Raw genomic sequence first — 72089 nt, 5'->3', positions numbered from 1 at the left:
TGAATCCGGAGTTAAAGGTCCAGTGATTCAGTGATTCCGGCGGAAAAACCGATATGTTCTGGGTCGACAACGCGCTGTGCAGACTGGCCGAATATCCAGTGATTAATGTCCAGTGACCAAATCAATCCCGCAGAAAAAAAATCCAATGCTCTGGGTGAAATACCGCCAGCTGTGGCTAATAGCAAGTAGCCAGTCAGCTGGCTAGCTAGTTTCAACTGGAGACTCCAGATAAAGGTAAGTCAATAATAGAATCGTACTATGCTGACTGCTCCTATATGTATTCTTTTGTAAATATATTCTGCTAATAGTTCACTAAAGTTTATTGCAACGTGCTGGCCACCTACTCGTCTTCTTTCTTGGATTACTCTCCATTTAGGGGCCTACCTTCCCACTGCCCTCATCTACCCGGCAAATCAAGACTACAATTTTATAGAGAAAATTACAAACTTTAGGAGCCCTTTTAAACCTCGAATACACAAGTTTCCTTTCCTGATTTGCAAAAACAGGATGGTCAAATTAAGGTATGGCATCTGTATCATTCATGATAGATGGTTAAATAGAGCAAGCATTATTTTCATAATATAATAACATAATACATAATCAAATAATTTATTATAATAATACATTTCATAATGACATAATTTGACTCTTATTGTAGGCTCTCTTGTAGGCCGATACTGACAGATGTTTACTTTAGTTTCATTAGTTCTCTCTTCCACCTACAGTAAGACCACAGTGTTGCTGTGTCGACTCCTTTTACAGAACGGAGGAAGTTGAGTCAAGATAAACATGACATCAGATGCTCATTTACTCTGTTTTGTCTTTAAGGATCTGTAGCTTTCTAATTCTGACAAAGCTCTGTTTGTGTCACAGCCACAGGAATTGTAGGGTTCCGCAGGAAATGCTGGTGTCTTCAGTCACTTACCAGCGTCTCAGAATGGAGAACACTTCACTTTATATGCTGCTCTGTGAGTAGTACGTTATGATTAATGTATTTATCTGTATTTATGAATGTTGTTAGCCAACTATTTCCATTATTGGACGAGACATTTTTTAATTTATAGAATATCAAGTATGTCATAAATGCACAATAAATGTGGCAACAGATGATGACGTTGTTTGGTTATACTGTGTTTACCCTTTCTAGAGCATTTACATTGACATTTTAGTCATTTAGCAGATGCTCTTATCCAGAGTGACTTACAGTTAATGCATTCATCTTGAGATCGCTAGATGGGACAACCACATATCACAGTACATTTTTCCTCAGTAAAGTAACTATCAGCTATAGTCAGAGCTAGTAAGAGGGGAGAAAGTTAAGTGAGTGTTGGAGTTGTTGGTTATTGCAGCTTTTAATCAAGTTGTATATGAGTCTAAGAAACATTAGGAATCTGTAGTTTTATACCAGATAGAGTTGAAGTCAGAGGTTAACATACACTTAGCCAAATACATTTAAACTCAGTTTTTCACAATTCCTGACTTTTAATCCTAGTAAAAATTCCCTGTCTTAGGTCAGTTAGGATCACCACTTTATTTTAAGAATGTGAAATGTCAGAATAATAGTGGAGATTATTATTTCTTTCTTTCATCACATTCCCAGTGGGTCAGAAGTTTACATACACTCAATTAGTATTTGGTAGCATTGCCTTTAAATGTTTAACTTGGGTCAAATGTTTCGGGTAGCCTTCTGCAAGCTTCCCACAATAAGTTGGGTGAATTTTGGCCCATTCCTCCTGACAGAGCTGGTGTATCGGAGTCAGGTTTGTAGTCCTCCTTGCTCGCACACGCTTTTTCAGTTCTGCCCACAAATGTTCTATCGTCAGGGTCCCCTCTATTGAGGTCAGGGCTTTGTGATGGCCGCTCCCATACCTTGACTTTGTTGTCCTTAAGCCATTTTGCCACAACTTTGGAAGTATGCTTGGGGTCATTGTCCATTTGGAAGACCCATTTGCGACCAAGCTTTGCATTTCCTGACTAATGTCATGAGATGTTGCTTCAATATATCCACATAATTGTCCTTCCTCATGATGCCATCTATTTTGTGAAGTGCACCAGTCCCTCCTGCAGCAAAGCACCCCCACAGCATGATGCTGCCACCCCTGTGCTTCACGGTTGGGATGGTGTTCTTCAGCTTGCAAGTCTCCCTTTTCCTCCAAACATAACAATGGTCATTATGGCCAAACAGTTCTATTTTTGTTTCATCAGACCAGAGGACATTTCTCCAAAAAGTATGATCTTTGTCCCCATGTGCAGTTGTAAACCATAGTCTGGCTTTTTTTATGGCGGTTTTGGAGCAGTGGCTTCTTCCTTGCTGAACGGCCTTTCAGGTTATGTCAATAGAGGACTCGTTTTACTGTGGATATAGATACTTTTGTACCTGTTTCCTCCAGCATCTTCACAAGGTCCTTTGCTGTTGTTCTGGGATTGATTTGCACTTTTTGCACCAAAGTACGTTAATCTCTAGGAAACAGAATGCGTCTCCTTCCTGAGCGGTATGACGGCTGCGTGGTCCCATGGTGTTTATACTTGCGTACTATTGTTTGTACAGATGAACGTGGTACCTTCAGGCGTTTGGAAATCGCTCCCAAGGATGAACCAGACTTGTGGAGGTCTACAATTTTTTCTGAGGTCTTGGCTGATTTCTTTTGATTTTCCCATGATGTCAAGCAAAGAGGCACAGAGTTTGAAGGTAGGCCTTGAAATATATCCACAGGTACACCTCCAATTGACTCAAATAATGACATCATTTTCTGGAATTTTACAAGCTGTTTAAAGGCACAGTCAACTTAGTGTATGTAAACTTCTGACCCACTGGAATTGTGATACAGTGAATTATAAAGGAAATAATCTGTCTATAAACAATTGTTGGAAAAATTACTTGTGTCATGCACAAAGTAGATGTCCTAACCGACTTACCAAAACTATAGTTTGTTAACAAGAAATTTGTGGAGTGGTTGAAAAATGAGTTTTAATGACTCCAACCTAAGTGTATGTAAACTTCCGACTTCTACTGTATGTACACCAGTGGTGGTCGGTGCCATTTAAGATGAGGGAGGATAATCTTTTTTTTTTTTTACGAACATGGCCTTATTTCTATTACAGCATATTGGATGACTGTCATTCATATTCCACTCACCCAGCTCAATGTAACATTGATAGGTTTAGGCTACTACGTGATACTCTAATTTTCCCTGTACCCATCATGAGGTTGCTACAACCTAGCCTATGAATTAAAGTTTACAACGAAGGTGCACAGTTCGAGAGAACTTCGAGTAATCAAGGTGACAGACAGTGACACATTCAATACTGCCTAGCACACGCTTGCCTGCATCTAGCTGATGTAGGGTGTAATTATTAGTCCAACAGTTGCAAACAAGCGCTGCTATTGGACAAATTCAGGTATGTTTTTCCCAGTTTTGTTATGTTCAGGAAGCGTTTTTATACAGATTCGGCGCAATGAATACACCCTTAATCACATGCAAAAACAGTTCACTTTCATAGCAGCCACATATAAACAGCTTGTTGTATATATCATGCCTTCTCGCATCTATCTACGCACTCTCCTCCTCTCACCTTTTCCCTTCGCTTGTGGACTTCAGTGCAAAACACATCAGCTGTCTGTGATGCGGCGATAAACACCTTTCCAATCCAAACCTTCATATCATGACCGCTAACCGCTACACACAGCCTACATCATGCAGTACAGTGTACAGTCAGCAGCAAGCAGTTTAGCAATTACACCGGCGGGTCCCGTTTGCAATAAATGAATAAAACCAAAAGCTTACCTTAACTTGGAAGAGTTCCAGTGTTGGATAGCCATAGCCAGCTAGATAACATATCATCCCTATCTGTTTGAGCTGGGTGTTTGAGTAGGCTTAACTAGCTAGCTGCATTCGATGTTAGCTAAGTAAGTGAAAAATATATATACTATGAAATATATACTGAACAAAAATATAAATGCAACATGCGACAATTTCAAAGATTTTACTGAGTTACTGTTCATATGAGGAAATCAGTCATTTGAAATCAATTCATTAGGCCCTAATCTATGGATTTCACATGACTGGGAATTCATAAATGCATCTGTCTGTCACATATATCTTAAAATAAAAATGGGCCTCACAATTGGCCTCAGGATCTTGTCACGGTATCTCCGCGCATTCAAATTGCCATCGATAAAATCCAATTGTGTTCATTGTCAGTAGCTTATGTCTGCCCATACCATAACCCCACCGCTACCATGGGGCACTCTGTTCACAATGTTGACATCAGCAAACCACTCACCCACATGACGCCATACACGTGGTCTTCCGTTGTGAGGCCGGTTGGAAATACTGCCAGATTCTCTAAAATGATGTTGGAGGTGGCTTATGGTAGAGAAATGAACATTCAATTCTCTCGCAACAGCTGTGGTGGACATTCCTGCAGTCAGCATGCCAATTGCACGCTCCCTCAAAACTTGAGACATCTGTGGCATTATGTTGTGTGACAAAATTGCACATTTTAGAGTGGCAACTGTGTAATGATCATGCTGTTTAATCAGCTTCTTGATATGCCACACCTGTCAGGTGGATGGATTTTCTTGGCAAAGGAGAAATGCTCACTAACAGGGATGTAAACGAATTTGTGCACAACATTTAAGAGAAATAAGCTTTTTTTGTGTATGGAAAATTTCTGGGATATTTTATTTCAGCTCATGAAACATGGGAGCAACACTTTACATGTTGCGTTAATATTTTTGTTCAGTGTAGCTCTCGCTCGCTCTTCTCCATAACATTGGAATAAATTAATTTGTTCAAAACTGTCTCTCTCTTTGAGTCAACTACTCACCACATTTTATGCACTGCAGTGCTAGCTAGCTGTAGCTTATGCTTAGAGTACAGACCAGTACGGACAAATGCGAAAATGAATGCACTCACTACTATAACTCGTTCTGGATAAGAGCGTCTGCAAAATAACTTAAATGTAAAAAATGTAAATGTAAGTACTAGATTCATTTTCTGATCCTTTGATTTGGTGGAGAACATGTCAGTTCATGCTGCAAGAGCAAGATCTCTGCTAGTTTGAAGGACATCCTATGGATGTTGTCATAATTATTTTGTAAGTCTATGGAAAGGGGTGAGAACCATGAGCCTCCTCGGTTTTGTGTTGAAGTCAATGTACCCAGAGGAGGACAGAAGCTAGCTGTCCTTCGGCTACACCATGGTGCTAACCTACAGCGTGCTGCTCAGGCTACTGTAGACCTTCATTGCAGAACAGTCTGTTTTAATCAATTATTTGGTGACGTGAATATATTTAGTATAGTTGTATCTAAAAAAAATCTATTTTCATTTTTATGAAATTCACTGTGGATGGTTCTACCCTTCCTCCTCTGAGGAGTCTCCACTGATGTACACCTAAAATGTACTTTTATCAAAACTCTCCAAAAGCTAAATCGTTAGAAATGTATCCACATGATGTGTATCAAATAATGTTCAAATAATCATATTCATTTTGTGCTCTTCTCTCAAAGCCCTGCCCAAAGCTGAATGTAGAGCCAAACCCTGTGTACCCTGGAGAGACAGTTACTATGACGTGTTCAGTAGGGTCTGACAGTAGCTGGAGCTATCAGTGGTACAAAGACAGGAATGATAATGTAGTATCCCAGTCTGGCAGACACACTATAACAGGAGACACCCTCACCATCAGTAGTGTTGCTGAGTCTGACCAGGATCTCTACTGGTGTCAGGGAGAGATCCGGTCCAGATCCATATCATCAATCATCAGTGATCCTGTCACCATCACCCTGAATGGTGAGTAAATGTGTTATGTGTGTCCCTTCTTAGTTTTACACTGTTTATATTGAGTCATTCATGATATATGTGTCAGTATTAATGTCGAAATCAGAGTTGCTGTTTGATAGCAATAACAGATTCCTCCATTATCTCACTCTAATTTCATTTAATAATAAAAAAAATATGGTGATCATACTTTGGAATTATTGGCAAACTAACTGCATTTGTCTTAATATTTAACTGTGTTTCCACAGGTCTACCTATGGCCACAGTGAGTATCTCTCCTCAGAGTCTCCTCCACTCTGGAGAGACAGTCAGGATGCAGTGTGACATTTCAGACTACACAGACTGGGATTACCACTGGTTCAGAAATAAACAAAAACAGAGTCCTGGTAAAACCATCACCACACTGTCTAACCAGGCTGGTCAGTACATATGTGTTGGGGTGAGGACAGGTCGGCCCCAGTGGTCTCAACTCAGTGTTTCCCTCCCCATCAGATTCACTGTTGAGTTCACTATTCATACGCCATCACTAACTTGTTGTTGTTGTTCTCATCGTAGTGTGTGTCAGGACACTGGAGCTTCCCACTCAATCCTATTGCAATACCAACAGATTATCAGCCCTCGACTACACTGACTTCAGACAAAGAGGACGTATTCACAGGAGACAGTGTGACACTGACCTGTACTGTAGAGTCTTATGGATGGAAGTTTTACTGGTACAGACACAGACCAGACTCTACACCAGTAACCTCAACCTCTGGATACTCCTACACACTCAGCTGGGTCAGTGTCTCTGATGGAGGACAGTACTGGTGCAGAGCTGGGAGAGGAGACCCAGTCTACTACACCCTGTACAGTGACCCAGTCCAGATACATGTTACTGGTGAGTTAATACTTTTTAGGATAGTGGGTTCCTATGTGGATTAATAATATGTAGTCTACTTGTTATCCATATGTTACTGAATACCTTTCATATCTTCAGGCTCTATTGTTGTGAGTATTGATGAATGTAATTTGTATTCTGATGTGTGCAACATATTCACTATGTGTTGTGTGTTGTGTCTGTGCAGAGAGACCGGTAGCTGTTCTGACCCTCCAACCCAACTGGACCCAGATATTCAGAGGAGAGACTGTCACTATGAGATGTGACATCCAGGGAGGAGGAGACTCTGACTGGAACTACAGATGGAATAAGAATAGTCAGTTAGTGATCCCCTTTAACACAAAGCCACAGTACAGAATCAGTCCTGTCTACGTGTCTAGCAGTGGTTCATATACCTGTGAGGGTATAAAGGGAAACAAGCTCTCCAAGACCAGTGATGCTGTACAACTGACTGTGTCATGTAAGTCTATTTAAGTCTATACATGTCATGATGGTTACCTAGAATATTTTTAAGATTAAAAGTTTAAAAACTGCCTTCTCCTTCATAACAGATAAACCCAAGTCTGTCCTGAGTATCTCTCCTCAGTGGCTGAACCCTGGAGACTCAGTGTCTCTCAGCTGTGAAGTTGACAAGACGTCTACAGGCTGGAGGTTCTCCTGGTACAGAACTGTTCCCTACAGAGCTGGGTTACCCTCCCTATTGGACAAGTCCTACTCTGTAGAGCCCCTATCTGACAGGAGTACTGGAACTACAGAGAGCTTCTACACCCTGAGTCCTGCTGGTCCTACTCACACAGGAGGATATGTGTGTAGAGCTGGGAGAGGAGACCCAGTCTATGACACACTCTACAGTGAACCTCAGTTTCTCTGGTCAGGAGGTAACTAACTGCATTGAAACTGTATTGAATCATATTTAAGTCACCCTCATGTGTATAATATATATTATTTTACTATAGGTTTGACTCTGTCTCTCTTTGTTTCAGATCTGCAGGAGAGTACAGTAATGCTGTCAACATCACAGTGGATGGTATGTCTGTTGTACGACATTCACACACAAAAAACAACAACATTTCAATGTTTGACAGGATGTTCAAATCTGTAATGAATTGCATCTCTTATAAAATACCAGTTCATAATATTTTGAGGGTGATGACTCCAGTATGCAGATTTACAGTATTATTTATATATTATGTTACACAGATGGTGATGTGATCCTGGAGAGCCCTGTCCATCCCGTGACTGAAGGAGACTCTGTGACTCTGCGCTACAAATACTGGACAACTAGCTCAAACATCAAGGCTGATTTCTACAAAGATGGAGTTCTCATCAAGAATGAGACAACATGAGAGATAACCATCCCTACAGTATCCAAGTCAGATGAAGGATTCTACAAATGCAAATACCCTGACAAGGGAGAATCACCAAAGAGCTGGATGACAGTGAGAGGTGAGAAAACGATTATGATCTCAAGTTACCTTTTCATCATCTATGTGATAAACATGTGATTTTAGTGTTGATGTTAACATATGTTTGGATTTGTACTTCCATAGAAAATATGATATGTCAACTAAATTATCAAAAGATACAGACCAGTCTATACTCCTATATTACCTCTCTCAGAGTCTGATGGTGTTGTGCTGTTCTCTCTCCAGTCTCTCCAGTCATAGCTCCTGGATCCTCTACATCAGTCCTAGTAGGAGTGGTTGTGGGTCTGGTTGTTGCTGGTGTTCTACTGGTCATTCTCCTGGTCCTGCTGTGGAGATTTAAAAACTCCAAAGGTAAGATTATTATTATTACTAATTTAACTTTTCATTTCATGTTTAGTTAGATATATTTCTAATTACCATACTTTAAAACAGACATTACCCGATATTATAGTATGCATTTCTCGTTACAGGTTCCTGTTTTAACAGAATATTATTGTGAGTACACCGGTCTCTCAGTTATGTTAATTCAGTAACATATCATCTTAGTTCTTCATTAGTATCTCTCTCCCTGTAGGCCCCCTCAGCCCCAGAGCACCAACCAGGACCCCCAACAGGACCAAGGATCTACCCAGGGCCAGGCTCCTGATACTGGGTATACACATCTGCAGCATGGTCAGTCTCTCAGCCCAGACCTCTACCACTCTCCTCTCTCTGTAACCTCATACACTGGCTCATCAACATCCACTTTGTATAACAACATGTTACTGTACTCTCTGTCCCTAGGGAAGCTGAGGGATAACCAACATAACTAACCTTTCTCTCTCTTCAGTGACCAACAGGTGGTGGTAACATCTACGATACGATCAATCCCTCAGACAACAATGATAATGGTACTGTACACTGCATGTTATGTTTAGTATGAATACAGTATAGAGTTAGTGCTGCTGCTGTTCTTCATGTGTTTATTATGACTAACACATTAAGACTAAGGGCTCTATTCAGTCCGTATCGCGGAAGTTCAGCGTTACAGCGTGATTTAAATTGAAAGCAATGTTCCCACGTTAGCGGAGACAGCATTCAAGGTAAACGCTGCATATGTCAGCTCAATCGGAAATTACCTTTACTTTTCTATCATGTAATCTGTAACCCTTCAGCAATACAGATTGAATAGAGTCCTAAGTAGAGATATTAGTGTATTACCTGTATGTTTCAGATGGTGCTGCTGCTGGAACAAGTCATGTGACATACGCCCAGATTCAACTCAAAAAGTTGGACAAGAAAAAGAAAGGTGACTCAACTGTGACATCAATTAATAATGTGCAGTGTATCAAATATTAGTTAAAACATACGCTTGTAACAGGCAAGTAGAATTAAGCAACAGTCTCTTTGCTAAATGCAATTGGTAATCCCTTCAGATGTTAAAGTTTTAAGTTCAACAACGATAGCGTCCATCTCAGTTCTTCTCATCTCTCGAGCAGCATCACCCCTTCCAGTATTAAAGTTCAGTTAAAACATTTACAATATTTAAAAATAAAACAAAATTTACAAATTCTCTGCTATTCTTCCTCCTCCTCAGAAAAGCCAGCTGATCCAAAAGAAAATCCAGTCTACTCTGAGGTGAAGACAGGGAAAGCCACAGGTAAGACCTATTCTACAAGTTGGCAGTTAGTCACTAAATTCACAATTTGGGAGTTTTGATGAAGAGGCAGAATATGCAATAAGCTAATAAGTTGTAAGTTCAACAACGATAGTGTCCGTGTCAGTTCTCCTCATGTCTCGAGCAGCATCACCCCTTCCAGTGCCTCAAAAGTCCAGTGTTCATGCGATAGGCCCATTTAGTTTATGATAATGCCCTTTTAGTTTAAGAGCTGTTTTGAAAAGACTGATAGAAATTTCTGCCTGGAGTTTTGGCCTTCCATGGTGACAACACCATGTGGAAAATGTGTTGATAGACCAATAAGAAAGAGAGTTCCAAACCGCTCGATTTTCAGTTTTCCCCTCCCCACTCAGACCACTCCCAGAGAGTCCTATCAAAATTCTTGATTGAGAAATTACCCTTGGCTAATGTCACACCCTGGCTCTGGGACTCATTATGTTGAGCCAGGGTGTGTTCATTTCTATGTGTGTATTTCTATGTTGGTGTTCATTCTAGTTTGTTGTATTCTATGTTTGCCTGAGTGACTCCCAATCAGAGGCAACGAGTGTCAGCTGTTGGCTGGTTGTCTCTGATTGGGAGCCATATTTAAACTGTATGTTTTCCCTTTGTGGTTGTGGATTTTTGTTCCGTGTTCGGTCATTGTCACCGTGGACTTCACGAGTCGTTTCTTGTTTTGTATCTTGTTTACACTTCAACTAATTAAAGTATGTTTGTTCATCACGCTGCGCATTGGTCTCTCCCTGACGATCGTGACAGAAAAACCCACCATGCAACGACCAAGCAGCGTGTCCAGGGGCAGCCCTTGGGGTGGACATGGGAGGAAGCGCCGGGAAAAGCCCTGGCGAAAGAGGAGCAGAGTGTCCAGGAGCAGGCAGCCTGGACATGGGAGGAGATATTGGACGGTAAAGGGTCCTGGACTTGGGGGGAAATCCTGGCCGGGATGGATCGCCGGCCATGGAGTGAGACGCAAATACGGCGCACTGGAGAAAACAAGGCACACGGGTGAAATCCCGGCGATACAAAATACAATATAGCTCCACCGAGCTATAATAGCCTCCACAATAAACAATCACACACAAAGACAAGGGGGGCAGAGTACATGTATAATACTTATACATGTACTGATGAGGGTATATGAACCAGGTGTGTGTAATAAACAAGACAAAACAATGGAATGATTAGATGAGGAGCGGCAGTGGCTAGAAGGCCGGTGACGACTAACGCCGAAGCCTGCCCGAACAAGGAGAGGAGGCAGCTTCGGAGGAAGTCGTGACAAAAACAATACATAACAACACATTATTACACACTACTCTACCATAACATATTTAATATACAAAAATCAATAATACAGCAAAATAACAATATTAAATTGTGTGTGTGTAGAGTGCATGTGTTAGCATGTGTTTGCGAATGCTGTGTGTGTGCCTGTGTGTGTGTCTCTTCACAGTCCACGCTGTTACATAAAGTGTCGTTTTATCTGTTTTTTAAATCTGATTTTACTGCTTGACTGAGTTGCATGATGTGGAATAGAGTTCCATGTAGTCATGGCTCTATGTAGTACTGTGCGTTTCCCGTAGTCTGTTCTGGACTTGGGGACTGTGAAGAAACCTCTGGTGGCATGTCTCGTGGGGTATGCATGGGTGTCCGAGCTGTGTGCCAGCATTCCAAACAGACAGCTCGGTACATTCAGCTTGTCAACACCTCTTAAAAAAACAAGCAGTGATGAAGTCAATCTCTCTTCCACTCTAAGCCAGGAGAGACTAACATGCATGTCACTAATGTTAGCTCTCCGTTTACTTTTAAGGGCCAGCCATGCTGCCCTGTTCTAATCCAACAGCAATTTTCCCAAGTCCCTCCTTGTGGCACCTGACCACACTACTGAAAAGCAGTCTAGGTGCGACAAAACTAGGGCCTGTAGGACCTGCCTTGTTGATAGTATTGTTAAGAAGGCAGAGCAGCGCTTAACTATGGACATACAGTGGGGGAAAAAAAGTATTTAGTCAGCCACCAATTGTGCAAGTTCTCCCACTTAAAAAGATGAGAGAGGCCTGTAATTTTCATCATAGGTACACGTCAACTATGACAGACAAATTGAGAATTTTTTTTCCAGAAAATCACATTGTAGGATTTTTTATGAATTTATTAGCAAATTATGGTGGAAAATAAGTATTTGGTCACCTACAAACAAGCAAGATTTCTGGCTCTCACAGACTTGTAACTTCTTCTTTAAGAGGCTCCTCTGTCCTCCACTCGTTACCTGTATTAATGGCACCTGTTGGAACTTGTTATCAGTATAAAAGACACCTGTCCACAACCTCAAACAGTCACACTCCAAACTCCACTATGGCCAAGACCAAAGAGCTGTCAAAGGACACCAGAAACAAAATTGTAGACCTGCACCAGGCTGGGAAGACTGAATCTGCAATAGGTAAGCAGCTTGGTTTGAAGAAATCAACTGTGGGAGCAATTATTAGGAAATGGAAGACATACAAGACCACTGATAATCTCCCTCGATCTGGGGCTCCACGCAAGATCTCACCCCGTGGGGTCAAAATGATCACAAGAACGGTGAGCAAAAATCACAGAACCACACGGGGGGACCTAGGGAATGACCTGCAGAGAGCTGGGACCAAAGTAACAAAGCCTACCATCAGTAACACACTACGCCACCAGGGACTCAAATCCTGCAGTGCCAGACGTGTCCCCCTGCTTAAGCCAGTACATGTCCAGGCCCGTCTGAAGTTTGCTAGAGTGCATTTGGATGATCCAGAAGAGGATTGGGAGAATGTCATATGGTCAGATGAAACCAAAATAGAACTTGTTGGTAAAAACTCAACTCGTCGTGTTTGGAGGACAAAGAATGCTGAGTTGCATCCAAAGAACACCATACCTACTGTGAAGCATGGGGGTGGAAACATCATGCTTTGGGGCTATTTTTCTGCAAAGGGACCAGGACAACTGATCCGTGTAAAGGAAAGAATGAATGGGGCCATGTATCATGAGATTTTGAGTGAAAACCTCCTTCCATCAGCAAGGGCATTGAAGATGAAACGTGGCTGGGTCTTTCAGCATGACAATGATCCCAAACACACCGCCCGGGCAACGAAGGAGTGGCTTCGTAAGAAGCATTTCAAGGTCCTGGAGTGGCCTAGCCAGTCTCCAGATCTCAACCCCATAGAAAATCTTTGGAGGGAGTTGAAAGTCCGTGTTGCCCAGCGACAGCCCCAAAACATCACTGCTCTAGAGGAGATCTGCATGGAGGAATGGGTCAAAATACCAGCAACAGTGTGTGAAAACCTTGTGAAGACTTACAGAAATCGTTTGACCTGTGTCATTGCCAACAAAGGGTATATAACAAAGTATTGAGAAACTTTTGTTATTGACCAAATACTTATTTTCCACCATAATTTGCAAATAAATTCATTAAAAATCCTACAATGTGATCTTCTGGAGAGAAAAAAATCTCATTTTGTCTGTCATAGTTGACGTGTACCTATGATGAAAATTACAGGCCTCTCTCATCTTTTTAAGTGGGAGAACTTGCACAATTGGTGGCTGACTAAATACTTTTTCCCCCACTGTACTTCTCCCCATCTTAGCTACTGTTGTATCAATATGCTTTGACCATGACAGTTTACAATCCAGGGTTACTCCAAGCAGTTTAGTCACCTCAACTTGCTCAATTTCCACATTATTCATTACGAGATGTAGTTGAGGTTCAGGGTTTAGTGAATGATTTGACCCAAATAAAATGCTTTTAGTTTTGGAAATATTTAGGACTAAGTTATTCCTTGTCACCCATTCCGAAACTAACTGCAACTCTTTGTTAAGTGTTGCAGTTATTTCAGTTGCTGTAGCAGCTGATGTGTATAGTGTTGAGTCATCCACATACATAGACACACTGGCTTTACTCAAAGCCAGTGGCATGTCGTTAGTAAAGATGGAAAAAAGTAAGGGGCCTAAACAGCTAACCTGGGGAATTCCTGATTCTACTTGGATTAAGTTTGAGAGGCTTCCATTAAAGAACACCCTCTGTGTTCTGTTAGACAAGTAACTCTTTATCCACATTATAGCAGGGGGTGTAAAGCCATAACACATACGTTTTTACAGCAGCAGACTATGATCGATAATGTCAAAAGCCGCACTGAAGTCTAACAAAACAGCCCCCACAATATTTTTATCATCAATTTCTCTCAGCCAATCATCAGTCATTTGTGTAAGTGCTGTGCTTGTTGAATGTCCTTCTCTATAAGTATGCTGAAAGTTCGTTGTCAATTTGTTTACTGTAAAATAGCATTGTATCTGGTCAAACACAATTTTTTCAAATTGTTTACAAAGGGTTGGTAACAGGCTAATTGATCGGCTATTTGATCGTCTCGCTCTCTCTCTCTCTCTCTCTCTCTCTCTCACGCTCTCGCTCTCGCTCTCGCTCTCGCTCTCGCTCTCGCTCTCGCTCTCGCTCTCGCTCTCTCTCTCTCACTCTCTCTCTCGCTCTCTCTCTCTCACCCTCCTTTCCTCCTGAGTGGTCTGCTCATAAAGTTCCTAAGCTACCAGTATTTGTAAAATACCATTACCATTAAACACAACCAGCAGCTAGGAAACACATGCTCCAAAACTACCACCATCAGACACAGTGACAGACCCTGAACACACCCACTCCTCATCATCTAACTCTCAAGACGAGCAAAGGAGGTATTTTCAGAGAGCAACTATAGACTGTGACTTCCTTTTATACAACAGCGCTTCCTGTTCTCTACTCTCTCTGTTATCTGTGTGTTTTGGTGAGTCAAATGCTAGCTACTAGTCAGAGATAGATGAGGGGAATTTACAGCCAGAGGAAACAGACATACAACACCTAACAGAGATGTCTGTTGGTCCCCTCTACTGTTTCTCCAAACAGGGAATACTCCTTCTCTCTATCCTCCACTATGGTATGTACTGTATCGATTCTTTCCTTTCTCATGCTTATGTTTTGTACAGTATGTATTACATGTGTTTGCTTGCATGATAAAGTTAGCAATGCAGTTAGCTTTCTCTAACCTCCTAGTTGGTTTTTGAATGGTGTGTGTTGAATGTGGAGTGCCTTGTCAGTGATTGGTTGGAGACACTTACTTTATTACTGTGCGATAACACCTCTGCCTATATTCAGATAAACATGTATGGTGTTTTTTAATTAAACACATTCTGTATGTGCTGGTGTGGTTGGGTCAATAGATTTTCAAATCAAATCAAATCAAAAGTTATTTGTCACATGGCCAAATGAAAATGGTGTAGACCTTACCATGAAATGCTTACGTAATCAACAATGCAGAGTTTTTAAAAAGGAAGTAAGAAAATAATTGCTAAATGAACAAAAGGGAAAATAGTAACACAATAAAATAACAATAACGAGGATATATTCAAGGGTACCGAGTCAATGTGCTGGGGTACAGGTTAGTCGAGGTAATGTACAGTACCAGTCAAAGGTTTGGACACACCTACTCATTCAAGGGTTTTCTTTAATTGTATTATTTTCTATATTGTAGAATAATAGTGAAGACACCAACACTATGAATCATGTAGTAACCACATTTTTTTTAAACAAATCAAAATATATTTTAGATTCTTAAAAGTAGTCGTCCTTTGCCAGGATGAAAGGTTTGCACACTCTTGGCATTCTCTCAACCAGCTTCACCTGGAATGATTTTTAAACAGTCTGGAAGGAGTTCACTCTGCGGCCCAATTCATCCCAAACCATCTCAATTAGGTTGAGGTTGGGTGATTGTGAAGGCCAGGTCATCTGATGCAGCACTTCATCACTCTCCTTATTGGTCAAATAGCCCTTACACAGCCTGGAGGTGTGTTGGGTCATTGTCCTGTTGAAAAACAAATGATAGACCCACTAAGCGCAAACCAGATGGGATGGTGTATTGCTGCAGAATGCTTTGGTAGCCATGCTGGTTAAGTGTTCCTTGAATTCTATATAAATCTCAGACAGTGTCACCTGCAAAGCACCTCCACACAATCACACCTCCTCCTCCATGCTTCAGTGAGAACCACACATGTGGAGATCATCCATTCACCTACTCTACGTCTCACAAAGACATGGCGGTTGTAACCAAAAATCTCAAATTTGAACTCATCAGACCAAAGGACAGATTTCCACCTGTCTAATGTCCATTGCTCGTGTTTCTTGGCCAAGGCACGTCTCTTCTTCTTATTGGTGGCCTTTAGTAGTGGTTTATTTGCAGCAATTTGACCATGAAGGCCTGATTCACACAGTCTCCTCTGAACAGTTGATGTTAAGATGTGTCTGTTACTTGAACTCTGTGAAGCATTTATTTGGGCTGCAATTTCTGAGGCTGGTAACTCTAATGAACTTATCCTCTGCAGCAAAGGTAACTCTGGGTCTTCCTTTCCTGTGGCGGTCCCCATGAGAGCCAGTTTCATCATACCGCTTGATGGTTTTTGCGACTGCACTTGAAGAGACTTTCAAAGTTCTTGAATTTTTCCATATTGACTGACCTTCATGTCTTAAAGTAATGATGGACTGTTGTTTCTCTTTGCTTATTTGAGCTGTTCTTGCCATAATATGGACTTGGTATTTTACCATATATGGCTATCTTCTGTATACCACCCCTACCTTGTCACAACACAACTGATTGGCTCAAACGCATTAAGAAGGAAAGACATTCCACAAAATAACTTTTAACAAAGCACACCTGTTATTTGAAATGCATTCCAGGTGACTACCTCAGGAAGCTGGTTGAGAGAACTCCAAGAGTGTGCAAAACTGTCATCAAGGCAAAGGGTGGCTGCTTTGAAGATTCTCAAATATACAATTTTTGATTTGTTTAACACGTTATTGCTTACTAAATTATTCCATATGTGTTATTTCATAGTTTTGATATCTTCACAATTGTAGAAAATAGTAAAAATAAAGAAAAACCATTGAATAAGTAGGTGTGTCCAAAGTTTTGACTGGAACTGTAACACCCCAAGACATATGTACTGACCAGCCTGGTTACACAGTGTGGTGATGGTTTTTCCAGGACTCTGTTTTTATTTATTTCTGAACCAGTGGTAATCCCAGTCTGTGTAGTCTGAAATGTCACACTGCATCCATTATTTGATCATGTGGATACAGTTCCAAAGGTTTAGCTTTTGGAGAGTTTTGATAAAAGTACATTTTAGGTTTACATCAGTGGAGACTCCTCAGAGGAGGAAGGGTAGAATCATCCTCAGTGAATTTCATAAAAATACAAATAGGGAAACATTAAAGTTATCCTTTTTAGATTCAACTACAGTGGCAAAGAAGTATTTAGTCAGCCACCAATTGTGCAAGTTCTCCCACTTAAAAAGATGGGAGAGGCCTGTAATTGTCATCATAGGTACACATCAACTATGACAGACAAAATGAGAATAAAAAATCCAGAAAATCACATTGTAGGATTTTTAATGAATTTATTTGCAGATTATGGTGGAAAATAAGAATTTGGTCAATAACAAAAGTTTCTCAATACTTTGTTATATACCCTTTGTTGGCAATGACACAGGTCAAACGTTTTCTGTAAGTCTTCATACTTTATCCTGGGATAGGATAAAGTATTCCTTCTAACCCCCCCCCCCCCCCCCCCCCAAATTGTAAAGTGGTTATCCCACTGGCTATAGGGTGAACGCACCAATTTGTGAGTCGCTCTGGCTAAGAGCGTCTGCTAAATGACGTTAATGTGCCCTTGAGCAAGGCACTTAACCCTAATTGCTCCTGTAAGTCGCTCTGGATAAGAGCGTCTGCTAAATGACTAAAATGTAAATGTAAAATGTTCACAAGGTTTTCACACACTGTTGCTGGTATTTTGGCCCATTCCTCCATGCAGATCTCCTCTAGAGCAGTGATGTTTTGGGGCTGTCGCTGGGCAACACAGACTTTCAACTCCCTCCAAAGATTTTCTATGGGGTTGAGATCTGGAGACTGGCTAGGCCACTCCAGGACATTGAAATGCTTCTTACGAAGCCACTCCTTCGTTGTCCGGGCGGTGTGTTTGGGATCATTGTCATGCTGAAAGACCCAGCCATGTTTCATCTTCAATGCCCTTGCTGATGGAAGGAGGTTTTCACTCAAAATCTCACGATACATGGCCCCATTCATTCTTTCCTTTACACGGATCAGTTGTCCTGGTCCCTTTGCAGAAAAACAGCCCCAAAGCATGATGTTTCCACCCCCATGCTTCACAGTAGGTATGGTGTTCTTTGGATGCAACTCAGAATTCTTTGTCCTCCAAACACGACGAGTTGAGTTTTTACCAAAAAGTTCTATTTTGGTTTCATTTGACCATATGACATTCTCCCAATCCTCTTCTGGATCATCCAAATGCACTCTAGCAAACTTCAGACAGGCCTGGACATGTACTGGCTTAAGCAGGGGGACACGTCTGGCACTGCAGGATTTGAGTCCCTGGCGGCGTAGTGTGTTACTGATTGTAGGCTTTGTTACTTTGGTCCCAGCTCTCTGCAGGTCATTCACTAGGTTCCCCTATGTGGTTCTGGGATTTTTGCTCACCGTTCTTGTGATCATTTTGACCCCACTGGGTGAGATCTTGCGTGGAGCCCCAGATCGAGGGAGATTATCAGTGGTCTTGTATGTCTTCCATTTCCTAATAATTGCTCCCACAGTTGATTTCTTCAAACCAAGCTGCTTACCTATTGCAGATTCAGTCTTCCCAGCCTGGTGCAGGTCTACAATTTTGTTTCTGGTGTCCTTTGACAGCTCTTTGGTCTTGGCCATAATGGAGTTTGGAGTGTGACTGTTTGAGGTTGTGGACAGGTGTCTTTTATACTGATAACAAGTTCAAACAGGTGCCATTAATACAGGTAACGAGTGGAGGACAGAGGAGCCTCTTAAAGAAGAAGTTACAGGTCTGTGAGAGACAGAAATCTTGCTTGTTTGTAGGTGACCAAATACTTATTTTCCACCATAATTTGCAAATAAATTCATAAAAAATCCTACAATGTGATTTTCTGGAGAATATTTTTTTCAATTTGTCTGTCATAGTTGACGTGTAGCTATGATGAAAATTACAGGCCTCTCTCATCTTTTAAGTAGGAGAACTTGCACAATTGGTGGCTGACTAAATACTTTTTTCCCCCACTGTATGTAGGGGTATAGTGACTATGCATAGATAATAAACAGATAGTACCAACAGCATAATGGAGGAGTGTGAGGGAATGTGAATATATGTACAGTTTGTGTGTGTGTGTGTGTGTGTGTGTGTGTGTGTGTGTGTGTGTGTGTGTGTGTGTGTGTGTGTGTGTGTGTGTGTGTGTGTGTGTGTGTGTGTGTGTGTGTGTGCGTGCGTGCGTGCGTGCGTGCGTGCGTGCGTGCGTGCGTGCGTGTGTGTGTCTGTGTGTGTCTGTGAGTGTTGGAGTGTCAGTGTAGTACGTGTGAGTGTGTGGTTAGAGTCCAGTGAGTGTACATCGAGGCTGTGCAAGAGAGTCAGTGCAAAACAAATAAGAATAAATAAGAATACAATAAGGGGGTCAATGCAAATAGTCCGGGTAGTCATTTGATTAACTGTTCAGCAGTCTTACAGTGAGGGAAAAAAGAATTTGATCCCCTGCTGATTTTGTACGTTTGCCCACTGACAAAGAAATGATTAGTCTATAATTTTAATGGTAGGTTTATTTGAACAGTGAGAGACAGAATAACAACTACAAAAAAAACAGAAAAACGCATGTCAAAAATGTTATAAATTGATTTGCATTTTAATGAGGGAAATAAGTATTTGACCCCCTCTCAATCAGAAAGATTTCTGGCTCCCAGGTGTCTTTTATACAGGTAGCAAGCTGAGATTAGGAGTACACTCTTAAAGGAATTGGCCCAGCGTCGTCCGGGTTTGGCCGGTGTAGGCCGTCATTGTAAATAAGAATGTATTCTTAACTGACTTGCCTAGTTAAATAAAGGTAAAATAAATAAATGTAGTAGCCTAAACCTATCGCTGTTACATTTAACTGGGTCAATGGAATATGAATGACAGTTATCCAATATGCTGTAATAGAAATAAGGCAATGCTCATAAAAAAAAAAAAACACTCCCTCATCTGAAACGGCACAGACCGCCACTGGTACACACTGGTATTGTGCTGGAGATCATAAAAATGAGATATTATAAAATAAAAATATCTAAATTATTTTTAAAGAACCTAAATCTACCCGAGACACAAAAAAGCATTTAGTTGCAAAATGTCTATCAACCTGGACATGATTCAGTTCCATTTACATGTTATAATATATCTGGGCCTGAAAAAGTTGATGATTTCTTGCCATGGAAATACAGTGATTCAGATATAGAGCACCTTCACACTTGAGAACTTCAAACACTTATTCTCAGCACAGAACTCAGTCAACAGGAAGTGGTTTTCAGTTTCTTGTCACACTCATTGTCAGAACGCTGCGTGTGGATGTGGTGCAGGGAATCAAGCGCAGGAACAAGGGTGTTCGTCAACAGACTTTAGTATATCCAAACAGGAATGAGTCGCCAACACAACCGGGTGGCACGAACAAATTACGCACAACAACAACAGTGCGAAAACAAGAAAAAAGCGCACGCAGTGCGAACTCTCAAATACAACGATATGAGAGAGGAAACTCCTCAATGGCAACAGCTGACAATAATAATCACACATAACACCTGACCCAACACACGATAACTAAATAGGAAACAAAATCAAACACTAAAAAGGGACAGGTGTACAACCAGACAAAACCAAACAAACATGAAACATCGAACGGTGGTAGCTAGTACTCCGGGGACGACGACCGCCGAAGCCTGCCCGAACAAGGAGAAGGAGCAGCCTCGGCCGAAACCGTGACAGTACCCCCCCCTTGACGCACGGCCCCAGCCGTGCGCCGATCCCGGCCTCGGGAACGACCAGGACGACGCGGAGCAGGGCGCGTAGGATGACCCCGATGGAACTCGGTCAGCAGGGACAGGTCTAATATGTCCCTCCTCGGCACCCAGCACCGCTCCTCCGGGCCATACCCCTCCCACTCCACGAGATATTGGAGACCCCCCATCCGGCGTCTCGAATCAAGGATGGACCTCACAGTGTACGCCGGAGCCCCCTCGATGTCCAACGGGGGCGGAGGACTCTCCTCTATCTCACAATCCTGGAGTGGACCAGCTACCACCGGCCTGAGGAGAGACACATGAAACGAGGGGTTAATATTCCTGTAATCAATAGGCAGTTCTAACCTGTAACACACCTCGTTCAACCTCCTCAGGACTTTAAATGGCCCCACAAACCGCCGACCCAGCTTCCGGCAGGGCAGGCGGAGGGGCAGGTTTCTGGTCGAGAGCCAGACTCGATCTCCAGGTGCATACACAGGCCCCTCACTGCGGTGGAGATCGGCGCTCGTCTTATGCCGACGGATGGCCCGCTGCAGATGAACGTGGGCAGCGTTCCACGTCTCCTCCGAGCGCCGCACCCACTCATCCACCGCAGGGGCCTCGATCTGGCTCTCGTGCCAAGGTGCCAGAACCGGCTAGTACCCTAACACACACTGGAAAAGGGTTAGTTGGGTGGAGGAGTGGAGGAGTGGCGGAGAGAGTTCTGCGCCATCTCGGCCCACGGAACGTATCTCGCCCACTCCTCCGGCCGGTCCTGGCAATAAGACCTCAGAAACCTCCCCACATCCTGGTTGACCCGTTCAACCTGCCCATTACTCTCCGGGTGGTAACCCGAGGTAAGGCTCACCGAAACCCCCAACCGTTCCATAAACGCTCTCCACACTCTGGAGGTGAACTGGGGGCCTCGATCAGACACTATATCCTCGGGTACCCCGTAATGCCGGAAGACATGGGTAAACAGAGCCTCAGCGGTCTGTAGGGCAGTAGGTAGACCCGGCATGGGTAGGAGACGACAGGCCTTCGAGAACCGATCCACAACGACCAGGATGGTAGTATTCCCCTGTGAGAGGGGAAGGTCTGTAACAAAATCCACCAAGAGGTGGGACCAGGGTCGTTGTGGAACGGGCAGGGTTGTAGCTTACCCCTGGGCAAATGTCTGGGCGCCTTACACTGGGCACACACCGAACAGGAGGAGACATAAATCCTCACATCCCTGGCTAACATTGGCCACCAGTACTTAGTGCTAAGGCAGTGAACTGTCCGGCCGATACCTGGATGTCCAGAGGAGGGGGACGTATGAGCCCAATAAATGAGGCGATCGCGTACCTCGAGCGGAACGTACGTCCGACCCACAGGACACTGGGGAGGACTTGGGTCGGTGCGTAACGCCCGCTCGATCTCAGCATCGACCTCCCATACCACCGGTGCAACCAGACAAGACTTCGGTAGTATGGGAGGGGGCTCAACGGACCTCTCCTCCGTGTCATATCGCCGAGACAGGGCATCTGCCTTCCCGTTCTCGGACCCAGGGATGTAAGTGATTTTAAACACAAACCGGGCTAGAAACATAGTCCAGTTGGCCTGGCGAGGATTCAGTCTCCTAGCTGCCCGGATGTATTCCAGGTTACGGTGGTCAGTTAGAATGAGGAAAGGGTGTTGAGCCCCCTCAAGCCAATGCCTCCACACCTTTAGGGCCTGTACCACGGCTAACAGCTCCCTGTCCCCTACGTCATAATTCCGCTCCGCCGGACTGAGCTTCTTAGAATAAAAAGCACAGGGGCGGAGTTTAGGTGGTGTGCCAGACCATTGTGAGAGAACGGCCCCAATACCAGCCTCGGACGCGTCTACCTCTACCTGGAAAGGTAAAGCGGGATCCGGATGCGCCAACACCGGCGCTGAGGTAAACAGGTCCTTCAGTCTCCCAAAAGCCCTGTCCGCCTCAGCTGACCACTGCAAGCGCACTGGACCCCCCTTCAACAGAGACGTAATGGGAGCTGCCACCTGTCCAAACCCCGGATAAACCTCCGGTAATAATTCGCAAAGCCCAAGAACTGTTGCACCTCTTTCACAGTGGTTGGGGTTTGCCAATTACGCACAGCTGACACCCGGTCAACCTCCATCTTCACCCCTGACGCAGACAACTGATAACCCAAAAAGGAGACCGACTTCTGAAAGAACAGACATTTCTCTGCCTTGACATATAGGTCATGCTCCAACAGCCTCCTCAACACTCGGCGCACCAGGGCTACATGCTCAGCTCGGGTAGAACTGTACACCAGAATATCGTCTATGTACACGACTACTCCCTGCCCCTGCATGTCCCGGAAAATCTCATCTACAAAGGATTGGAAGACTGAGGGAGCTTTCATTAACCCATATGGCATGACGAGATACTCGTAATGACCGGAGGTCGTGCTAAATGCTGTCTTCCATTCATCGCCCTCTCTAATGCGCACCAAGTTATATGCGCTCCTAAGATCCAATTTTGTGAAGAACTGAGCACCGTGTAATGACTCCGTCATAGTCGCAATCAGAGGAAGTGGATAGCTGTACTTCACTGTAATCTGATTGAGACCGCGTTAATCAATACATGGGCGCAGACCTCCATCTTTTTTCTTCACAAAAAAGAAGCTTGAGGAAGCGGGTGAAGTGGAGGCCCGTATGTATCCCTGTCTCAGAGACTCGGCGATGTAAGTTTCCATTGCCTTCCTCTCCTCTTGGGACAAGGGATACACATGGCTCCGCGGGAGGGCTGCTCCTGACTGGAGATCTATCGCACAATCCCCCTGTCTATGAGGCGGCAGCTGCGCTGCCCTAGTCTTACTGAACACCAGTTTCAAATCCTCATACTCAGGGGGAATCTGCAGTGCTGGCATTAGATTCGGACTCTCCACCGAGGTCGCCCCTATGGAAACACCCAGACACAGCCCCACACACTGAGCAGACCACCCTGTAAGAGCTTTCTCTCGCCACGAAATAGTAGGGTCATGGGTAATTAACCAGGGAAGCCCCAGCACCACCGGATACGCAGGAGAGTCAATCAGATAGAGCTGAATCGTCTCCTCATGACCCCCCTGCGTCACCATCTTAAGAGGCGCTGTGACCTCCCTAATCAACCCAGATCCTAACGGACGGCTATCTAGGGCATGTACAGGGAAAGGCTTATCAACGGGAAGGAGGGGAATCCCTAACTTTACACAGAACTGGCGATCTACAAAATTCCCAGCTGCGCCTGAATCTACCAGCGCCTTATGCTGGGAACGAGGTGCAACCTGTGGAAAACAAACAGGCAAGGTTAGGTGAACGACAGAAAGCTCTGGGTAAGTAGGGCGCCTACTCACCTGGGAAGACTCCCCAATGCCTGGCCTGACCTCACCTCCACCAGGGGACCTTCCCCAACACCTAGCCGCGGTGTGCCCTCCACGGCCACAGTTGGTGCAGGGAACGGCCCCCCTCGGTTTCCTACTCCTCCGTTCCCTAGCGCCAGCACCTCCGAGCTCCATAGGGCTCGGCTCGGAGGTGCTAGAAGGTGGAATGGGCAACCCCCACCCGGGACGTCCACGGGTAGCGAGCAGGGTGTCCAGCCGAATGGCCATGTCGACCAGTTGGTCAAACGACAACGTGGTATCCCTGCACGCCAACTCTCTCTGGACGTCCTCCCGGAGGCTGCAGCGGAAGTGGTCTATGCGGGCCTGCTCATTCCACCCTGCATCTGCCGCTAGAGTCCGGAACTCCAACGCAAAAGCCTGTGCGCTCCTCATCCCCTGTCAGAGGTAGAACAGACGCTCCCCCGCCGCCTTCCCCTCCGGTGGATGGTCAAACACGGCACGGAAGCGGCGGGAGAACTCTGCATAGGTAACAGTAGCGGTGTCTATTCTCCTCCATTCGGCGTTGGCCCACTCCAACGCCTTGCCGGTGAGACAGGAGATGAGGGCGGAGACGCTCTCGTGTCCCGAGGGAGCCGGGTGTACGGTGGCGAGGTAGAGTTCCACTTGCAGCAAGAACCCTTGACACCCAGCAGCGGAGCCGTCGTACGCCCTCGGGAGGGAGAGCCGAATCCCGCTGGGTTCCGGAAGGGGGACAGGAGGACTGACCGATGGGGATGGTCCGGTAGGTGGGGGCTGGGTACCCCGCTGGTCTCCCATCGGTGGAGAGTGTTCATCACCTGATCCAGGGCGTGACCGATCTGGTTGATCCTGTCCTCCTGCCCACGAAGACGGTCCTCCATAATGTCCGTTGGCGCGGCTGCTCCTGCTGATTCCATAGTGTGATGTGTGATTCTGTCAGAACGCTGCATGTGGATGTGGTGCAGGGAATCAAGCGCAGGAACAAGGGTGTTCGTCAACAGACTTTAGTATATCCAAACAGGAATGAGTCGCCAACCCAACCGGGTGGCACGAACAAATTACGCACAACAACAACAGTGCGAAAACAAGAGAGGTTATGAGAGAGGAAACGATATGAGAGAGGAAACTCCTCAATGGCAACAGCTGACAATAATAATCACACATAACACCTGACCCAACACACGATAACTAAATAGGAAACAAAATCAAACACTAACAAGGGACAGGTGTACAACCAGACAAAACCAAACAAACATGAAACATCGAACGGTGGTAGCTAGTACTCCGGGGACGACGACCGCCGAAGCCTGCCCGAACAAGGAGAAGGAGCAGCCTCGGCCGAAACCGTGACAGTCATGCTCACACACATAGAGATTTATTGAGGACCCTGCACACCCACATGCACACATGCGAACATCCGCACACAATCGCTGCGCAAATGTAGTCTGTCATTACAGCCATAAATAGTGATGCATTTTTTTCAAAAGTCAGTAGACTACAGAAATACTGCGTTTTACACCTGCATTTGGAGCTGAAAGTCATTCATGTAAGCAGCCAATATCAACTAGGAATATAGGCTATCATGTCACTTCTCTGGCGTCCAGAGCAAGCGAAATCATAAGGCCTACTTTTAGCTGAGGATGCAGGATCCGATGGACAGCAGAGCACAATATATAATGACAAGATGCTAATGTAGCCCTAACAATGGGAGTCGACCGAAAGGCGGGAAGGCTTTAGGTACAAAATAATAATCCTGGTGCTGAGCTAGTGTGTAGCAGGCAGTTAATTCCTGTATGACATTATGACATGTTTTTGTAGAATGTTAAGTCCCCCATTGACTGAGGTGAATGAAGCTACAGCAACAAGGTGATAATGGCTGGAGTCAATATTGCTGTTCTGCAAATTGCATTTTAGAGTTTTTAAATTTTTAGAAATGCAGTAGATTAGCTTAATTTCTTTTTATATCCTTTGCCATACCCTAGGTTTAGCTGAAACGATGCCACTGTGATAGCTTCTTCAGGAAATCAATGATCATAAGGAATCTCTGATCTCTTGCATGTCCTCAATGACAAACATAATGCTCTTAAAGAAACAGTGTACACTTTTCAATGTAATGCATCTCAATAGACGGGTTGGTCGTTAGCAACAAAACCGAGGTGTGCACAACTATAGGGTAAAACAGACGGGCTTGGCTTAGATTGTTGACAATCTATTTAGTCTCCTATGTTACATTTTAGCAGACGCTCTTATCCAGAGGGACTTACAGGAGCATTAGGGTTAAGTGCCTTGCTTAAGGGCACATCGACAGATTTTTCACCTAGTCGGCTCGGGGATTAGAACCAGCGACCTTTCGGTTACTGGCACAACGCTCTTACCCACTAAGCTACCTGCCGCCCTATGTTCATTGAAAACATAAATAAATTTGAACAATGAGCACTTGTTGTCTCTCAAATTCATAGTTACCAGTGCTGTAGTGGAGTCAGTGGCGATTTTAGCATGTAAATCTTGGTGGGGCAAACAAACAAAAAAAGTGGGATGCATGCCAGCAAAGTCACTACACAGCACAACACTAAACAATACATGAATTGCACTATAACGGTGCCAAACGGTGCCCACAAACTGTTTGGGCCTACATAAAGCTGTCCCAATACCTTACACCTTACCACTGCTACACCTGGCTATCAGCGGAGCCTTGTTCCTCTGCGAAACAGTCAATTCATCTTCATTTACTGCCTTTAAAAAAACATAGCTGATAAGGCTGACTTGCTTAAACAAATGTGGTTTCTACTGACATTTGAGATGTACAAACTATGGCATAAAGGGACGACAAGTGGATAAGAGGCAATCCGTAATTTCGATAAAGACATTAATGAGCGAGCTACGACGGACGTAGTCAATATAACTATTTGTTCAGCACTTTTGAAATGTACAGTGACAGAATTCAGAACATGGCCCGTTCTTACAGTGTTTTCCCTGAACACCAAGTCAGAACCGTAGGATAAATAAAGGGGGCATATAAGCAGACAATGAAAGCTCTTACAATATTCGATGATTACATTTCTCTAAAACAGGTTATAGGGTACATGTGCACCACCAAGTCAAAATAGTAGGTGAAATTAAGAGGTGAAAACAGACCAAATTATTAGGGTGAGGCACATGGGCTACTAACAGCTTACTACACAACATACACTTACAGTATACATATCTCCCTGGCATATTACATAATTTATGCAGCAGCATACAATACATTTTTGGACACACCTTGTTGTGCTGTGCTCACTTGAACAGGAAGGTGGCGTGGCGGTCCTTCGTGGGCAAATTTTATCATCAAAGAAAGAGAAAGAGGCCGGATTTACAATTCAGAGTTGGATGACCATTCCAGACTTATTTTCCCAGTCAGAGCTAATTTATTCCCGACTTCCCAGTTGCAATGCTTGCAGTTAGCCACTGTCACCGATTCCCTCCAAACCACTAATTGTTGAATTTGCGATTTCCAACTTGTTGTGTAATGTTTATGTCCAATTATGTCCAACATTTTATCTATAATTTCTCTTCATTATTTCTCTTCATGCCAGTAGATTGTCAACTGGATTCATGATGATGACTGCTAGCTATGATTTTGAAAGTAAGATGTTGACATGATCAGTCCAATCAAAGCTACTGTACATATAACGTGATTTGACATCATTTTATCTGTGGCCAATGACCTTGAGCCTTATTGGAAGGGCACTTCTAATGCAACTCTATGGAGCACCCAAAGGGCTTGAATTGTCAATGTCTACTCTTAGACTTGGCGTTGACGTGGTGTCCCCATGAGTGACAGAACACTGAGCCAATCAAGGCGCAAGGCTCCATATTTTCTGCTGGCTTGCCCCACCACAGAAAGCACTGAGCTAGGCTGAAACACCTTATTATTATTTTAAAAATGTTTGCTACAAATGTGGGGCTCACCACCTGCCCTGAATGACGGGTCGCCAGGTATACAGTGTATACCCACAGATTTTTCAGTGGGCATTGCATATACTCACTTCTTCATCCTCACTGTATCAAAGTAGTGTAGTGGAGGTATATGCTGTATCAATTAATAAACCTAAGATAGATGTCCGCACCCCCGCGGAAATATAATTAGCCTAATAAAAAAATCCCCACAGAAATCCGTCAGTTTAAGATAAAGATATGTTTTTTGCATCGGATGCAACTCAATCCACCTCATCCGCCTATGTCACACTTCCGCATCTGCAATGAAAGGTGACAGAGCCAGAGCAGTGTTTGTCAGACTATGAGACATCCCGAAAATCGGTCTTCTCACAAAATCGTCTGTAGAGTCTGAACTGTTTTGCCTAAAAACTGTTGTGACCCCTATATGAGACTCTCATGAACATGATGGTGTTCTCAGTTTTGCTCCACAAGCATCTTCCATCTGAACAGTTTGGGATACACACTTAAATGACCCATCTGTGGAAAAGTGAGACTCTCACGAACATGTCAATTGTTTTACTCTAGGCCGCCCACAGGCCTCACAAGACTCGTCTGAAGGTCCCCAGTACCAGTTGAAAAAAGTAATGGAAGTAAACAGTACAGTGAGGGAAAAAAGTATTTGATCCCCTGCTGATTTTGTACGTTTGCCCACTGACAAAGAAATGATCAGTCTATAATTTTAATGGTAGGTTTATTTGAGTGAGAGACAGAATAACAACCAAAAAATCCAGAAAAACACATGTCAAAAATGTTATAAATTGATTTGCATTTTAATGAGAGAAATAAGTATTTGACCCCCTCTAAATCAGAAAGATTTCTGGCTCCCAGGTGTCTTTTTTATACAGGTAACGAGCTGAGATTAGGAGCACACTCTTAAAGGGAGTGCTCCTAATCTCAGTTTGTTACCTGTATAAAAGACACCTGTCCACAGAAGCAATCAATCAATCAGATTCCAAACTCTCCACCATGGCCAAGACCAAAGAGCTCTCCAAGGATGTCAGGGACAAGATTGTAGACCTACACAAGGCTGGAATGGGCTACAAGACCATCGCCAAGCAGCTTGGTGAGAAGGTGACAACAGTTGGTGCGATTATTCGCAAATGGAAGAAACACAAAATAACTGTCAATCTCCCTTGGCCTGGGGCTCCATGCAAGATCTCACCTCGTGGAGTTGCAATGATCATGAGAACGGTGAGGAATCAGCCCAGAACTACACGGGAGGATCTTGTCAATGATCTCAAGGCAGCTGGGACCATAGTCACCAAGAAAACAATTGGTAACACACTACGCCGTGAAGGACTGAAAACCTGCAGCGCCCGCACGGTCCCCCTGCTCAAGAAAGCACATATACATGCTCGTCTAAAGTTTGCCAATGAACATCTGAATGATTCAGAGGAGAACTGGGTGAAAGTGTTGTGGTCAGATGAGACCAAAATGGAGCTCTTTGGCATCAACTCAACTCGCCGTGTTTGGAGGAGGAAGAATGCTGCCTATGACCCCAAGAACACCATCCCCACCGTCAAACATGGAGGTGGAAACATTATGCTTTGGGGGTGTTTTTCTGCTAAGGGGACAGGACAACTTCACCCCATCAAAGGGACGATGGACAGGGTCATGTACCGTCAAATCTTGTGTGAGAACCTCCTTCCATCAGCCAGGGCATTGAAAATGGGTTGTGGATGGGTATTCCAGCATGACAATGACCCAAAACACACGGCCAAGGCAACAAAGGAGTGGCTCAAGAAGAAGCACATTAAGGTCCTGGAGTGGCCTAGCCAGTCTCCAGACCTTAATCCCATAGAAAATATGTGGAGGGGGCTGAAGGTTTGAGTTGCCAAACGTCAGCCTTGAAACCTTAATGACTTGGAGAACCAAAGAGGAGTGGGACAAAATCCCTCCTGAGATGTGTGCAAACCTTGTGGCCAACTACAAGAAACTAAATCAAGTACTAAATCATGCTTTGCAGAGGGGTCTAATACTTATTTCCATCATTAAAATGCAAATCAATTTATAACATTTTTGACATGCGTTTTTCTGGATTTTTTTGTTGTTATTCTGTCTCTCACTGTTCAAATAAACCTACCTTTAAAATTATAGACTGATAATTTCTTTGTCAGTGGGCAAACGTACAAAATCAGCAGGGGATCAAATACTTTTTTCCCTCACTTGTATATGGAGACTGTTTAGTGCCAAAAATAAGTGGTTAAATACATGTCCCAAAAAAATAACAAATGTTTCCTGATCTTTCTTATATCTCTCAGGGCTTAGACTCTTATAACAATAGAGCTGATGGAACAGATTGGAATGTTTAGCTTACAATGTTGATAAACTCTTATTTCTTAATATTTTAGCCGCAGCAAAGGCCTACTTGTGAATGTTTCAAAATGCAATTTGTGGGAAAACACTGTTCTAAAATGCACATGCAAGCGGTTTCATGGACAGAGATGGAAATATCCCTTAAAAAGAGGGGGGATTTAAAGATGCAACAACTATCATGGGTTGCTAATATGACTAGGATAATGCCTTTGGCTGCTAGACAATGAAATAAAGTTGAAAGAAAAACAATAGAACAGGAGAATGCATTTGACTATGTCTTTATAAAAATAATTGCCTCACCGTTTCTATGGCGGTTTTTGGCTATAGGATACTTTGAAGCAAGGTAAGACATGCCTCATAATATGATGTAAAACATCCAGAATCTAAACAATTCAGGAACAGGAAAATTATTGCGATGCTAATGATAGGCATAATTATCTTCTGGTAGATGGAAAGGCTTTCCCAAAAAACCTTCTCTATTAAATGTTAACTAGCTACGTGATTATTTGTGTCAATCCAGTGGCCATTTCTTTTGCAAACTTAATCTCATGTGCTACAGAAACACCTTTAATCAAACAGTAGTGCTAGGTGCCTGCACACTTTAATTAAAGTATAACTACTCTCAAAAATCTATATTTCTTAGATTTTTCCCAGACCTCAAAAGTGGTCTCCTGATGTGGTTTAAGCATTGTTATGGACATAGAACATACAATTGTGTTGTTTTTCCATGTAAAAAAAAGTGTGACTTTGAAAACGAAACCCTGAAATATCAGGGGTTAATCTGAAACCTGTGAATTTCTGATGTCATTTTTCTGTTTCATTAGTAGGCCTACTATTATCCTACTGCACAGTACAGCTTGGGTTGGCTTGACTGTGAAAGACCAATATGGGATTCATAATGTTAGGTCATTCAGAGTGTATTTCACTGTTTCTCATATCATTTTTTCTTTCCTTTGTAGACCAACACAAAAAATGTTGGAAAAATGTTGGAAATATTAGAGTATACCCACTTCCCCAGGCACTACTACACCACTGATAGTTACCACAGACAGAAGGCAAAACCCCGACACATCACAGAGGCTATGAAGCTGAAGCATCTGTTTAGAACATTTTCTCACCACCAAATAATATTTGTAGTGAGAGGAAGTCAGTGGAGGCTGCTGAGGGGAGGATGGCTCATAATAATGGCTGGAACGGAGCAAATGGCATGGCATCAAACCATGTGTTTGATGTATTTGATAACATTCCACCTCATCCGCTCCAGCCATTACCGCTAGGCCGTCCTCCCCAATAAAGGTGCCACCAAACCTCCTGTGGAGTAAGTCCAGTCACAGGTAGTGGGAGAGGATGGAACTAGGTTAAACTGGGCCGACATTCTGCAAGTTTTCTCATAGATATAATATCTGATCTCAATCAAATTTCCCTGTTCCCAAAACTAGAATCTATTACGAACAAAATGAACTAAATTTTATAGACTTGACACCAAGTTTATTTTTAAATGGCGTTGTTTAGAAGGAGTGCAAGGTCGAATTGAGTTTGTGCAGTGCACAATTACACATGTCCATCTATGAGTTCATCCGACTCTAAGTAAGTACAAGCGCTGTCTTCATTGCCAAAATCTCATAATGTGGTTGTTATCAGCTGTGTACAAGCAACTGAGCGCTGAGCAGCAGCCAAACGGTGAAGTTGCTATGGCTACTCACAAGCAGAGCGGCTGTATCGCATTAATGGAAACCAAGACTGTTCTCACAGGGCATCTGCCCGTTTTGACTAGCAGAAGTGACTTTTCGACGTATTACGCAGGTTAGGAAAATTAACCTGGCAGGTTAGGAGAATTAACTTGGCAGTTCAGGATTATTCGGTTAGGGTTAGGAATAGGGTTAGGGTTAGCTAAAATGCAAAAATTGTCCCCGACGCTACTCGAACATATCGAGCTACAACAAGGCTTGCCCTGAGTCTTGGATTCCACTAATGCGATGCTGCAGCAGAGCAGGGACAGACATAGTAGCAGCAAGGATTCAGTTATTTCTGCCTGTTAAAATGAGCATGAGACTGGAGTGATTTTTATCAGGATGAGACAGGAAAGTTCCGGGGTTATAGAAAAGTTGCGGGATCAGGACAGTAAGGGAAAAAATATTGACAGGACAAGACAGGACTGGAATTAATATTCACTCCCGCTCAACCTCTACTGTGCACACATGGACTTCAAAGTGGAGGCGTTCCCTAACGGAAATATACAAATACATTTACATTTAAGTCATTTAGCAGACGCTCTTATCCAGAGCGACTTACAAATTAGTGCATTCAACTTAGGATAGCCAGTGGGACAACCACATCTTGATCACAGTAAGTACACTTCTTCAAACAAGCAGCTGTGAGCAAAGTCAGTGCAATCAGGGACAACTACATCTCGATCACAATAAGTACATTTCTTCAAACAAGTCAGTGCTAGCAGGTGAAATAAGTCAGGTGTTAGTTTAGACAAAAGACAGTGGTAGAAAAGGGGGGGTAGAAGGATTACTATTATACTATTCCAGGTATTCCTTAAAGATGTAGGGTTTCAAGTGTCTCCGGAAGGTGGTCAGTGACTCCGCTGTCCTGGCGTCGTGGGGGAGCTTGTTTCACCATTGGGGTGCCGGAGCAGCGAATAGCTTTGACTGGGCTGAGCGGGAACTGTGCTTCCGTAGAGGTAGGGGGGCTAGCAGGCCAGAGGTGGATGAACGTAGTGCCCTCGTTTGGGTGTAGGGTCTGATCAGAGCCTGAAGGTAAGGAGGTGCCGTTCCCCTCACAGCTCCGTAGGCAACCACCATGGTTTTGTAGTAAATGCGAGCTTCAACTGGAAGCCAGTGGAGTGTGCAGAGGAGCGGGGTGACGTGAGAGAACTTGGGAAAGTTGAACACCAGACGGGCTGCAGCATTCTGGATAAATTGCAGGGGTTTAATGGCACAAACAGGGAGCCCAGCCAACAGCGAGTTGCAGTAATCCAGACGGGAGATGACAAGTGCCTGGATTAGGACCTGTGCCGCTTTCTGTGTAAAATAGGGTCGCAGTCTGCGAATGTTGTAGAGCATGAACCTGCAGAATCGGGTCACCGCTTTGAAGTTAGCGGAGAGCGACAGGGTGTTGTCCAGGGTCATGCCAAGGTTCTTTGCACTCTGGGAGGAGGACACAATGGAGTTGTCAACCGTGATGGCGAGATCATAGAGCAGGCAGTCCTTCCCTGGGAGGAAGAGCAGCTCCGTCTTGCCGAGGTTCAGCTTGAGGTGGTGATCCGACATCCACACTGATATGTCTCACAGACATGCAGAGATGCGATTCACCACCTGGTTATCAGAAGGGGGAAAGGAGAAAATTAATTGTGTGTCGTCTGCTTAGCAATGATAGGAGAGACCATGTGAGGATATGACAGAGCCAAGTGACATGGTGTATAGAGAGAATAGGAGAGGGCCTAGAACTGAGCCCTGGGGGACACCAGTGGTGAGAGCACGTGGTGCGGAGACAGATTCTCGCCACGCCACCTGGTAGGAGCGACTTGTCAGGTAGGACGCAATCCAAGAGTGAGCAGCGCCAGAGATGCCCAACTCAGAGAGGGTGGAGAGGAGGATCTGATGGTTTACAGTATCAAAGGCAGCAGATAGGTCTAGAAGGATAAGAGCAGAGGAGAGAGAGTTAGCTTTGGCAATGTGGAGAGCCTCCGTGACACAGAGAAGAGCAGTCTCAGTTGAATGACCAGTCTTGAAACCTGACTGGTTAGGATCAAGAAGGTCATTCTGAGAGATATAGCAGGAGAGTTGGCTAGAGACAGCACGCTCAAGAGTTTTGGAGAGAAAAGAAAGAAGGGATACTGCTCTGTAGTTGTTGACAACGGAGGGATCGAGTGTAGGTTTTTTGAGGAGGGGTGCAACTCTCGCCCTCTTGAAGACGGAAGGGACATAGCCAGCGGTCAAGGATGAGTTGATGAGCTAGGTGAGGTAAGGGAGAATGTCTCCGGAAATGGTCTGGAGAAGAGAGGAGGGGATAGGGTCAAGCGGGTAGATTCTTGGGCGGCCAGCTGTCACAAGTCGCAAGATTTCATCTGGAGAGAGAGGGGAGAAAGAAGTCAAAGCATAGGGTAGGGCAGTGTGAGCAGGACCAGCGGTGTCATTTGACTTAGTAAATGAGGATCGGATGTCGTCAACCTTCTTTTCAAAATGGTTGACGAAGTCATCCACAGAGAGGGAGGAGGGAGGGGGAGGAGGAGGAGGATTCAGCAGGGAGGAGAAGTTGGCAAAGAGCTTCCTAGGGTTAGAGGCAGAGGCTTGAAATTTAGAGTGGTAGAAAGTGGCTTTAGCAGCAGAAACATAGGAAGAAAAGGTAGAGAGGAGGGAGTGAAAAGATGACAGGTCCGCAGGGAGTCTAGTTTTCCTCAATTTCCGCTCGGCTGCCCGGAGCCCTGTTCTGTGAGCTCGCAATGAGTCGTCAAGCCACGGAGCAGGAGGGGAGGACCGAGCCGGCCGGAAGGATAGGGTACATAGAGAGTCAAAAGATGCAGAAAGGGAGGAGAGGAGGGTCGAGGAGGCAGAATCAGGAGACCGGAGGGAGAAGGATTTAGCAGAGGGAAGAGATGATAGGATGGAAGAGGAGAGAGTAGCGGGAGAGAGAGAGCGAAGGTTACCATCTGAGTAGGGGCAGAGTGAGTAGTGTTGGAGGAGAGCGAGAGAGAAAAGGATACAATGTAGTGGTCGGAGACTTGGAGGGGAGTTGCAGTGAGATTAGTGGAAGAATAGCATCTAGTAAAGATGAGGTCAAGCGTATTGCCTGCCTTGTGAGTAGGGGGGGATGTTGAGAGGGTAAGGTCAAAAGAGGAAAGGAGTGGAAAGAAGGAGGCAGAGAGAAATGAGTCGAAGGCAGACGTCGGCAGGTTAAAGTCACCCAGAACTGTGAGGGGTGAGCCATCCTCAGGAAAGGAACTTATCAAGGCGTCAAGCTCATTGATGAACTCTCCAAGGGAACCTGGAGGCCGATAAATGACAAGGATGTTATGCTTGAATGGGCTAATGACTTTGACAGCATGGAATTCAAATGAGGAGATAGACAGATGGGTCAGGGGGAAAAGAGAGAATGTCCACTTGGGAGAGATGAGGATCCCTGTGCCACCGCCGCGCTGACCAGATGCTCTCGGGGTATGCGAGAACACATGATCAGACGAGGAAAGAGCAGTAGGAGTAGCAGTTTATTCTGTGGTAATCCATGTTTCCGTCAGTGTCAAGAAATCGAGAGACTGGAGGGTAGCATAGGCTGAGATGAACTCTGCCTTGTTGGCCGCAGAACGGCAGTTCCAGAGGCTGCCGGAGACCTGGAACTCCACGTGGGTCATGCGCGCAGGGACCACCAGATTAGAGTGGTAGCAGCCACGCGGTGTGAAGCGTTTGTATGGCCTGTGCAGAGAGGAGAGAACAGGTCTAGACAGACACATAGTTGACAGGCTACAGAAAAGGCTACAATAATGCAAAATCTGGGGAAGCGAGAGAGCGGGGCCTCCCTCGACTAACTCCCGCAGAACAACTTGGCAGAACTGTCTTTGTTTCAGGGACAGTCTTCGTTTTGGGGACAGCTGCCGCAGACAGCTGCCGCTGAACAAAGAGGTTGTGGTAATAACACTAAGCTAATTGCCTAGAACAAGTGTAGCCACTTCCCCTCCTATTGAGTTGTAATCTGCAGAGAACAAAATAAGTGGCTGGCCCTGCGTCCAGTGTGAATGGGTAGCAATCGCTTTTTAAGCAGACTGGGTAGCTTACTAACTATGACAGACAGACAGAACCAACACAGTTTACAAGTTAAAACAATTCTACTTACAGAATCAAGCAGGATCCATCCAAGACTATTATTTGACACTAAATACATGCTCCTTGCTTGTTCTCCCACTATGCTTCATCTGTAAACGGCACAGATTAACCATCTTTGGCTAGTTATAAATACCTTTGTCAATACAGTTATTTGTTAGCTAGGGAATTTGAGCCTTATTAGCATAGAAGTGACATGAGTCAAAACACTTCAAAACATGACATGTTATAAAGAACAAGATAAAACTAGCTGAAATGAGCCATCCAGAATCACATCAACACACAGACTTTCTGACCCATTGAAGTGTGTGCATCGTTTTCATGACTGTCAGCTAACCTGTCTATAGGCAGTGCTTTTACACAATGTAGAAACCTAATATTCCACAAATAACTTTGTTATTTCCAATGACAGGTTTTTGTATCAACATTTTAGCTTTTTATAATAAACTAGTGTCTTTACAGGGTTAAATATTAGTTATTATGGGAAGTGTCCGCAATAAGGTAACACAGGGGGCCGCTTATGGATTTGAAACTCTAATGCTCCACCTCAGCTCCACCTCCGATAAAGTGAAATCAACCACTGTACAGCAACAGCTAGTGCGGTTCCGGATTCAATCTAGACCCTAACGTTTAGTAAACTGAGGGGGCGAGGAAGTGTTGAGGATCATATTGAAGTGTTGTGGGGAAAACTGCTACAGTCACTTACTTAGATTTTTTTTTGTCACTCTTTGACAGAGATCAGGGAACAATGCCAGACTGCATCTCTTACACTTCTAAAGTGAACATTCTGTGGTTTCAACTCATCCTCACAGGCAATGTTCCCTCTAAGCTGCAATGTTACCTCTAACCTACAATGTTCCCTCTAAACTGCAATGTTCCCTCTAAACTGCAATGTTCCCTCTAAGCTGAAATGTTCCCTCTAAACTGCAATGTTCCCTCTAAACTGCAATGTTCCCTCTAAGCTGCAATGTTCCCTCTAAACTGCAATGTTCCCTCTAAGCTGCAGTGTTCCCTCTAAACTGCAGTGTTCCCTCTAAGCTGCAATGTTCCCTCTAAGATGCAATGTTCCCTATAAACTGCAATGTTCGCTCTAAACTGCAATGTTCCCTCTAAACTGCAATGTTCACTCTAAGCTGCAATGTTCCCTCTAAACTGCAATGTTCCCTCTAAACTGCAATGTTCCCTCTACGCTGCAATGTTCCCTCTAAACTGCAATGTATCCTCTAAGCTGCAATGTTCCCTCTAAACTGCAATGTTCCCTCTAAACTGCAATGTTCCCTCTAAGCTGAAATGTTCCCTCTAAACTGCAATGTTCCCTCTAAACTGCAATGTTCCCTCTAAGCTGCAATGTTCCCCCTAAACTGTGTGCGTATGTGGCCGCGCTACTGCCACACAGAATAAATATCAGTCCATTTATACATAATTTGTAGTCAGCAATACGGGAGTGACTGTTTCCTACAAGAGCACAAAATGTGTACATTTTTAGACATCTTTGAAAAGCGAGTCAGGTAAAGAGATTTTTTTTGTCTTAAAAGGGCAGTGTTGTATTTTGAGACAGGCTTGAATAAGCTAAGTAGCCGATAGGGAGAGGGTAGCATAATCTGTCTTATTCTCTGTAACAATGTTATGGGAATAATAATTCATTGTATTTTGTAATGCGAAAACAGGTTTTTAGAAATGTTTACACATTTATTTATGTAAGTATTCATACCCTTTGCTATGAGACTCTAAATTGAGCTCAGGTGCATCCTGTTTACATTGATCATCCTTGAGATATTTCTACAACTTGATTGGCGTCCACCTGTAGTAAATTTAATTGACACGACATGATTTGGAAAGGCACACACCTGTCTATATAAAGTCCCACAGTTGACAGTGCATGTCAGAGCAAAAACCAAACCATGAGGTCGAAGAAATTGTCCATAGAGTTCAGAGACAGGATTGTGTCGAGCCACAAATCTGGGGAATGGTACCAAAAAAATTCTGCAGCATTGAAGGTCCTCAAGAACACAGTGGCCTCCATAATTCTTAAATGGAATAAGTTTGAAACCACCAAGACTCTTCTTAGAGATGGCCGCCCAGCCAAACTGAGCAATCGGGATAGCAGGGCCTTGGTCAGGGAAGTGACCAAGAACCCAATGGTCACTCTGACAGACCTCCAGAGTTCCACTGTGGAGATGGGACAACCTTCCAGAAGGACAACCATCTCTGCAGCACTCCACCAATCAGGTCTTTATGGTAGAGTGGCCAGATGGAGCCACTCCTCTGTAAAAGGCACATGACAGCCTGCTTGGAGTTTGCCAAAAGGCACCTAAAGACTCTCAGACCATGAGAAACAAGATTCTCTGGTCTGATGAAACCAAGATTGAACTCTTTGGCCTGAAGCCAAGCGTCACGTCTGGAGGAAACCTGGCACCATCCCTACTGTGAAGCATGGTGGTGCCAGCATCATGCTGTGGGGATGTAATTCAGCGGAAGGGACTGGGAGACTAGGCAGGATTGAGGGAAAGATGAACAGAGCAAGGTACAGAGAGATCCTTGATGACAACCTGCTCCAGAGTGCTCAGGACCTCAAACTGGGGCAAAGGTTCACCTTCCAACAGGACAACAACCCTAAGCACAAAGGCAACACAACGCAGGAGTAGCTTCGGGACAAGTCTCTGAATGTCCTTGAGTGGCCCATCCAGAGCCCGGACATGAACCTGATCGAACATCTCTGGAGAGACCTGAAAATAGCTGTGCAGCGACGCTCCCCATCCAACCTGACAGAGCTTGAGAGGATCTGCAGAGAAGAATGGGAGACTCTCCCCCAAACATAGGTGTGCTAAGCTTGTAGCATCATACCCAAGAAGACTTGAGGCTGTAAGCACTGCCAAAGGTGCTTCAACAAAGTACTGATTTAAAGGGTCTGAATACTTATGTAAATGTCATATTTCCGTTTTTGTATTTTTAATAAACTTCAATTTCTAAACCTGTTTTTGCTTTGTCATTATGGGGTATTGTGTGTAAAATAACGGTTTTGAGAAATAATACATTGGAACACAGTTTCATGTCTTAGCCTGGTTTGTTTTTGTTGTTTTATCCCTCACTGAAAAAACTGGTGCAAACTATTCCTCTCTCTTTAGGGATCTGGGCTGAAGTCCCAAAGGAGAAGTATGGATTGAAGGGGGGTTCGGTGTGCCTGCCTGTAGAAGAACCACCGGAGGAGCTTGTAAGACTACGTTGGAAGGTCAATAGTACAATAATAGTAACTGACAAAAAGGTCTCTCCTAAATACAAGGAGAAAGTGGAATATAATCCAGTGAACCACTCTCTGTGCATTAATAATCTGAGTGAAAAAGACAGGGGAATTTACATTGCAACCTATGAGAGAAATTGGGAAGAGTCAACTACTACATACAGACTAACAGTTCAGGGTGAGTTTGATGCACTAAGGTCCATGATAGGCAGCTATCAGCTTTTTTCTCATTGTTTGATTTAATTCTCTGTGACTGTAGTGTTATTGACAACATCTTACTTTTTACATTTGATATTTTATCATCTGCTAGACGGTGGAGAATGATTATAACTCTCTCTTTCTCTCTCCTGGTTGGTCAGAGCCTATATCCAAGATGGTTATCCAGACGGACATCAAGCTATTGGCCAACCAGTCCTGTTCAGTGTGGCTGCTGTGTAACGTGTCAGTCTTCTCCAACATCTCCTACATCTGGGAGAGAGGGAATGAGACGTACAGGGACAACCAGCAGATACACTTCTCTCTGTCACCATCAGACGGAGACATCAGTGTAACCTGCACTGCCTCCAACCTAGTCAGTGAGAAATCTGCCTCTACAACAGTGAAGTGTGGTAATGACACAACCACCCCAGGTAAGTAGATATCATAATAATCCACTCCATACACTTCAGTGTGCTGATATGCTTATGTTGTCAAATATCATATATAATGTAATATTCTCTTAACATTCTGTTAGACATGTTTTAGAGCTTCATTTACAGTCACCTCCAAAAGTATTGGCACCCTTGATCAAGATGAGCAAAAAAGACTGCAGAATAAATACTTCAAATACTGAGCTTTAGTGTATGCTCAAAAAAAGGGGAAATTATATTATTTTATTCTAACACAATAGCTCAGAGAAAGAGATTTTGTTTAACAATTAATGATTTAGTTTCTCAAAAAGATACTTTAGGTGTCAAAATTATTGGCACCCCTTTTTCCAATACTCCAGCACCCTCCCTTGCGAGGATGTTATGTTGCCTACCCTCACCACCTGGGTTTGGCCCGTCAGGAAGTCCATGATCCAGTTGCAGAGGGAGGTGTTAAGTCCCAGGGTCCCAAGCTTGGTGACGATTTTATGAGGGGACTATGGTGTTGAACGCTGAGCTGTAGTCAATGAACAGTATCGTATCTGAAGATTATGCCTTTGTTAAATGTTTTTCATGACGAAATGGAATGTTGGTTGTTCAGGCCAAAGGGGGGATGTTTTATGATGTTATTTGAAATGTGCCGCTTGGAGGGTGACGCCCGAGGGGAGACTGGTGATTGGCCAGAAGAGGGAGTAGCCCCTCCCTTTGCATTGTTTATAAATAGGGGTTAAACGATGAGACGGCAGAACGGCCATAGCAATCTGGGAGCCGTTCTCCGGACATCGCGAGTCTGTATCTATGCTGTAAATTCATGATTTTAATAAAAGCCTCTAACACGATGCAGCATAGCGAACTCTTTGTTGACGGCAATAATGACCACCATTCATCATATACGACAACAGCATTCTCACATAAGTATTCGTTTTATCTAGGTGGGTGAGGGAAGTGTGGAGTGAAATTGAAATTGCATCATCTATGGATCTATTGGGGCGGTATGCAAATTGGAGTGGGTCTAGTGTGTCTGGAATGATGGTGATGTGTGCCATAACCAGCCTTTCAAAGTACTTCATGATTAAAACCTGGTTGCCTCTGCCAGGAAATTTACCAAAAAATCAACATTTTGCAATGGCCATCTCAGTCTCTGAACCCCATTGAAAACCTGTGGTTTGAATTGAAGAGGGCAGTCCATAGGCACAGACGAAGGATATCAAGGATCTGGAAAGATTCTGTATGGAGGAATGGTCTAAGATCCCTCACAGTGTGTTATCCAATCTCATAAAACATTTGCTTATCTTTACCAAGAGTGTACATCATTTTGGCAGGGACTGTAGTTATCCTGTATGGTCTAATAGCATAACATTGACATGGGTGATATTATTGACTATCTTACAGGGCGGGTGTGGTATAGCATCTGCATCGCAGTGTCAGTGAGTGGCGCAGGGGTGCTGATCCTCATTGTAGCTGTGGCAGTGTATAAGTGCAGGGGCCGCCGTAACACAGGTATGCACAGCATAGGGGTCTCAACTATATAAAGTCACATTTCAGGTGGCTCTGCAAGTATTCTTAAGATGATTATGATGTTGCATAAGCATAATTAGAGGCTTTTTTTAATGTTGGCTTTGGAATATTATGAACATTTGAAAAGGAGAGAGGAGCCTCATAATTGTCTCATTTATTAATTCCTGGTTATGTTTGTGGATATCCTGTTTAGTATCTATCTGATTGGTTGATATTTTGTTATTGTCAAACACAGAATATCAAACTGACAACACAATATATGTGGATGTTATGGGCAACACAACAATTAAAGATGTAAGTATGCATTGCCATTATTATGTATCTGAATGTGTGTAAGCCAATGTATGTGTAGCCTACTGTAATTTCTGATTGCTGTGTATTTTGATGTTTTTGTGCAATGTTCATCCATTGTGTTTATGGGTTTAAGTATCTATTTCTGTTTTTATTCCAGACAAGAGGGACTGTGGATGACCTGGCTGACCCAAGACTGAACAAGGTGAGAGCGAGACATGAATGGTCATACCTGATGTCTTTGAACAAAACATTTAATAAAACAGTCTATGAGTGAATGGCAGACCATGTAGTCTACATTGGAAATTGTCTACCTTTCATGATGCTGAAACAGTTTCTTCTTGGTTGTCTGTCACATTTAGCCGCAGACTCTGTATGACACGATCAAACTTGGACGCCCAAAAGCGCCGTCTTCTGCCAACCAGAAAGTACTGTGAGCTGAGCAGGATGTGGTCATGGGATGGGCCTTATATCTCTGCATCATCTGCACCCTTGGCTACATTCTGTAGATAGATGTTAATGTTCAATTTTATCACGACCTGCACATTTATGAAATAGTTTTGCTTATTTTTTTCTTGATTGCAATCTTCTCCCTTTGTTGTTCCTCATATATACAGTACCTTCAGAAAGTATTCACACCCCTTTAATTTTTCCACATTTTGTTGTGTTACAACCTGAATTTAAAATTGATTTTGTCACTGATCTACACCATAATGTCAAAAGTGGAATTTAGTTTTTAGACATTTTTTCAAATTAATAATAAATGAAAAGCTGAAATGTCTTGAGTCAATAAGTATTCAACCCCTTTGTAATGGGAAGCCTTAAGTTCAGGACACAAAAATGTGCTTAACAAATCACATATTAAGTTGCATGGATTCTGTGTTCAATAATAGTGGTTAACAGGATTTTTTAAATGACTACGTCATCTCTGTACCCCACACATACTGTACAATTATCTGTAAGGTCCCTCAATCGAGTAGTGAATTTCAAGCACAGATTCAATCACATAGACCAAGGAGGTTTTTCAAAGCCTCGCAAATAAGGGCACTGATTGGTAGATGTGAAAAAAATAAGCTAAATATCCCTTTGAGCAAGTTATTAATTAGGCTTTGGATGGTGTATAAATACACCCAGTAACTACAAAGACACAGGTGTCCTTCCTAACTCAGTTGCCAGAGAGGAAGGAAATTGCTCAGGGATTTCACCATGCCGGTGGTGATTTTAAAACTCTTACAGAGTTTAATGGTTGTGATATGAGAGAACTGAGGATGGATTGACAACATTGTAGTTATTCCACAATACTAACCTAAATGACAAAGTGAAAAAAGGAAGCCTGTACAGAATACAAATATTCCAAAACATGCATCCAGTTTGCAACATGGAACTTAAGTAAGCAATACTACAAAACATTTAGCAAATACATTTTTGTCCTGAATACAAAGCATTATGTTTGGGGAAAATCCAACACAACACTTCTTTGAGTACCATTCTTCATATTTTCAAGCATGGTGGTGGCTGCATCATGTTATGGGTATGCTTGTCATCAGCAAGGAGTTTGTTAGGATACAAATAAATGGAATACAGCTAAGCACAGGCAAAAGCCTATAAGAAAACCTGGTTCAGTCTGCTTTCCCACAGACACTGGGAGACAAATTCACCTAAAACACAAGGCCAAATCTACACTGGAGTTGCTTACCAAGACAACATTGAATGTTCCTGAGTGACCTAGTTACAGTTTTGACTTAAATTGGCTTGAAAACCTATGGCAAGACATAAAAATGGCTGTCTAGCAATGATCAACAGCCAAGTTGACAGAGCTTGAAGAATTTTAAAAATAAAAAGGGCAAATATTGTACAATTCAGGTGTGCAAAGATCTTAGAGACTTACCCAAAAAGACTCACAGCTGTAATCATTGCCAAAGGTGTTTCTAACATGTATTGACTCAGGGGGATGAATACTTATCTAATCAAGATACTGTATATCAGTGTTTTATTTTCATTAATTTGTAATAAATGTTAGAATTTTTCTAACACTTCGACATTACAGAGTATTTTGTGTAGATCGTTTACCAAAAATTTGAAATAAATCCATATTAATCCCACTTTGTAACACAACAAAATCTGGAAAAAAGTAAAGGGTGTGAATATCTTTTATTTTCAAAAGATTCAGGATTAACTTACTTTTTGATTTAGTTATAGTGTATTCTATTGTTGCATTGACTGTTTATATTAGTGTAATAACAACTAATTTATGTCCAAAAATATATTCTGAAAGAGTAGTGCTGATTCTGTGCAACTGCCACTATGGGGGGGGGGGGGGGGGGGGGGGGGGGGGGCATTGCCTACCTAAATGTAATATTCAAGCAACAGTTGAATAAAGTTATATGTTACTCATAATTCATTATCTTATCATCAATATTGATCTAAATATTTTTTGTAAATCATTTCCAAATGAATTCATGGGTTAAAATTACAGATGATACAATCCTGGCCAGACCAGCAAATGCGCATTTAATAAAGTTAGATCAAAGCTAAATCAATTTGTGCAAGATCACATGGTGATAGTATTGTACATAACAGAATCAAATATAATAAACAATATAATGTTACAGTAAAACAAAAAAATAAACAAATGTTTCTTGTGAGATTTTAGGATGCACGTGCCACTAGGCAAAATATGTCCTTTGATTGAAACAAAACAAAGGTATTGTCACGATCGTCTTGACGAGAAGTAGACCAAGGCGCAGCGTGCGATACCAACATGACTTTAATAGGTAAAGTACACGAAACAAAACAAAACACGATCGTAAAGTCCACAGTGACAATGACTGACAAGGAACAAAAACCCACAACCCCAAGGTGAAAACACACAGTTTAAATATGGCTCCCAATCAGAGATAACGAGCCAACAGCTGACACTCGTTACCTCCGATTGGGAGTCAATTGACCAAACAAGGAACACACAACCAAATAGACAACCCAACCAAACAGAACACAACGAAACGAACACACCCTGACTCAACATACAAAGTCCCGGAGCCAGAGCGTGACAGTACCCCCCCCCCCTAAAGGCGCGGACTGCGACCGCGCCTCAAAAACCCCAAACAGGGGAGGGCTGGGTGGGCATACTCCTCGGAGGCGGCTCCGGCTCCGGGCTTGACCACCACCCTTCTTCAACCCCCCCGTAGCGCCCCCGGTCCGATCTGACCCAGCTGGTAGGATCTGGACTGACGACGCGCACCCCTGGCTTGGCGCGTGAGGCAGGAACGGACCGGACCTGGCTGACGATACGCACCCTCGGCTTGATGCGTGGAGCCGGAACGGACCTCACCAGGCTGACGACTCGCATCCCTGGCTTGGTGCGAGTAGCAGGAGTGGGCTGGATCAGGCTGACGGCTCGCACCCTTGGCTTGGTGCGAGTAGCAGGGACGAGCTGAACCAGGCTGACGACTCGCACCCTTGGCTTGATGCGAGTAGCAGGAACGGGCTGGACCAGGCTGACGACTCGTACCCCTGGCTTGGTGCGAGTAGCAGGAACGGGCTGGACCAGGCCGATGACTCGCACCCCTGGCTTGGTGCGAGTAGCAGGAACAGGCTGGACCAGGCTGACGACTCGCACCCTTGTCTTGGTGCGAGTAGCAGGAACGGGCTGGACCAGGCTGGCGACTCGCACCCCTGGTTTGGTGCGAGTGGCAGGAACAGGCCGGGCTGGGCTGGCGACGCACACCGTAGGCTTTGTGCGTTGAGCAGGAACAGGCCGGGCTGGGCTGGCGACGCACACCGTAGGCTTTGTGCGTTGAGCAGGAACAGGCCGGGCTGGGCTGGCGACGCACACCGTAGGTTTTGTGCGTGGAGCAGGAACAGGCCGGACTGGGCTGGCGACGCACACCGTAGGCTTTGTGCGTTGAGCAGGAACAGGCCGGGCTGGGCTGGAGACGCACACCGTAGGTTTTGTGCGTTGAGCAGGAACAGGCCGGGCTGGGCTGGCGACGCACACCGTAGGCTTTGTGCGTTGAGCAGGAACAGGCCGGGCTGGGCTGGCGACGCACACCCTAGGCTTTGTGCGTGGAGCAGGAACAGGCCTCACCGGACTGGCGACGCACACCGTAGGCTTTGTGCGTTGAGCAGGAACAGGCCGGGCTGGGCTGGCGACGCACACCGTAGGCTTTGTGCGTTGAGCAGGAACAGGCCGGGCTGGGCTGGCGACGCACACCGTAGGTTTTGTGCGTGGAGCAGGAACAGGCCGGGCTGGGCTGGCGACGCACACCGTAGGCTTTGTGCGTTGAGCAGGAACAGGCCGGGCTGGGCTGGCGACGCACACCGTAGGTTTTGTGCGTGGAGCAGGAACAGGCCGGGCTGGGCTGGCGATGCACACCCTAGGCTTTGTGCGTGGAGCAGGAACAGGCCTCACCGGACTGGCGACGCACACCGTAGGCTTCGTACGTGGAGCAGGAACAGGCCGGGCTGGGCTGGCGACGCACACCGTAGGCTTCGTACGTGGAGCAGGAACAGGCCGGGCTGGGCTGGCGACGCACACCGTAGGTTTCGTACGTGGAGCAGGAACAGGCCGCACTGGACTGTGGAGACGGATAGGAGACCTGGAATGAAGAGCGGCTGAATGCCTACCTGCACACACTCTGTGTGAGGCATCCGCACAGGACGTACAGGGCTGTGTACCCGTACCGACATGACAGCACGTGATACTGGAGCAGGATATCCGGGACCGCGGAGAGGCATAGGAGACCACGAGCGTTGAGCCGGCACACTCCGTCCTGGCTGCATACCCCCCTTCGCACGACACGTGCGGGGTGCTCGCACAGGACGTACAGGACTGTGCCGGACCACTCGTGGCACCGTACGCTGCTCCGCATACCGCGGAACCTGCCCCGTCCCATGCTGCCATGCCTGAGTACGGGAAGTTGGTTCCGCTCTCCATCCCGGCCTCGCCAACCTGCCTTCTGGCCCCCAAAACCCGGTGGCCTCCTCTCCAAAATGCCCTGTGGCAGCCTCCTGCTGCCCAGCCGCCCAAGCCATGTGCCCCCCCAAAAATTTTTTTTGGGGTTGCCTCTCTTCCATCCGACGATGGCCCTGCAGATGCCGTTGCTCCTCTCCATCCTGGGTCTCCCCCTTCATCGCCCTCCGGTACCGGACGGCCTCCTCCTCGGTAATCTGCCCCCAACCGAGGAGGACATCCACCAGAGTCACCTCCTGCCTGTGTTCCTGGACACGCTGCTTGGTCCTTTGGTGGTGGGTTTTTCTGTCACGATCGTCTTGACGAGAAGTAGACCAAGGCGCAGCGTGCGATACGAACATGACTTTAATAGGTAAAGTACACGAAACAAAACAAAACACGATCGTAAAGTCCACAGTGACAATGACTGACAAGGAACAAAAACCCACAACCCCAAGGTGAAAACACACAGTTTAAATATGGCTCCCAATCAGAGATAACGAGCCGACAGCTGACACTCGTTACCTCCGATTGGGAGTCAATTGACCAAACAAGGAACACACAACCAAATAGACAACCCAACCAAACAGAACACAACGAAACGAACACACCCTGACTCAACATACAAAGTCCCGGAGCCAGAGCGTGACAGGTATGCTACAGTTTAACACCATATTGTCTAGAATTTGCTTACTGTACATAATTCGAAACAACCCTGTACATAACTAAGAAGATTTAAATGAAACTGATTGAGATGAAATGGTTGGCATGCAGTATTACCAGTAAAACTACAGATCCGCAGCCTCTGCCTTTTCATTTGATATTGTCTTTTTTCCAGGGTTCAAATCATTTAGGATGGGTGACTGAATACAAACAATGAATCTTGAAGAATATAACATAATTGCTTCATGAGCTTAGTTCAACTGCTATATCCTATTAGCTGAGACACATCGTTTTCAAACTGACTTTTTAGGGAAGGGTGTGTCTGATGCACGCAAGCACACAAACAAAAACACACAACATATATTCAGGTGTAGCTCAGTTGGTAGAGCATGGCGTTTGCAACGCCAGGGTTGTGGGTTCGATTCCCACGGGGGGCCAGTATGATAAATGTATGCACTCACTAACTGTAAGTCGCTCTGGATAAGAGCATCTTCTAAATGTATAAAAAAAGTAAATATTATTTATTGAATCATGGTTTAATTGTATAACAGCTTAAATAAATTATTTTGTGTAATGATGATGGATCTTATCTGCAGTTACAGCAATTGTATCTGCTTTGTATTGTGTATTGAATTATTTACTCCTGAGTGGCGCAGTGGTCTAAGGCACCGCATCGCAGTTCTAACTGTGCCACTAGATCCTGGTTCGAATCCAGGCTCTGTCGCAGCCGGCCGCGACCGGGAGACTCATGGGCGGCGCATAATTGGCCCAGCGTCGTCCGGTGTAGGGGAGGGAATGGCCGGCAGGGATGTAGCTCAGTTGATAGAGCGTGGTGTTTGCAATGCCAGGGTTGTGGGTTCGATTCCCACGGGGGGCCAGTATAAAAAAATATGTATTCACTAACTGTAAGTCGCTCTGGATACGAGTGTCTGCTAAATGACTAAAATGTAAATGTATTGTCTGTTGTAAATGTATTGTCTTTGATTAATTATTTCTGTCATTCAGATGATAGTGTGATGGACATTTTTAATGTTAGTGCTTTTCTATTCTATACATTTCTATGTTCTATTCATATGCTGTTCTAATAACCAATTTCTGTGTTCATGCAAGTGACTGATTGGATGAATCCTCACTTTTTAGGATCTGCAATTTGGCAGTACGCCCAGACCTTGTTTTGAGAACGAAAGATATCTCCGTTTCAAGGTCTCAGCTTAGAGAGAAGAAGCCTCGTGAGGTGTTGGTCTGTTACATGTTATGAACCAGTATTTGTCGGTCACATGAATTAAACAAAACGGTAATGATTAATTAATTATGCTAAATCATGCAAATATAACTTGTCTGTGCATAGCCATATATAATGACCGGGACCAGGAGACCCATGGGGCGGCGCACAATTGGCCCAGCGTCGTCCAGGGTAGGGGAGGGAATGGCCGGCAGGGATGTAGTTCAGTTGGTAGAGCATGGCGTTTGCAATGCCAGGGTTGTGGGTTCGATTCCCACGGGGGGACAGTATAAAAAAATAAAATAATGTATGTACTCACTAACTGTAAGTCGCTCTGGATAAGAGCATCTGCTAAATGACTAAAATGAAATTAAATGAAATAATACAATTACTGGGACTGCCCCAGCAGAGCTCCTGATTGACATATGTAGTATAGTGCATTGAGTTGGTTGGAACCTCTCCAGTGCGCTGACAATAAACAATGATTAATTTAAGATTGACTTAGAGTGTCCCAGTGTAAGAATTTCCACAACAATTTGGCGTCAATGAACAGGATGATTGATTCTGCCTGCGGAGCTTTCCAGTGGGGGTCTGCGAGGAAAACCGGTGGCGCATTTTATGAAGCGTGAGGGAAATTCCAGTCTGACCAAAAGACGACGAGACCCGTCCAGACCCTTACTGTGAGCTGCCCAGGTGGAGACACATCATCCGTGAACAATTGAGGGACGGGAACTGATTTCAGTAGATCAATTTAAATTAATCTGTATAAAATAATATTTTAAAATAGTTAAAGAATGAAATCAAGGCGAGTAACACATAAAAAGGTACCCATAGTCTTATATAGAGAAGATTATTCACTAGTTTTATGAGAAAACTAGAGCGAGGGCGTAACGGTACCATGGAAAGCCTCGCTGACAGCTGTCTGTAGGCATTTATAAGAAACTACGTCTACGTGGTCTACAGCCACTACAAAATAACACAAGGTATTTTTGAATATGGGGTGTTATTTATATGTATAGCAAGTAGCGGCAAGAGAATCGTTGACGATGCACGTGGGGTAATGAGGAGATTACCGAGTGTGTTGGGAATAGTACTAAGTTGTGTGATTGTGAGATATGACATATTAAGCTGATTGAAATGTGGATTGAAATGTGGACATTAAACTGATTTGAATTTGGATAACATTGAAATATGGATAAGAAGCTGATTGAAATGTGGATAATAAGATAAAAAATTAGCTATAAATTACTGAGTGAATGAGAGCTGTCAGGGGACTAGCTCACGTGTGAAAGAGGTGAATGAATACCCAACCAGTTCAGTATGAGCTGAGTTTTTCGATCTGTAACGTTATCTAGGGTTCTGTCCACCAACGCCGTTGGATCTACAGGTAGAAGATAACATGTCTCAGAAATCTCATATGTAACATGTCTCGATTAATAACGAGATAATGTCTCATTACTAGCGAGGATAACATGTCTCTGAGGATAACATGACTCATCAGTGAGTTTGATGTATAAAGTTATTATGTGTGTGGAGATATGAAAGAAGGGAGTATTATTCCTGAATATGCTGTTAAATAGAACAACTAGTGTAAATATCTAAACCCCTGTATAAATAGAACAATAGTCTAAAATAGAAATTTGTGATGTAACACAAATGTATAATGGGTTACTAGAGATAAAGTAACATAATATTTGTATAATGGGTTATTATGAAGATCTGATGAAGTAAGAATATAAAAATAATAATATACAACTTACACACCCACACGCACAAGTACGTAAGTGGTGGAGTGGCTCCTTTTTATTGATCATTTTAGGTATGATACGGTTAAAGCATTGTACGGGACTTGACTTACCCCTAACCAATAGAACTACCGTTGAAGTCGGAAGTTTACGTACACCTTAGGCAAAAACATTTAAACTCCGTTTTTCACAATTCCTGACATTTAATCCTAGTAAATATTCCCTGTCTTAGGTCAGTTGGGATCACCACTTTATTTTAAGAATGTGAAATGTCCGAATAATAGTAGAGAGAATTATTTATTTCAGCTTGTATTTCTTTCATCACATTCCCAGTGGGTCAGAAGTTTACATACAGTCAATTAGTATTTGGTAGCATTGCCTTTAAATTGTTTAACTTGGGTCAAACGTTTCGGGTAGCCTTCCACAAGCTTCCCACAATAAGTTGGGTGAATTTTGGCCCATTCCTCCTGACAGAGCTGGTGTAACTGAGTCAGGTTTGTAGGCCTCCTTGCTCGCACACGCTTTTTCACTTCTGCCCACAAATGTTCTATAGGATTGAGGTCAGGGCTTTGTGATGGCCACTCCAATACCTTGACTTTGTTGTCCTTAAGCCATTTTGCCACAACTTTGGAAGTATGCTTGGGGTCATTGTCCATTTGGAAGAACATTTGCGACCAAGCTTTAACTTCCTGACTGATGTCTTGAGATGTCCTCATGATGCCATCTATTTTGTGAAGTGCACCAGTCCCTCCTGCAGCAAATCACCCCCACAGTATGATCCTGCCACCCCCGTGCTTCACGGTTGTGATGGTGTTCTTCGGCTTGCAAGCAGCCCCCTTTTTCCTCCAAACATAACGATGGTCATTATGGCCAAACAGTTCTATTTTTGTTTCATCAGACCAGAGGACATGTTTCCAAAAAGTATGATCTATTCCCCATGTGCAGTTGCAAACTGTAGTCTGGCTTTTTTATGGCGGTTTTGGAGCAGTGGCTTCTTCCTTGCTGTGCGGCCTTTCAGGTTATGTCAATATAGGACTTGTTTTACTGTGGATATAGATACTTTTGTACCTGTTTCCTCCAGCATCTTCACAAGGTCCTTTGCTGTTGTTCTGGGATTGATTTGCACTTTTCACACCAAAGTACGTTCATCTCTAGGAGACAGAACGCGTCTCCTTCCTGAGCTGTATGATGGCTGCATGGTCCCATGGTGTTTATACTTGCATACTATTGTTTGTACAGATGAACGTGGTACCTTCAGGCATTTGGAAATTGCTCCCAAGGATGAACCAGACTTGTGGAAGTCTACAATTTTTTTTCTGAGGTCTTGGCTGATTTCTTTTGATTGTTCCATGATGTCAAGCAAAGAGGCACTGAGATTGAAGGTAGGCCTTGAAATACATCCACAGGTACACCTGCAATTGACTCGAATGATGTCAATTAGCCTATCAGAAGCTTCTAAAGCCATGACATCATTTTCTGGAATTTTCCAAGCTGTTTAAAGACACAGTCAACTTAGTGTATGTAAACTTCTGACCCACTGGAATTGTGAACAGCGCCGGAAGAAGATGGCTGCCGTTTTACAGCCCTCTAACCAATTGTACTATTATGTGTGTTTTTCCGCGTTATTTGTAATTTATTTTGTACATAATGTTTCTGCCATCGTCTCTTATAACCAAAGAGAGCTTCTGGATATCAGGACAGCGATTACTCACCTGGTATTGGACGAAGACTTTTTCTTCAACGAGGCGTTCGCGAAGGATATTCTACAGACTCCCGACAAGGCCCAGATCCCCGTCATTCGCGTGAGGAAGAGACGGAGATATCGTGGACGCAGATCCGGGTGCCTTGTAAGGATCCGACGGCGAACGAGTAAACTGCCTCTCCCATCAATCCTATTAGCCAACGTTCAAGCTTTGGAGAATAAAATGGCCGATTTAAGATTACGGTTATCCTACCAACGGGACATTAAAAACTGTAATATCTTATGTTTCACGGAGTCGTGGCTGAACGACAACAATGACAACATTCAGCTAGCAGGCTATACGCTACATCGGCAGGACAGAACGGCAGACTCGGGTAAGACGAGGGGCGGCGGTCTGTGTATATTTGTAAACAACAGCTGGTGCACAAAATCAAATACTAAGGAAGTCTCAAGGTTTTGCTCGCCTGAGGTAGAGTATCTTATGATAAGCTGTAGACCACACTATTTACCAAGAGAGTTTTCATCTATATTTTTCATAGCTGTCTATTTACCACCACAAACCAATGCTGGCATTAAGATTGCACTGAATGAGTTGTACAAGGCCATTAATCAACAGGAAAACGCTCATCCAGATGCAGCGCTCCTAGTAGCCGGGGACATTAATGCAGGGAAACTTAAATCCATTCTACCTCATTTCTACCAGCATGTTAAATGTGCAACCAGAGGGGAAAAAACTCTAGACCACCTTTACTCCACACACACAGACGCATACAAAGCTCTCCCTCGCCCTCCATTTGGCAAATTTGACCATAACTCTATCCTCCTGATTCCTGCTTATAAGCAAAAACTGAAGCAGGAAGCACCAGTGATTCGGCTAATAAAAAAGTGGTCAGATGACGCAGATGCTAAGCTACAGGACTGTTTTGCTAGCAGAGACTGGAACATGTTCCGGGATTCTGCAGACAGCATTGAGGAGTACACCACATCAGTCACTGGCTTCATTAATAAGTGCATCGATGATGTCGTCCCCACAGTGACCGTACGTACATACCCCAACCAGAAGCCATGGATTACAGGAAACATCCGCACTGAGCTAAAGGGTAGAGCTGCCGCTTTCAAGGAACGGGACTCTAACCCGGACGCTTATAAGAAATCCCGCTATGACCTCCGACGAACCATCAAACAGGCAAAGAGTCAATACAGGTCTAAGATTGAATCATACTACACTGGCTCTGACGCTCGTCGGATGTGGCAGGGCTTGAAAACTATTACAGACTACAAAGGGAAGCACAGCCGCGAGCTGCCCAGTGACACAAGCCTACCAGACGAGCTAAACCACTTCTATGCTCGCTTCGAGGCAAGCAACACTGAAGCATGCATGAGAGCACCAGCTGTTCCGGACGACTATGTGATCACGCTCTCCGTAGCCGATGTGAGTAAGACTTTTAAGCAGGTCAACATTCACAAGGCCGCAGGGCCAGACGGATTACCAGGACGTGTACTCCAAGCATGTGCTGACCAACTGGCAAGTGTCTTCACTGACATTTTCAACATGTCCCTGACTGAGTCTGTAATACCAACATGTTTCAAGCAGACCACCATAGTCCCTGTGCCCAAGAACTCTAAGATAACCTGCCTAAATGACTACCGACCCGTAGCACTGACGTCTGTAGCCATGAAGTGCTTTGAAAGACTGGTCATGGCTCACATCAACAGCATAATCCCAGAAACCCTAGACCCACTCCAATTTGCATACCGCCCCAACAGATCCACAGATGATGCAATCTCTATCGCACTCCACACTGCCCTTTCCCACCTGGACAAGAGGAACACCTACGTGAGAATGCTATTCATTGACTACAGCTCAGCATTCAACACCATAGTGCCCTCAAAGCTCATCACTAAGCTAAGGATCCTGGGACTAAATCCCTCCCTCTGCAACTGGATCCTGGACTTCCTGACGGGCCGCCCCCAGGTGGTAAGGGTAGGTAACAACACATCTGCCACACTGATCCTCAACACGGGGGCCCCTCAGGGGTGCGTGCTCAGTCCCCTCCTGTACTCTCTGTTCACCCATGACTGCATGGCCAGGCACGACTCCAACACCATCATTAAGTTTGCCGACGACACAACAGTGGTAGGCCTGATCACCGACAACGATGAGACAGCCTATAGGGAGGAGGTCAGAGATCTGGCCGTGTGGTGCCAGGACAACAACCTCTCCCTCAACGTGACCAAGACAAAGGAGATGATTGTGGACTACAGGAAAAAAAAGAGGACTGAGCACGCCCCCATTCTCATCGACGGGGCTGTAGTGGAACAGGTTGAGAGCTTCAAGTTCCTTGGTGTCCACATCACCAACGAACTATCATGGTCCAAACACACCAAGACAGTCGTGAAGAGGGCACGACAAAGCCTATTCCCCCTCAGGAGACTAAAAAGATTTGGCATGGGTCCTCAGATCCTCAAAAAATTATACAGCTGCACCATCGAGAGCATCCTGACTGGTTGCATCACCGCCTGGTATGGCAACTGCTTGGCCTCTGACCGCAAGGCACTACAGAGGGTAGTGCGTACGGCCCAGTACATCACTGGGGCAAAGCTCCCTGCCATCCAGGACCTCTATACCAGGCGGTGTCAGAGGAAGGCCCTCAAAATTGTCAAAGACTCCAGTCACCCTAGTCATAGACTGTTCTCTCTGCTACCGCACGGCAAGCGGTACCGGAGTGCCAAGTCTAGGTCCAAAAGACTTCCCAACAGCTTCTACCCCCAAGCCATAAGACTCCTGAACAGCTAATCATGGCTACCCGGACTATTTGCACTGCCCCCCCACCCCATCCTTTTTACGCTGCTGCTACTCTGTTAAGTATTTATGCATAGTCACTTTAACTCTACCCACATGTACATATTACCTCAACTACCTCAACTAGCCGGTGCCCCCGCACATTGACTATGCAACGGTACCCCCCTGTATATATAGCCTCCCTACTGTCACTTTATTCTATTGTATATATAGCCTCCCTACTGTCACTTTATTTTACTTCTGCTCTTTTTTTCTCAACACTTTTTTGTTGTTGTTTTATTCTTACTTTTTTGTTTAAAATAAATGCACTGTTGGTTAAGGGCTGTAAGTAAGCATTTCACTGTAATGTCTGCACCTGTTGTATTCGGCGCATGTGACCAATACAATTGGATTTGATTTGATTTGATTTGATACAGTGAATTATAAGTGAAATAATCTGTCTGCAAACAATTGTTGGAAAAATTACTTGTGTCATGCACAAAGTAGATGTCCTAACCAACTTGCCAAAACTATAGTTTGTTAACAAGACATTTGTGGAGTGGTTGAAAAACAAGTTTTAATGACTCCAACCTAAGTGTATGTAAACTTCTGACTTCAACTGTATATATAGTGGTCCCTTCATGGCTCATTTGAGAAAAATAAGGTTAAAACATTGTACCCCTAACCAATAAAAATGTAAACGCTTAGAAGTTTTCCTCCACCCTGGTAATACATTTTGAAATAAGCCCATACCCTGTTACATAGAACCAATGATTTTCTGCATTCACCTACTCAACCGTTTAACGTGCTAGGTAGAGACTTATTATGGATAGAGCATTCATCTACTGGGGACTGATAGACAGTGCAACCCAGTTAATACATATTGATCCCTCCAAAGCATTACATATGAATCTTAAAATAATAGACATTTACTAAATATTGAAGCAGAAAGTGAATATCAAACAGAGATTGGTAATAAAAATATAGAGTAACTTTTTTGAAGGTATACTAAAATGAAAACAATGCCTTCCAATATGGGGAAAGTTATCATGTTTGTTTTATTTTGTTTTAAACCTTGCAATAGGGGAAAAAGCAGAATGTTGTTTGAGAGTGATCCGTCTGTATTAGGAGTAGTAGATTGAGAAGGTCTTCCTATTGGGAAGAAGGGAGTCCTAGTTGAAGGAAACCGATATGGAGACTAGTGAAAGTAACAAAGTGAATGGTAATTTGCTTTCAGATAGCATTCTAATAATGCAATATCTTAGTAATTTGAAGAAGTAAGACAGAGGGATTGAACATTGAGACTGATATTAAATTAGAGGCTGCTCACTCTTCAAGGCCTGGTCCACTGCTCTCATGTTTAAGTCATCTGTTGTTTGTGATTTAAGATAAGCTTCCTGTAGAACAATAGATAACCGCCAGTACACTCTGAACTCAAACAGGCTGTGAGAGACACAGTTGGGAAATTAGGGACAATTTGTACAGAATTGTATGTCAATGCAACAGGTCAAAAAGATTAAGAGTACAAGAGAGTTGTTTACTTTAGAAGGTGCCCAATTCAGCTTTACAGGACACCGTCTCATCTGATATATCTGAAGTATAAATGTGTCTGAAGTATAATTCTGTATAGGCATGGGTTTATTAATACTTCCTGCCCGAGATGCACTAAACTCGATTAATGATTAAGAATTTTTAGGACTGATTAAAATGTGGCATAGTGAAAACTAAGTACTTTCTTCCAGGACTGATGGAATGTCCGCTACCAAGTTATTTTTAATGTTTATCAATGATTCTGTATCTCTCCATTTGAAAGGCTTCCTGAGGCAGTTGCCTTAGGAGAGCAGTTAAAAGTACCCGGATCCAGCTGTTAAGGGACCTCCCAAATTAAGCAAGGCCTGGCCATTTTGTTTGTGTTTACCCTACGGTTTTTGCTACACATACGCCAGCACCCACACACAACCCACCTGTTAATGTATATTTGTTAGTGGTTAATACTCTGATTTAGAAGTGTGGGGTCTTTTTATTTTTGTTTTAGTGGGTTTTTCACAGGTTAGAAAGGATGCTGTACACAAAGGAAAGTTTATATTGTCAGAGTTTTGGGTGCACACATGTAATTTCTCTTGATTAGAAGAAATTTACTGAAAAACCCAATGTAAATAATGTCTGAGGTACAGGAAAACAAACACTCACTTAATAGGGCTGACTGACCTCTGACCTTTGTTCTGACATCCTGGTGAGGCCTGATCACCCTCACTAGAAAGACAGGAGACATTGTTTTTGTAATGGGCTATGCAAGCACAAATAATTAAGAAGAAGTTTATAATTTATCAATAGTCCTATGTGTGATTCGGACCACGAGAAGGACAGAGAGAGAGAGCGCTTATGGGATACAATTATTTCAAGAGTTCTTAGTAATTCTAATTTGATTTATTCTAATTTGTTTATTTTTTATTTAGCAGGCAGTGTTGTTGTTTGGTTTTTTCGGACGCATGAATCCCGATGTGAGTCATGTGTCCAAAGGGGGAATTACCAGTCCCCTGGGGCCCTTCAGTAAATATGCTAATTAATTGTATTCACATGCCTGCCTGTAAAAGGAAAAAATATATGTTGTTAATGGTTGACAGTTACTACAAATGGATTGAAGTTTTCCCCACCTCTAGTTTTATATGAATTTGTATTGCTGTTGTGTCGTTTGTTTTTGTCTTGCAGATTGGGTCTGCTGGATGGTCGAAATTTCTCCCTAAGGATTATCCCTCTAACTCCCTGAACTGTAACTCTGCAGTGAGATCGCCAATATGATAGGGTAGTATAAGCCAATTTGGAGAGGGAAAAAACTGCTTTCAACTGTGTGTTGTTATTCTCTTTGACATTTGTTTTAGAAATCTGGATTTCCTGAATCAGGTAGTAGTAATAATTTGTCATAAAATAAATCATTTGTCTGGATTTCCTGAATCAGAAATGCCCTAAACTAAACTGTAGCTCAGTTGATAGAGCATGGCGTTTGCAACGCCAGGGTTGTGGGTTCAATTCCCACGGGGGGCCAGTATAAAAAAATATGTATTCACTAACTGTAAGTCGCTCTGGATAAGAGCGTCAGCTAAATGACTAAAATGTAAATGTTCTGGTCTGTCCTCTCTCTAAGTTATGGTGAAGGTGACCACAGATGGTATCTAGATGCATGAAGGGATAATTCGGCCCGAAAACAGTGTGAACCTCAACCTCCCTGAACCGGTTGAAGCAATGGCAAAAATGGCTTTTAGTATTGTCCTTCACCACTTCTACCGTGATACCTGAGTCTGAGCCAGCAACCTGTACACAGCATCCAGTCGAAGCTATCAACTGCCTTTTCTCTCAGAGTGCGACATGAGTCCATGTGGAGTGAGCATGGAGAGAGATCCCATCCAAGCTGCTGGTGTACTGGTAGGAAAATGGCCAAAGACATAATGGACTGAAAGGACAGTGGTGGCTCAGGTGAGATACATTATCAAGGGCCATCCACTTTGAACATGTGCCAGTAAAAGGACGAACTGAAACACTACCTGAAGAAGAACATGAAGAAACGGCAGGAAAGGAAGAATGAGTGCCGTGAAGGAGGGGGGGTGGTCAACCATGCCCGTAAATGATTTAGGCTTATCCAAAATTGTTTATTTGGGGTAGAATTAGAGGGAGCATACTTAAATTCACACAGGACTCCAGATAAGACAGGAGAATAACACCAGCTATAACAGACTGACCCTAGCCCCCCGGCACAGAGAGTATTGCAGCATAGATACTGGAGGCTGAGACGGGGGGGTCGGGAGACACTGTGGCCCTGTCCAACGCTATCCCCGGACAGGGCCAAACAGGCAGGATATAACCCCACCCACTTTGCCAAAGCACAGCCCCCACACCACCAGAGGGATATCAACAGACCACCAACCTACTACCCTGAGACAAGGCTGAGTATAGCACATGAAGATCTCCTCCCTGCACGAGCCCGAGGGGGCGACAAACCGGACAGGAAGATCACGTCAGTGACTGAACCCACTCAAGTGACGCACCCCTCCTAGGGACGGCATGGAAAGCACCAGTAAGCCAGTGACTCAGCCCCTGCAATAGAGTCAGAGGCAGATAATCCCAATGGAGAGACGGGAGCTGGCCAGGCAGAGACAGCAAGGGTGGTTCGTCGCTCCAGTGCCTTTCCGTTCACCTTCACACCCCTGGGCCACACCACACTCAATCATAGGATCTACTGAAGAGATGAGTCTTCAGTAAAGACTTAAAGGTCGAGACCAAGTCTGCGTCTCTCACATAGATATGCAGACCATTCCATAAACATGTAGCTCTATAGGAGAAAGCCCTGCCTCTAGCTGTTTGCTTAGAAATTCTAGGGACAATAAGGAGGCCTGAGTCTTGTGACCGTAGCATACGTGTAGGTATGTACGGCAGGACCAAATCAGAGAGATAGGTAGGAGCAAGCCCATGTAATACTTTGTAGGTTAGCAGTAAAACCTTAAAATCAGCCCTAGCCTTAACAGGAAGCCAGAGGCTAGCACTGGAGTAACATGATCAGATTTGTTGGTTCTAGTCAAGATTCTAGCAGCCGTGTTTAGCACTAGCTGAAGTTTATTTAGTGCTTTATCCGGGTAGCCGGAGAGTAGAGCATTGCAGTAGTCTAATCTAGAAGTGACAAAAGCATGGATGGACAAAAGTTTTTGGACAAAAAGTTTCAGATTCAGATGTTACAAAGATGGAAAAAAGCTGTCCCTGAAATATTCTTCAAAAGAGAGCTCAGGGTCCAGAGTAACGCCGAGGTCCTTCACAGTTTTTTTTAAACGACTGTACAACCATCAAGATTGATTGTCAGATCGAACAGAAGATCTCTTTGTTTCTTGGGACCTAGAACTAGCATCTCTGTTTTGTCCGAGTTTTAAGGTTTTAAAAAATCCGCCATCCACTTCCTTATGTCTTAAACATAGGATTCCAGGGTAGGCAATTTTGGGCCTTCACCATGTTTAATCTAAATATATAATATGATATAATATAATATGCCATTTAGCAGACCCTTTTATCCAAAGCGACTCACAGTCAAGTGTGCATACATTTTTACGTTTGGGTGGTCCCGGGGATCGAACCCACTACCCTGGCGTTACAAGCGCCATGCTCTACCAATTGAGCTACAGAGGACCATATACAGCTGTGTGTCATCCGCATAGCAATGAAAGTTAACATTGTGTTTCCGAATGACATCACCAAGAGGTAAAATATATAGTGAAAACAATAGAGGTCCTAAAACAGAACCTTGAGGAACACCGAAACGTACAATTGATTTGACAGAGGACAAACCATCCACAGAGACAAACTGATATCTTTCTGACAGATAAGATCTAAACCAGGCAAGAACTTGTCCGTGTAGACCAAATAAGGTTTCCAATCTCTCCAAAAGAATGTGGTGATCGATGGTGTCAAAAGCAGCACAAAGGTCTAGGAGCACGAGGACAGATGCAGAGCCTTGGTCTGACACCATTAAAAGGTAAGTTACCACCTTCACGAGTGCAGTCTCAGTGCTATGATGGGGTCTGAAACCAGACTGAATCGTTTCGTATACATTATTTGTCGTCAGGAAGGCAGTGAGTTGCTGCACAACAGCTTTTTCTAAAAATGTTGAGAGGAATGGGAGATTTGATAGTTAACTTGCCGTTCGTGTAGTCAGACAAGCTGGCTACCGTTAGGCCGGCACCATGGCAAGGATAGTTGGTTAGCTAGCATGTCACCACTTAGAAAAATCTGACTACACGAATGGTGAGCTAATGTTAACAATCTAGCTAAATATTGCCTGGTGGGATAGCTAGTCAGGCACCTTGGTTGGCTAGTTAGCTACATTAGCTCAAGTTGGCTAGCTAGCTCACGAAGGACCTGTGGGCTCAATGTTTTCCCGGTACAAAACACCGAAATGGTTTTGTTCCAGGAGTGCATCTGTTGTACATGACTAATCAAATTACCTGTGAAGTCCGTTAGAAATGTAATCAGGGATTGAAATTAAGCTAGCCCGAGGCTTGTACTGTTCAGACTGGGCTAGTAGACAAGTTGCCAAACTAGCCTGACACAGCAGTGAAATGTTGCCTTTACAAACATCACATGCCACAGATTTAGGACCTGAATGTAGAAATCATGGTCTGCTGGCCAGTGCCTAAAATCCTTATGTTACATCCCTGCATGTCAGTCCCTTTCAGACAATCGCTGTTGGTCCTCGCGGCTGAGTGACCTTATGGCTGAGGGTATTAACTTTCCTCTTGAGAATTAGAATCAGAAGTACAGTCGTATAGCTCATCGCAATACTTCACCTCTTCAGGCAAATAGTACCCTAGACTGTCCTGATCATCTAGTTGAGCATTCCAGATAATTCCTCCATCTCATCAGAAATGTTCCATCCACATAATAGGATTTTAGATGTGCAGATAGACCAAAGCCAAGTCTATTTTACCGTTACCATAGTAAAGTCTGTGGGTTATGGTATTTTAATATAGATGTTACCATTTTAGTAATCAACTTAGCTAGCTAGTAAAATAAACTATTTTTTTTGTCTTTCATGGGGGCGGACTGAAAACCCAGTGACAACACTCGGGTCTGCAGCTGCCATTTTCCGGTGGGAAAGAGAAATGGCCGTGTGTTTACCAGACAAGGTAGCTCATCCACCATGACAGAAGAGGAAGATCCAGACTGTTGATTGAGAAACATGAACAAACAATGAGACATGAGGATTGGGTGTTGAGAGACCACTTGTCACATTGTCCAAGGTGGGTTTGAGTTATGATAAACAATGCATTTTCTGTCCAGATAAAGATATTGATACGGCATTGAAAAAGACCCACCACTGACTAAATGTGTATTTTATTTTCCAGTCCAACAGGAGTGCATCCCTCAGGCCATCTGGCGCATGGACATCCTGTGCCAGTGTGATCTGAGTGCATGCATCCACTAGTAGAGATTACAGCAGATCAAGCCTGTGGACGAACAGGTCAGTAACTCATCAAATATGATACAATATTGTGTAAAACATTGAATCTGTAGCTGCATCGACATTTAGGCTTTATGACCCCTTTCCCCATGTTTTAGACATGAGGTGTGATGTGAACATCAGGCTCACCCCACGAGAAGCAGTGCATGATCAACGCCACCCTCAGCAAGGAGATCTGCTGGAAGTCATGTACTCTCTTTCTTACTCTGAGCATAAGACATAATTTAAACATCACAGGTATAAATTGCCCATGATAAAATGCAATGTGAATTGTGTTGTACTACTGAATGAAACTGAGGAGATGCACTCAGACCAGCCTTTGTGATTGAACTTACGTTAACTACAATACTTTAGTTGGCTGCTTTGAGCAAAACTTGTATGTAATATAACCTATTTAATTATTGTTCACTTGTGTTTCAACAATGTCAGGTTCAGGCAGGGATGACTGGGGCCTTCAGCAAGTAAGACACAGGGGTTAAGAAATATCACAGATGTCAATTCCCACTGTGCCCATGATAAAGTGAACTACATTACTTTAGTTGGCTGCTTTGAGCAAAACTTGTATTTTTAAATAACCTATTCTGGGAGCCTAGTGTGTGTGTATGAACTATGTGCAATATTTTTGGACCATTGGCTTCCCTGAAAACAGGTACTGACAGGAGGACCAATATGAGTCTGTCAGAGGTCATCACGCTGGATGGGGATGGTGGTGGAGGCTTTGGTGGTCCACACAACGAAGAAGCAGATGTCCCTTCCAGTGATGTGGAGCTGACCTTGGACCTGGTGCCAGTAAGGATGGTCTTCACGGAGGCGGTAAGACCCTCCCTCCTTGATATAGAAATCCTTCGACTTCACTGCCTCTTCAATGGTAAGGTCCCTTGCACCATAGGGACACTTGACCTCCACCACTGCTGTGGTGCCACCAGACCATCCGGTGAAGCACCCAGGATCCCAGACCCCATGACCCAAAGCCCTGACTCCTGCACATCCATCCCTGTTGCCATTTTGAATGCCTTGATGCCCTCCTCTTCGTTATCTGTGTCCCACTTTACAGACAACACCCCATCCAACGACTGATCTGAATACATTTTTTAACAGCGACGGAGTAACGCGCTTGGCCCTGACCACTGCTCCATAATTGCTGGCCATCAACCTCCCTCTCCTCATGGTCTGCCAGTTGGGGTAGGTGCGATGTCCAACTGTTGCCTGCCGTATAGCCTCCTGCTGCTCCACCGACAGCACCATGCCAGCCAGGATGCCTATGCCCCGGGTGCCCTTGATTTTTAACAATGGCCGGTACAGACAGGGGTGACAGGGATGACAGGGAGGGTAGCGGTTACTATGGCTCAGGTTCAAGGAGACATGCTATTCCACTGAACGTGCCCCGGAAACAGTTCCTTAGCCACTGAAGATCTTCCTTTGTGGGATCTCGGGACAGAGGATTATAGTCTTCGGCCGGGTGCAGGTCCTCCACTGACTGCACCTGGTTGGGCACGGCTGGCTTCCTCCACTCGCATTCCACATCCATACGGCCGATATTGTAAACCGCCAAAATAGGCTCCATGGCTCCACTTATGAGCTCCACAGAGGCGTTCGCGTGTGGTAGAGAGAATCCCCTGGTCACCTATAGAGACCTGCCAAGAGGAAGGATGTTAAGTGCCACATGCCTTTCAATGCATGACTTTGAACACCTTGAAATGCATTCGTTGTAAGAAATGTGCTATATAAATAAAGTTTGATTTGATTGATGACATTACAGCTGTAGAATATTTAATAAACAAATTTTCATGAGAACAAGTGCAGTTTTTCCATTAACTTTTAATTGATAACTTGGAATTTTATCATTTGACATATCAATCATATAGTGGGAAGGATCCTATTAATCAAGACTGTGTGAATGCTTGTACAACTCCGAATAAATAAATACTGTGCCTTTTAAGATTTGTCTCTGGTCATGAAACTACAATACAGGCAATTTTGAATGTTAATAGATTTTTAGATTAATTCTCATCAATAACAACATTCTAGATCTGAATGATCACTCATCGAAGTCTGGTATCCGGAGTAAGGCCTGTGTAGCTCAGTTGGTAGAGCATGGTGTTTGCAACGCCAGGGTTGTGGGTTCGATTCCCACGGGGGGCCAGTATGAAAAATGTATGCACTCACTAACTGTAAGTCGCTCTGGATAAGAGCATCTGCTAAATGACTAAAATGTAAATGTAATCTGGTTAATGGTTCTATACTTAACTGATTAAGTGGCTCTTTCCTTGTAGAATGAAGCTATAGAAAACATTGTATTACTAAGATGCTAAAACTTAACTTAATAGCTACACTCACCGACCCAGGATACATTTTATCCCTCATGCTTGCCCTGACCAAAACAGTAAATTGCCCCTCACTATAACTACACTTTTCCACATGGCCAGACTTATAGTGGTCTTCTCCCCTTTTAGTGCTCTGGTGCTCATCCTTGAAAAAGGCCATAAGGTCTGAAATAGACACAAAAGTCAACATACTGTACAAACAATTATCTAGGCTAAGTAAAACAAAATATGTGTTGATCTACTGCTCTGCTAACTAGCTAGCTAAAGTGTAGTCAGTGGCTAGCAAAGACAGAGAAAGGGGACGTAAATTAATGAATTAGGCACCAAAGGTCTCTGATCGCGCTGGTGAATGGTAGCTGACAGTGTCAGCTAGAGATGACAGGCAGGAGCTTCCTGCAGGAATTTGTTTTTGTCTTCCTGAGGTCTTCTCTGTTGCTAATTAACATTTCAATTTTTTTTGAGTAAATTGAGGCAAATATAATGAGAAAACTCACTTTGTCAGAAAGAGAATTACATGGCTATCAAAACATCACGCCAGGGTAAGCCTACACGAAACACAGACCTTATATGACGTAGTTCAAAAGTTTCAGACGCAAAAATAATGGCGAAAAAACTATTGGAACCATTACCGGGTTTTACCGCTAGAATGTAAAGGTATTATGAAGTGTCCACTGTGCATACTATTGCATAATCTGTCTACTGACATAATCAGTTTCATATTGAATTATTACTGTGCATGTAAACGTACTTCATGAGACATCCCGAAAATCGGTCTTCTCACGAAAACGTCTGTAGTGTCCGAATGGTTTGGCCTACAAACTAATATGACCGCTCTATAGAAAGATGAGACTCTCATGAACACAATGGTGTTCTCCTCACGGAACTCGTCTGAAGTCGGTACCGCCGATCTGCCAAACTTCTGTCTGTAGCGTCCAAACAGTTTGGGCTACACACTAATACACGATGACCCCTCTATGGAAAGGTTAGATGTCTAGGATGCCCACAAGCCTCAAAAGACTTGTCTGAAAGTAGCCCGGTACCTGTTAAAAAAAATAATGGAAGTATATATGGAAGTAGCTTAGTGCCCCCCAAGAACTTTCCTATATCTCTCATATAGACACTTTAAAACAAACTGTTTGTTTTGTTTTTGACTATCTGTTTTTCCATGAATGAATCTGTTATTCAATGCATTTCTATGCGCTAATAGCAGTAAGGCCAAATTCAATGTTTCATCAAATCATGTTTTCGATACACTACCGGTCAAAGGTTTTAGAACACCTACTCATTCAAGGGTTTTTCTTTATTTTTACTATTTTCTACATTGTAGAATAATTAACAGGTGTGGGGGGGGGGGGGGGGGGATGGGTATACAGAAGATCAAGTCCATATTATGGCAAGAACAGCTCAAATAAGCAAAGAGAAACGACAGTCCATCATTACTTTAAGACATGAAGGTCAGTCAATAGTGCAGTCACAACAACCATCAGGCGCTACGATGAAACTGGCTCTCATGAGGACTGCCACAGCAATGGAAGACCCAGAGTTACCTCTGCTGCAGAGGATAAGTTCATCAGAGTTACCAACCTCAGAAATTGCAGCCCAAATAAATGCTTCACAGAGTTCAAGTAAGACATACAGTGGGGGAAAAAAGTATTTAGTCAGCCACCAATTGTGCAAGTTCTCCCACTTAAAAAGATGAGAGAGGCCTGTAATTTTCATCATAGGTACATGTCAACTATGACAGACAAAATTAGAAAAAAAATCCAGAAAATCACATTGTAGGATTTTTAATGAATTTATTTGCAAATTATGGTGGGAAATAAGTATTTGGTCAATAACAAAAGTTTCTCAATACTTTGTTATATACCCTTTGTTGGCAATGACACAGGTCAAACGTTTTCTGTAAGTCTTCACAAGGTTTTCACACACTGTTGCTGGTATTTTGGCCCATTCCTCCATGCAGATCTCCTCTAGAGCAGTGATGTTTTGGGGCTGTCGCTGGGCAACACGGACTTTCAACTCCCTCCAAAGATTTTCTATGGGCTTGAGATCTGGAGACTGGCTAGGCCACTCCAGGACCTTGAAATGCTTCTTACGAAGCCACTCCTTCGTTGCCCGGGCGGTGTGTTTGGGATCATTGTCATGCTGAAAGACCCAGCCACGTTTCATCTTCAATGCCCTTGCTGATGGATGGAGGTTTTCACTCAAAATCTCACGATACATGGCCCCATTCATTCTTTCCTTTACACGGATCAGTCGTCCTGGTCCCTTTGCAGAAAAACAGCCCCAAAGCATGATGTTTCCACCCCCATGCTTCACAGTAGGTATGGTGTTCTTTGGATGCAACTCAGCATTCTTTGTCCTCCAAACACGACGAGTTGAGTTTTTACCAAAAAGTTATGTTTTGGTTTCATCTGACCATATGACATTCTGCCAATCCTCTTCTGGATCATCCAAATGCACTCTAGCAAACTTCAGATGGGCCTGGACATGTACTGGCTTAAGCAGGGGGACACGTCTTGCACTGCAGGATTTGAGTCCCTGGCGGCGTAGTGTGTTACTGATGGTAGGCTTTGTTACTTTGGTCCCAGCTATCTGCAGGTCATTCACTAGGTCCCCCCGTGTGGTTCTGGGATTTTTGCTCACCGTTCTTGTGATCATTTTGACCCTACGGGGTGAGATCTTGCGTGGAGCCCCAGATCGAGGGAGATTATCAGTGGTCTTGTATGTCTTCCATTTCCTAATAATTGCTCCCACAGTTGATTTCTTCAAACCAAGCGGCTTACCTATTGCAGATTCAGTCTTCCCAGCCTGGTGCAGGTCTACAATTTTGTTTCTGGTGTCCTTTGACAGCTCTTTGGTCTTGACAGCTCTTGTGGTCCTCTGTAGCTCAGCTGGTAGAGCACGGCGCTTGTAACGCCAAGGTAGTGGGTTCGATCCCCGGGACCACCCATACACACACAAAAAAAAATAATAATAATGAATGCACGCATGACTGTAAGTCGCTTTGGATAAAAGCGTCTGCTAAATGGCATATTATTATTATTATTATTATTGGCCATAGTGGAGTTTGGAGTGTGATTGTTTGAGGTTGTGGACAGGTGTCTTTTATACTGATAACAAGTTCAAACAGGTGCCATTAATACAGGTAATGAGTGGAGGACAGAGGAGCCTCTTAAAGAAGAAGTTACAGGTCTGTGAGAGCCAGAAATCTTGCTTGTTTGTAGGTGACCAAATACTTATTTTCCACCATAATTTGCAAGTAAATTCATTAAAAATCCTACAATGTGATTTTCTGGAGAAAAAAAATCTCAATTTGTCTGTCATAGTTGACGTGTACCTATGATGAAAATTACAGGCCTCTCTCATCTTTTTAAGTGGGAGAACTTGCACAATTGGTGGCTGACTAAATACTTTTTTTCCCCACTGTATCTCAACATCAACTGTTCAGAGGGGACTGTGTGAATCAGGCCTTCATGGTCGAATTGCTGCAAAGAAACCAGCAATAAAGGATACCAATAAGAAGAAACGACTTGCTTGGGCCAAGAAACAGGAGCAATGGACATTAGACCGGTAGAAATGTGTCCTTTGGTCTGGAGTCCAAATTTGAGATTTTTGGTTCCAACTGCCATGTCCTTGTGAGACGCGGTGCGGGTGAACGGATGATCTCCGCATGTGTATTTCCCACCGTAAAGCATGGAGGAGGAGGTGTTATGGTGTGGGTGTGCTTTGCTGGTGACACTGTCTGTGATTTATTTAGAATTCAAGGCACACTTAACCAGCCTGGCTACCACAGCATTCTGCAGCGATATGCCGTCCCATCTGGTTTGGGCTTAGTGGGACTATCATTTGTTTTTCAACAGGACAATGACCCAACACACCTCCAGGCTGTGTAAGGGCTATTTACCAAGAAGGAGAGTGATGGAGTCCTGTATCAGATTACCTGCCCTCCACAATCCCCCGACCTCAACCCAATTGAGATGGTTTGGGATGAGTTGGACGGCAGAGTGAAGGAAAAGCAGCCAACAAGTTCTCAGCATATGTGGGAATTCCTTCAAGACTGTTGGAAAAGCATTCAAGGTGAAGCTGGTTGAGAGAATGCCAAGAGTGTGCAAAGCTGTCATCAAGGCAAAGGGTGGCTATTTGAAGAATATCAAATATAACATTTGTTTAACACTTTTTTGGTTACTACATGACTCCATATGTGTTATTTCATAGTTTTGATATCTTCACTATTATTCTACAATGTAGAAAATAGTAAAAATAAAGAAAAACCCTTGAATAAGTAGGTGTGTCCAAACTTTTGACTGGTACTGTATATATATATTTACTACTGCTCTAGGGATATAATTATTGTTTGGATAACTTGATTTACTATTATGTATTATTATTTTATTATTTTAATCACTCTTTATGCAATGCGCACTGCAGAGAACACCGGAAGAAGAATGATTGTAATGTGTGTTTATGTGTCAATTAATCCCATAAGGGATGGGTTGCCAACTGGCGATGTGACACAAAAATACAAGTTCATTCATTCATTCATTCATTCATTCATTCATTCATTCATTCATACTATGCTACTAGTACTATAGCATCTCTGGAATGTAAGAGTAAGAATAACAATAACGTCCAGACTCAGTCCTGTAGTTCTCATTGGCTCGGCCACACATATGGAAATGGAAAGCTTTGATTGGTTGAGATCATTCAGTGGCCAATAGAGCCCCACAGTGGAGGTGTCATAATACCCATAAATCCTAGCAATCAAACAGGGAAATGGTTCCAATCGTTTTTCCACCATTCATTTTTCCAATAGGGAATTTTACAAACACTTAAAATAAGGGCTGTGTTTTGTGTAGGTTTACCCTGGCTTGATGTTTTGATAACCATGTAAATCTCTCTCGGACAAGGTGACTTTTATCAATATATTTACTGTCAGATTTGGAAATGCTAATTAGCATTGAAGTAGACATCATGCAAGACTACAAATCCCAGCAAGCTCCTGCATGTCATCTCCAGCTGACACCTTTTCTAAAAGGTATTGTGTCAATTTAAAACTTGCACAAGACAGTTCACAGAATTGTCAATTTAAAGAAATGTTGCCAACTTATTCATTACTAAATTTAGCTAACATTAGATAGTTCATCCAGAGATTCTTACCTTTGCGTTGATTCGGCAGTCTCTTCCAGATCATCATGGCATTTGTAGTTCTTTATGATAGCCACATTAGCAGCTATTTGTGTTTCATTTTGGGGGGGGGGTAAATACAGCTGAATACATTGATCACCTTTTCCTAGAGAGATTTACATGGTTATCAAAACGTCACGCCAGGGTAAGCCTACACGAAACACAACCATTCTTTACATTGTTTCTAAAATCCCTTATGGGAAAAATGAATAGTGGAAAAACGATTAGAACCATTTCATTGTTTGACCGCAAGGTTGTATGGGTATTATGACTCATACTGTGGTAATCTTTAGCAGTAGATAAGCAGATATACAGTACATAATTCTTAGACTTTAATTATATATAAGTCAGACCTATTGGCAGCACTGGCGTTGCTCCAGATGAATTCACAGTACTTGTTGATGTTTCTGATGAGCAACAGACGACCAGGGACTCTGTTCACTGTAGGAACAGATATTTTAGAAATTATCACTACCATTAACACATAAACAAATATGCAGTGACACAAAATAGCCCTAACATTCACTAACAAACCAATCATACACATAATAAATTCATACAGTAATTTTTTTTTTTTTTTTTTAAACACAGCTAAAAAAGAAAGACACTCATGTCTTGTTTACCTGACAGTAAGCTGGACACGATGCCGACAGCCTTCCTAACTGCTGGCTTGTCTCTCTCTCTCCACCTGAGACAGGGCAGGGCTCTCCCGCTGAACCCAGGTGTGGATCCTGATTGCTTGTTGAGGGTTTGCGGGTGGAGCCAGCTCTCTGAGCTTTCTGTTGTGTCTCTGGGATGGAGGGTGTTGAGGTGAAGTTATGTCTCCAGGGTGAGTCTGACTTCTAGATTCATCTGTATCCTCTGAACTTCTGAGTTTGTGGCCCAGTGTTTTAGGGTGAGGTCCATGTTGATCAGTGGGTGTGGTGACCACTGTGACTGACTGCTGAACCTCATCAAAGATACATTTCTCCAGAGCACCAGGGAGCCATTTGACCATCACCACCACCGTCATCCACACCCATGGCCTGCCGAGGGAGGGGTGTGAAGCCATAATCATAGCCCCTCCACAGGAGTCACATCTGGGGGAGAGATAAAAGAGATGGGATCTATAGGAGTGACATCAGTATGACATCACATACAGGAGGTTGGTGGCACCTTAATTTGGGAGGACAGGCTTGTGGTAATGGCTGGAGTGGAATAGGTGGCATGGTATCAAATACATCAATCAAATCAAATCAAATCAAATTGTATTGGCCACATGCGCCGAATACAACAGGTGCAGACATTACAGTGAAATGCTTACTTACAGCCCTTAACCAACAGGTTTCCATGTGTTTGATGCCATTCCATTTGCTCCGTTCCGACCATTATTATGAGCCATCCTCCCCTCAGCAGCCTCCTGTGACATCAGCTGTAGATATATGACAGGCTACAAGAGAATCGCAAATTAATTGGGAGAAAAGATGTTCAAACTTGGTTGAGAGATGATTTTGGAGAGAAATCCTTATATCTCCGGACAACTAGTGCTTTTTTAACATATTATGAAGGAGCATTGAGAGGGTCTATGAGAGGTTCTCTCCTCTCCCGTTAGAGTAGGATGAGGTTGCCCCTGGACACTGATCTAAGTATAGTATTTTTTATTTTTTTGGGGGGGGGAATGGATCAGCTTAATATTGCAGATAGATTGTATCTTCTATCAATGTAATTGTCTGCATCACTTCCAATCCCCCATGTTTTTTTAATTTTTTATATATATGCTCCCCTTTATTACTTTTCAACCCCACCATCCTTTCCCTACTTGGAGTAAATTAGTGAACAACAATGCCCAGGCCTCTACTTCCGGTCTATACTTACTATCTACACCTTATGGACAGAGTTAATTTTACAATGATTATATTATATATATATATATATATATATTTTTTTTTTGCTCCTTAACTTCTTCTACTCTCAACCTCTCCGATCATTTTCATGGTGTCCATCCGGTTTGCTTCTATATGGCATATCTTTCTAACTGTGCTCCTTCCCAAAAGCTCCCAACATACAACCTATATTCTTATTATGGACACAATATGCTTACATTATTAGCTATCTTTGTTATTATTTGTTGTTATTTGTTATTAGTCCCATCCTTCAACTCTATTCAATACCTCCCATCTATCTCTTAACACCATCCATATAGGATTTCTATTTGCCATATATATTTCAACCGTACTGTGATGTTTTACAAAAATTCTGAACCTTTCTATTCTCATTGCTTCTACAGATTGTGAATTAAAAATAAACATTTTTGCTAAAAGTATTATTATATTATTGATTGATTGACTATGACTTTTCAGATCCCCCAGTAATGCTATCTGCAAGGTTAGTTCCAGGTAAATATTGCAATCCTTTAGCCATTCCTGGACCTGTGTCCAAAAACAAGCTACAAATGGACAGAACCAAAACAAATGATCTAATGATTCTGTCTCTTCACAGCAAAACCTGCAGAGCTGGGAAGATTGTATCCCCCATACAAATAACATTCTATTGGTAGCAAGAATTTTATATAATAATTTAAATTGAAAGATTCACATTTTTGAATCTAAGTATAGTATTTATGTAGTAGTGTATGCTGGCGCCATACTAAAGCCTGATGATAATGGAGTCATTCATTGATTTTGGAGAGACATCCATATCTCCGGGCAACTACTGCATTTTCACAGTCCACTTGGTCACTAATGCACAGTTGCCTCAGCCTCGCGCCGATGC

At 43.7% G+C, this 72089-nt stretch overlaps 1 protein-coding gene across 1 annotated transcript; it reads left to right on the top strand.

Annotated features, from left to right (window-relative positions):
• Positions 1 to 14609: 14609 nt before the first annotated feature.
• LOC311112866 (uncharacterized protein) lies at positions 14610 to 44049 on the top strand. Its single transcript, XM_084156004.1, has 7 exons — positions 14610 to 14675; positions 39218 to 39508; positions 39690 to 39959; positions 41349 to 41456; positions 41710 to 41768; positions 41926 to 41970; positions 42128 to 44049. Exons 3-7 carry the CDS (start codon positions 39704 to 39706, stop codon positions 42200 to 42202), a joined length of 543 nt encoding a protein of 180 aa, XP_084012130.1. The 5' UTR covers positions 14610 to 14675; positions 39218 to 39508; positions 39690 to 39703; the 3' UTR covers positions 42203 to 44049.
• Positions 44050 to 72089: the final 28040 nt, after the last annotated feature.

Source organism: Coregonus lavaretus (genome assembly GCF_964263955.1).
Source record: "Coregonus lavaretus genome assembly, chromosome: 39".
NCBI classification, from domain to species: domain Eukaryota; kingdom Metazoa; phylum Chordata; class Actinopteri; order Salmoniformes; family Salmonidae; genus Coregonus; species Coregonus lavaretus.
This window is presented reverse-complemented; position numbering and strand designations above follow the sequence as displayed.

What these genes read in the sequence shown, in the direction of transcription:
- LOC311112866 (XM_084156004.1), top strand. Translation starts at nt 39,704, where the DNA reads ATGGTTATCCAGACGGACATCAAGCTATTGGCCAACCAGTCCTGTTCA. An exon ending in TAATGACACAACCACCCCAG is followed by an intron (nt 39,960 to 41,348) that starts GTAAGTAGATAT and finishes ACTATCTTACAG; the next exon opens with GGCGGGTGTGGTATAGCATC. An exon ending in CTGACCCAAGACTGAACAAG is followed by an intron (nt 41,971 to 42,127) that starts GTGAGAGCGAGA and finishes TGTCACATTTAG; the next exon opens with CCGCAGACTCTGTATGACAC.